Source organism: Dermacentor silvarum, chromosome 8, assembly GCF_013339745.2.
Source record: "Dermacentor silvarum isolate Dsil-2018 chromosome 8, BIME_Dsil_1.4, whole genome shotgun sequence".
NCBI lineage: Eukaryota > Metazoa > Arthropoda > Arachnida > Ixodida > Ixodidae > Dermacentor > Dermacentor silvarum.
Genome location: NC_051161.1, coordinates 122,784,763 through 122,856,851, shown reverse-complemented (window position 1 = coordinate 122,856,851; position 72,089 = coordinate 122,784,763). Strand labels below are relative to the sequence as shown.

The 72,089-nt window shown below is 47.0% G+C and overlaps 1 protein-coding gene across 1 annotated transcript; it reads left to right on the top strand.

Annotated features, from left to right (window-relative positions):
- Positions 1–15,590: 15,590 nt before the first annotated feature.
- Positions 15,591–59,997, top strand: LOC119462821 (palmitoleoyl-protein carboxylesterase notum1). Its single transcript, XM_037724054.2, has 13 exons — positions 15,591–15,835; positions 31,302–31,354; positions 33,325–33,420; positions 36,380–36,440; positions 36,955–37,010; positions 40,469–40,574; positions 42,740–42,928; positions 44,106–44,206; positions 46,966–47,104; positions 47,795–47,842; positions 49,240–49,386; positions 53,792–53,946; positions 55,392–59,997. Exons 1-13 carry the CDS (start codon positions 15,591–15,593, stop codon positions 55,703–55,705), a joined length of 1,710 nt encoding a protein of 569 aa, XP_037579982.1. The 3' UTR covers positions 55,706–59,997.
- The last annotated feature ends 12,092 nt before the right edge of the window (positions 59,998–72,089 follow it).

Sequence of the window (72,089 nt, the reverse complement as noted above, 5' to 3'; positions counted from 1 at the left end):
ACGGTTATTTATTGGTCATTTATTAACGGTTTTCGCGGTTATTTATAATCATTTCTAAGTCTACATGATCACAATGTTGACTCTTTGCCAACACTCTGCAGCACAATTTGTGGACTGCGGTTGTATTGTGTTGTCGAGTCATTCATTTTTTTGCCTACATTGCAGTGCGTTCAATATAAACTTTGCTTTCGAATTAGTTTGTCAACAGTGCGTATGTAATATAGGGAGCACTTTTTGTATACAGAATGCATGCGTGTGTTTGTGTTTTTGTAGTTGGTAGTGTATATTTGTTCATTTCTTGCATGTATTACGCTGATTGAAGTAATAAATATAACCCAGAACAGTCACGCTGAGCTCACATTGGTTCTTTCAACACCGGCACCGTGAGAGACATCATAGCCTCGAAGTGCCCGCAGTTGACAGTTGGAACATCAGCTGCTCTTGCTCGACTTCTCGTTGAGTCTATTCCTGCAAACATTTCATGTCTTATACATGCATGCGTGTAGAGGCTGAGCTGTGGTTTAAAATATAGTTAGCTATTCACAGGTGAAATTGTAACACTTGCTTGTACTGGTATAATTATTATTTGCTTCACTTTTCATATCTGCACTTATTTAGTGTCAATAAAATAATGTAGCTGTAGAATACTACTTGTTCAATGTCTAATTACAAGTTTACTTAAAAAGTATTTTGCTTGCAGAATAAATGATACAAAAAATCGGCAGATAACGGAACACAATGCAAGAGTGCACATTGTGTTCATGCTACCCTATGACTCGCCTACAAAACGTGTGCATTTGCAGTGCGCCGCTACACCTGAAGTTGCTTTCTCAAGCTGTGCTCCTCGACACCATAAAGCTTACTGCGCAACAGACGGACACGCAGGATAGTGAACGGACATGCACAGTATTCGAAATAGCATTCTGGTTGTGCGTTGTTGTTCGGCCATGTCCCACCTGCTGCACTGTTTACATTCAGAGAACGCAGCACCTGCTTGTGCACTGGGCAGGCAGGCCATCGAACAAAAACAAACGTGCTCGCTAGCACGTTTGGGCCCACGCGCGTCTCTTTGGGCACACGCATTGCGATCTTTTATGGGCACGACTTCAGAACAAATTCTGCTTTTCTGATGCCCTAGCGCAAGGCTGTAGTATCGCAAGGCTCAGCTGGAGCTCGCAATATGAGCCCCATAGGAAGATCGCAGAACACCCACTTACCACTCAATCCAAGCTCGCAACCGATCTTATGCCACAGCTCATCCTTTAGCACGTTGTCCTTGCGCTTCACGTGGCGCTTGTCGAAAAGGACGGGGTAGTTCCACACTAAGTCGATTACATTTCCGATGTCGCGACGGCCTTTGACGACTGTGACATGACGCGCGCGTCTGACTCGGCCGCCACATTTAGAATTTCTGACCCGCGCTCCGATTGGTCCGCAGCGGCCCCGTAAAGGGCATCAAAGAGAGAAACATTATCTGACCCCTCCCCATCCTCATTATATATAAGGTAGTTACTGTTCTACAATACTCAAAACACCACTCTTACGGTGAGAAGTAGTTTAGTGAGGCAGAAAACAAGGAAGAACGACAGAAGGTGGCAACGCCGACATGAAGTTCCCGCACCTGCACGCCGTGACGTCTTGGACTTTGACGGCAACTTTTCTGGCCTAGTTAACTTCTTTTAAATTGGCAGAGATTTACTACACTGTATTCCAAAGCATTCACAGACGGAATTTAGCAAGTATCAAGAACTTTTTAAATGCGAAGCAATTCTTTGCAAACATTTGCCACTTTGACATTATCTATCTATCTATCTATCTATCTATCTATCTATCTATCTATCTATCTATCTATCTATCTATCTATCTATCTATCTATCTATCTATCTGTCTGTCTGTCTGTCTGTCTGTCTGTCTGTCTGTCTGTCTGTCTGTCTGTCGGTCTGTCGGTCTGTCGGTCTGTCGGTCTGTCTGTCGGTCTGTCTGTCGGTCTGTCGGTCTGTCTGTCTGTCTGTCTGTCTGTCTGTCTGTCTGTCTGTCTGTCTGTCTGTCTGTCTGTCTGTCTGTCTGTCTGTCTGTCTGTCTGTCTGTCTGTCTGTCTGTCTGTCTCTCTGTCTGTCTGTCTGTCCGTCTGTCTGTCTGTCTGTCCCCGTCCGTCTGTCCGTCTGTCCGTCCGTCCGTCCGTCCGTCCGTCTATCTATCTATCTATCTATCTATCTATCTATCTATCTATCTATCTATCTATCTATCTAGCCGCCTACGTCTAGGTGCTCTTATGGTCGTATCGTTAACTTGGTAGGTAGCAAAGTTGGCATAGTATTACAAGAGTGTATGACGAACATAAATGAGAGGTCATGACATGAATATGATGACAAGCGTGCCATGTAGATCATGAAATAGCCGCCTAAATTGACAATGAACCAGGGAAAAAATATTAACGCTCAAAAAACACTGAAATGAGTTTGGACGTGGGTACTAAGTGAAGGAAACACTAAACGCTTATGGGAGAAGTCAGTCATGAGCATGACTATGCAAAAATTACAATGACTCAGCGAAAAAATATTAACACATAAATCACTCAAATGGGTTCGGACATGGGTACTAAGTGAAGGAAACACTAAAGGTGATGGTAGAAGTCAGTCGTGAGCATGACTCAGCAAAAATGACAATGACTCAGCGAAAAAAGATTAACACTCAAAAACCACTAAAATGGGTTCGGACGTGGGTACTAAGCGAAGTAAACACTAAAAGATTATAGTTGAAGTGATAGTCATGACCATGACTCAGAAAAAAATTCCAATGACCCAGCGAAAAAACAATACAACTCAAAAACCACTGAAATGGGCTCTGACGTCGGTACTAACTGAAGGAAACACTACAGGATGATGGTCGAAGTCATAGCCATGAGCATGACTAAGACCTTAAAGTCTCTTAGGCATAGCTAAAGGGACGCCTGAGGACTCATGGCATGAACGTCATGACACTCTTGTCATGTAGGTCATGAAACAACCGCCTACGTTTTGGTGCTCTTAGGGTTGTTTCGTTAACTTGGTAGGCTCCACGCACACTGCTTCGCATAACATCGATTCCCACAGGGCGTGGGATCTGCCAGCTTTTTTTTTTTTTTTTAGTGACACAAAGACCCCAATGCAAAATGGCAAAAACGAAAAGTTTGAAATCAGTGACGCCACATTGAAGTACTGGCGCTACAATTCCGGCGCGAAATTCAGGAAAACGCAAGCTTTACCTTCACTTCCTCTTCTAATAATTAAGCTTTTCTTGTGGAATTACCAAAAGCATAGTGTCGAAAGAATCCTTTGTCACACTAGATTGATTTTCTCTTCCTCGGTAACCCCATTTAGGGGGGGGGGGGCTTACTGAGACTTCGGCCACATTCACACGTGTACAAAGTTCATAACCCCTACAACTGTCATTCACATGCTGTGACCGCCTGAGCGTGAAGAGCGCACCCTCCGTTTTAACCTGTGGATGGCGACGCCGGTAGGGCGCGCCAGCTGCCTGGGCGGCGCGGCGGTGTCGTTGCGTAGCTGGTGTGGCTCGCTCACGGCGCACCGGCCGGCATTCGTTGGAGCGCCGCTGTCGGCGCGCTCTGGAGAAGGTGGACGTCGTCGTGTTGCGCGTGCCCAGCAGTGGTTGCCGCGCCGAAGCGGATTTGTGCCCGTCCCAGCTGGAAGCGTTCCACGCCGGGCGTCCCTCGGATCGAACTCGCTTGCACAGGTGAGCGCCTCGGCGGCGCGCTTTCGCGCGCCGGTGTTAAGCGTCATCGGCGTGAACTGTTACCCCGCTCTACTAAACGATGCACTGTGGGCGGTAGCGTAACCATCCAGCAAATCAATGCAGTCGAATGAGTGAAGTAAGCTAAATGAACGTAATGCGTGACTACTGGCACAGGAAAACAGGCAAGTAAAATAACAACAGCAACAGCGCCGGCAACAAAAACTGAAAACACTTTATTATTATTATTATTATTATTATTATTATTATTATTATTATTATTATTATTATTATTATTATTATTATTATTACGATATTGTTCTCTTTCAGTTGTGGCACACTGCAAAAACGCTTGAGCACTTAAATTTAGGTGCACTTTAACAAAGCCCAGGAGGACAAAATTAATCCAAGGTCCTCCACTACCACGTCCCTCCTATCCCGCTCTTCGAAGAAGTTGCGGTACGTTAAATCACATTATTAATTTATTAATATTATTACTCCGTAAAGGAAGTATACGGTGTGGCCCGTCTGAACAAACGCTAGAATCACTCTATGCCTTTAAGCGGTGTCACGAGAAGTCAAGTGCAGTTGCCCAGTACAAGACGCTATATTCGTGAGAGAAGTTCGAATCGAACAAATAGCTAACATATCGCTGAAGTTGTAATCTCGCATAGTCTTTTTGTGACGTTATCTTTGTTGAAAAATGGTTAAAATTTATGTGAGACACGAAGTCCTGCCTTGTCAGAAAAGAAATAAGCCGTTTTCTTGATATGGCAATATCATAACACGGAATATCTGTTCTGCTTGACCCTACCTCAACTGCCGCGCTCAATGTCTTGCGTGGATCATTCCAATCTGGTGTGTTCATTTTTTTTCCGTAAGGGACGTTGAACTTCCGTTCGCGCATTTAGACCTTTCGCTTGGCAGACGTCCAACGCACTGACAGTTTCAGAAGATCTTTGCCACTCCACTCACAAATGGCGCCCACCAGAAAACGGCTAGAAGAAGAGTGACAATAATTTTAATGTTTAAATTACGCTCTTAAGTACGAGAAGAAATAGTCGTTCAACATGCAAGTTCCGTTTATGCATCGCTGGGGAGCATTTAACACAAAAATATTCGATGACCGTTTTCCGAACGGTTCACCCATAGTCAAAGAACACGGTAGGCTACAGAAGGACCAGAACACGTGTGATCTGTATTTAACAAGATTGCCGACAGCCCTTAGCCCTGTTAATGAAAGCCTAAACTAGTGCAAGTTTGCATGGGACCATACAAAGCCAAGCAGTACATGGCCAAAGCTAACACATTTCTTTGCGTTCCGCGGCAAGCGATCTTGCGTAGCTAACCAATCAATCTAAATAACCATCAGCCTTGCTCGTGCTTGCACCATTCTCTGTGCGGAATCTGGTTTGCTAACTAGTGGATCCTATAGATCTCATAAAGTTAGCCCAGTGACCTGCAACTGAGTAATAGGTAACGGTAGCTCTATCTTCAACACTTCCTTTAAGGTTAGCCGTGTAATCGTTTCCATAAATAGTTTTAGTATACCGTGATCCGCGATCAGCTACTGCGTGGAGCATATCTGCGCGTGCACGAACTCTCTTGCTGTTACTGCAGCAGGTCGTCACAGCGAGCCAAACGTGCGTGCAACTGAGAGAGAGGGGGATAAATCATAAGGGAAAGGCAGGGAGATTAACCAGGCTGAGCCCGATTGTCTACCCTGCACTTGGAAAGGGGGAAAAGGGATTGAAAGAGGAGGACGAAGAGAGAAGTTCACACTTTGCACTGTTACGCACAGAAGCGTTTATCGCTGAGTCAGTCCCAGTCCCAGGTGGTCATACAGGTCGGTGCATTTCAAGAAACCAAGGCGCCCTCAAGCTCTACCGAGGCGCTCACTTATGTCGCCAGTAACGTCGTCGCAAAACTCGGCAACATGTGGGCCTGACCGAAAGGCAGAAAAAGGATGGACGGTAATGAGATGGAATGAGCTGGAACGATTAGAGTAGACACGGCTTAAAGGTACATTAAAGTTCGACGGTAGATCAGCTCAAAACCACGAAGTTTACTTTTAACACTCTACGAATTCACGTTTAGTTGGCCGGAAAGCGTCCAGTCCTACAGAAAAAAATGGCCGAAAGTGTTCTTTTCAGAATTGTTCGCGCGAACCATAGCGTCGGTACGTCGGTGTTACATTAACGCGGATTCTGAAGTACAGCTTTTGGGTGTTTGGGCCCTGTCCGCTGCGAGGAAAGTTCTGAAGTGGTCCGACATTTGGTTAGTTTTGAATGCGATGTAAACCATCCTTATCGACAAAATATCCATAAGTTCCAAGCAAATTCTGTATAAATCAATGACTTCTCACGGTCCAGATGGTACGGTAACTTCAAAATGACGTCGCCACTCGTACTCTTTTCCCGTCGTTACGGCTTAAGTTTGAAAGACTGATATTTTTCGCGTCTAAGAAGCGTAATTATGAGACGTGTAGCTTTTAGCTTGTTGTTTCGTCTGATTGATCCCTTTCAACAAGTTGTCAAGGTAGTGAAAGGCTTCTTTTGTGGTTGTGTTGTATTTTGTTTTGCTTATGCAGACATTGAAACGCGCGAAGCCCACGATACTGCGTCGGCAGCTCTACTCCAATGCTGACCAGCATTGGAGCCACTCTATTTTGACGGCTACGAAGCCTGCTCCGAACGTATTTGAAGCATACCGCTGCGACGTACAGAGGAACAAGCGAAACAATCATGACCGCTTTATTTTACCAAATTTCTTATACTAGCAAAAACACACCGTAGCTCTATTTAAGCGCCAAAAAAAGCACGAGTAAATTTTCTCATGCGCAGGCTAACTTCCTGCAGAGCTTCCAAACAGGCTGTTCAGCCACCAACGTGTATGCACCTGGAAAGTAGTTGGCATCGTTGCTGACTTCGATGCTATGTTTCCTAAGCTTTCTTAGTCGGCGTTGTTGTTGGAAATGCAACTAGTCTTTAGATGTTCGCTGTCCGCCTTGCTCTCGATTTAGCAACATATACAACCAGTATCAGAACACTCCTCAAATATGACAAGCGTGGAGTGCGGCCAACATCAAAGAACAATATAACTACGGAAATAAAATTTAAATATCATTTATTGTGCATTCTTCGACGTCTTTCACGAAAGTCTGACAAGTACACCTGAAAAGAGAGCGAAAAGAAAATCTAAAAGTTCGCCTACCGTCGTCAATGCGACAGTCCTCATACTCACTATACCATGGCAGCATTTCTTTTTTAACAGCGACGCTGTTTAAGCCAGCCGTAAAACGTGCGCGTTTCACGAAAAGCCAACGACGCCGCAGCTGCCTGCCACTGCGTTGCCTAGCAACCACCTCGCGGAGCGTCGCGCGCTATGCTCGGGAGAGAGAAAGAGAAAAAAAGAGCGAGACAGAGAGACAGAACAAATTGTAGCAACACCAACGAGGCAACGCGCAGAGCCGCTGCCGATGCCAACCGCGCTTCTCCGTTTCCGCGCATTAGCGCCGAACGCTCGAGGTGTCCATGACTGCAGCAGGCGCCTCTGGCGGCGGATCGGCCTAGCCAGGGGCCGGAAACTCCCTGTACCTTCCTCGGGACACTCGGTCCCATGCCGACACTAAAGTCCCTATATAAGAAAAGTACCGCCATCCTTTGATAAACGCCGCTTCTCTGTCTCCCGTATCTCCGATTGGACGATGACAGCGCGCGCTTTTCACTTCTTTATATTTTCTTTTTTTGCGCCTCAGAGCCATGTTGAAAGTCCTCTGCGCAGCCGCAGTCGCCGGCGGCGGCGGCGGCACGCGCCCGGCCTGAAAGCTTCAACGTGGACTTCCTAGGTGCGCCACCGTCGACTTGGCTTTCGCAAGCAAAAAGTAAAGAAAAAAAAGCAAGCGCTTTAGGAGAAGAGGCGGCGGAGGAAAGAGTAGATGGCGGTACTTTTCTTATATCGGGACTTTAGCCGATACGCGGCGGCCGAGCCGCTTCCACCACTGGTGGTTGCCGGACATTCTACTGGAAAGTATTCATAAACAAAACAATGCATCCATGACGTTACTGATGAGGTCTGAAGGTAGAGGGAGAGGGTGTGCAGCCGGGAGGAGGAGGTGTGCCGCGGAAGCCCTCCTTTCCCACGTGGCATGCAGGCGGGCTGTGTTCGTGCTCTCTTGGAGGTCCGGTGGCCGTGCGGCGACATTGGCTAAATCGCGAAGCAGAACCAGCTGAAGGGTGCCGTGTTGAGGAAACGCTGCCTTTCTGCCGCGTTTACCTTGCAAGTTTCTATTCATTTTTTAAATTACTGGGCATCGCTCGTACACACCAGCGCCAAGCAATTATAACGATAAATATTTATACAGCAAACCGTTGTTAACTATCAATATTCGCTGTTAAAATGTTACATTTCTCATTTTGTGAAAGTTGTCGCTTTGAAATTCCTAACTTGTGGTTAAGTTTAGGGCTACGGTTCAACTAGTCCACATATACAGGGGCGCTATCATTAAGAAAATAGCTTCCCGGCACCATCAATCGTTAATTTTGTTCGTGTGTTGTGAAGTGGATCAAGTAAAGCTGGTCGATTTCTCAGTCAGTCACAACTTAAGACAAGTCGAGCGTTTTCATTTTATTCACACATTTCGTACTGGAAAAAGACTGACCTCCACGCAGTGCGAAAGTGTCAATCTACAGAAGCAATTTTTATTCACAACGGAAATTTGTACATAATGAGCGAACATAGATTCCAGAAGATCCAAACCAATGCGAAAATTACTGACCACCACGGCTGCGTCTTTCTTTCTTTTCTTTATTTTTAACCTTGGCTGTGCATGTCGACAAAGAGTGAACAAAATGTATAGCCCAAAAAACACGCACTCAAGCCCTTCATTACAAGTATTTCACTGGCAGCAGATGGGCTCTCGTCATGACGAATGAGTTGAGCGACGCTGCTCTTATGTCAGTCCACTCAGGCTTGCACAGAACTGGTTTACTCATGCACAATGAATACCTGCTCAGAAAATAGAGTGAATACTTGTGCTTACCTGTGGTCATTAGGAAACCGGAAAAACATCGCAGAACTGGAAATCCCGGTGTTAGAACAACACACAGCCACACAGGGCATGCGATGCCGTGAATTAGCCATCTTCGTCTAATGCTTTGTTGGCCTGGTTTCCTGCGTCTTCCATTCCTTGCACGCCTGATCAAACTTACGTCTTCTATTTCCCATCTTCATACTTGACACGACAACCGAAGCAGGTGACCGAGCGCGATCCGACTTGTGATATGGCTGAGCGAGTGGCAAGGGTGAGCGGAGGCAAGCTCGACGGATGCACGACGACAACCACTTCCCGCGCTTCGCCCGATTTAAAATTCACAAAAGAAAAATAAAAGAAATAACTTAGGATGTCCGACAACCACTAGGAGCGCGCATGTTCCTTGAAACCGAAACTATCACTCGCCTTCCGTAGGCCGGCAGAGCTCCCACCGGCTGCGCATGCGCCGTGACGTCATCCCGGCGTTTCGTCTGCTGCGCGCCGCCCGTACTGCGCATAGCTTTCGCCCCACTTCTCCTACGTGTGCTTCGCGAGGCGTTCCCCGATGCCACGGACGCCGCAGCTTGTGTGACGTCACGCTTTTCTCCTTGCAGTAGCCGAGTTCTGTCATGCCGCAGCTGGCTATAAGCCACCCTCAATCAGCTAGGTTGGGCCTTGGCTATGCCTGATTTGAGCTTGGTTATGCCAGGTATCTCTTAGGTTATGACGCAATCGATCGGCCAGCTTCGCCCTGTCTCGAGCTTTGCGCGGCCTAGTGCAAACTTCGCCATTTTTTTTTATTTCGGACATATAACTTCTATAAAGAGTGTCACGTCATTAATTGTTTATTGTCAAAGCTACCGTACCATGTGCAATGCCCGGCGCCAGCTAAGATAAGGTTAGCTACATGATATAACGCGTCAACAGGTGACGGATTGAGGATAGAAGGATAAATGTTAGCCTTATCTCCAGAGGTTAGCCTAGCCATATATCTGACGTGCTACTACAGGTGTAGTAAATAATGAGATTTGAAAGAGAGTGCGAGAAAGGAACACACATCTACAAACACACACGTAAAATGCAATAACATGCAAATTCGAGGTAGTTTGTTGAGTCTTTGAAGGCTTGTGTACGTCGGTAAAAGCGTGGAGTTTATCGAAATGATGTAATGGGCCTCAGTGCAGGCGAACCGTGAGTGATGAGATTCGGCAATTTTGTTTTAGGAAGGGTTCGGGTTGAGCAATACAGTAGTAATTGGACGTCTCCACTAAAGAGATTCGTCCTACAGTGGACATAAATTGGACGACAATCGAGGCAGACCTTCGATGACATTTTAAGCGCAAGTTCAAAATGAATGCTGCTATAAGCCGAAAAACTTTATCACAGCAAGAATATAAGAGCAGCCAGCGGAGGCGCTATAGTTTCGCTTTCGCGAAAGTGTTTTTGTGTATGTTTTATTGGCCACTTTTGTTCATTGCAAAAGCATTTCAAAGAGTTGCAGAAGTACAATTGAAGCTATTGATCTGTGATAGAAGGTGATGGCTGAAAGTGTCAGTAACAGGAGTGCCGCACGGGAGAGAGCGCAGATCTACAGGACCTAAACGCAGCTGTGACGTCAAGGTCACTCGCACGTGGGACCTCTACGCGCGCGTCAGGCAGACGATAATTTACGCTGTTCCCACCACGTGCGTGAACTATTATTTGCGACAACTTGTCAACGCAGTTTTGTAGGGTACGTGCTTGCACTGTGCGTCGGTCGGCCGTGTACTGGTTTACGCAAGTGGACGACACGTAGTGCTCTGAACGAGTTGCAGTTTTGTATTTGGATGCCTTTTGCCTATATGCCGCCCGAGCTTGTGCTTGGCTCCGCAGAAAATGTTCGTGTGTGGAAACCTGAGCCGAAGCTCTCGGTATTCTGCTCATTAATCAGACCACGGCAGCTGGTGCAGCAGCGAAGCGACTTCAGTGTATAGCAAAGAGAACATGACTAAGCGTCCATATTCTACTGAAATACAATCTATGCGCACCCAACAACGGCACGTTCGATTATGTATTCGCTGCTGGTTGATTACTCGCTGCGGTACGTGTCACACTAGCAATGCGTTGAGCAGCTGAACACAAGGTCGGGGGTTTGATTGCCGGATGCGGCATCCACATTCCGCTCCGAGTTGAATATGAAAACACTCGCGTACATCGATTTAGGTGCATCTTAAGGAGCTCCAGGTGGGTCAAAATTAACCCGGCGCTCTCCACTACGGCGTGTCTCATAATCCCGCAGTGCACTTTCCGGGCGTTCAAATCCCTGTTTTAATTTTCTAAAATAAATGTCGAGGACGATGTCCTCGATGAAAGTTAGTCATTCTGATGATGATGATGATTATGATTTATTGGCATCCCCTTTGAAACGGGGCGGCGACAAATAGTCACCTAGCCTGCTTGATTTAATCAGGTATACTATACACGTTCTTTATCTAGCATTTTTGTATATCTCTCATTATTTTTATTTTTCAAAAATTTACCTTGTACCGCTACCTAAAATTTTAAGAGATCAGGTCGTATCCATCTTTTCCCTGCTGTTTTTCCACCAATACTCTAATCGTCTCTTGCTTATCTCTACGGCTGATCTGTTGATGTTTCCTTCCAATTTATACCCAAGAGTTGCACGTTACCTACGGTTCTCGCTGGGTGGATCCCGTCGCATTCCATTAGGATGTGCTGAGTGGTCTCTGGATCTTTACTGCAGCATACAGATGTTTCATCTAGTTCCGAATATTTGTTCCGATATGTTTTGGTCCTTCGGCAACCGGCTCGAGCCTCAAATAGCAAGGCACTGCCCTTTGTGTTATCGTACAGATTTTCCCTTCTAATTTCTTTTTTCTCATTCTTGTAAATCTCCATTGTCCTTTTTGTTTCCATTCTTTGCATCCAATTCACTATCTCTATTTCTCTCACTTTCTTTCTGGTGACTCCTGGTTGTCTGCTTGCAGTTTCGATTATCCTGTACTTGGTTGCCAACTTCCTTGACCTCTTCCTCCATTCTGTGTCCACGCTTTTCATTTAGAGATACTTGTGCACTTTAGCCGCCCATATATTTTCATCCATGTTCCTGAGCCTTTCTTCACAACTAATTTTGCTATGTGCTTCTCTGACTTCAAAAGAGGCCCAACCCATGCTCCCCCTGCACTGCCTCATTTGTGGTATTACCGTGGGCTCCCAAAGCCAACCGGCCTACTGATCTTTGGTTAACTTCCAAACCCGACAAGATATCCGATTTTAGGCATATAATGGCATTTGCAAATGTTAGCGCTAGCACCATTACTCCTTTCCAGATTCCACGCACCACCTCATACTTATTGTGGCCCCACGGTGCTCTGTGTTTCATTATTGCTGCATTCCGCTTCCCCTTTATTTTCAGATTATGTTGGCGGTTGCTTGAGTAATTATTTCCTTCGTTTATTTGTACGCCGAGGTACTTATACTGCTTCACTATGGGTATTACTTGCTGTTGAATTGACACCACGAAGTTACTCGTCTCTTCATTAAAGATCATAATTCCTGATTTCTCTGTGCTAAGCTTAAGGCCTAGATTTGTCGCTGCATTCCCACAGATATTCGCAAGTATCTGTAAATCTTTTTTTTTATTCTCCGCTAGTAGCACAATGTCATCTGCGTACATCAGTCCAGGGACCTTCTGTTGCACCATTTGTCCATTACGCATGTAGGATAAATCAAAACTTAATTCGCTGTTTTCCAGTCGTCTTTCTATTAGTGCAAGTTGACGCCGCCGTGCGGTGAGTTAAGCCTGCTTCACACAGCCGTTACCCGTCCCGTCACCGTCACGGCACTGGGGCCCGTCAGGAGAGAGCGTTGCCTCTCCGGTATCTCCTCAAACGGGACGCCGGCGAAGCTCACCGAGAATCTGAACGTCGCCGGTGTTCTGTTTTCGAGGCGGAACCGTCGAAAACCCGCTCTCTCCTAGCGGACGCCAGGGCCGCGACGGTGACGCGACGGTTGACGGCTGTGTGAAGCAGGCCTTGGGCGCGTTCATGACGCAAGAAGGGTGCACAGCGGATAGAAGGATGGTCGTAAAAAGATGAGTGATTGTCGTTATAATAAAAATGGTGATTCTAATAAATCCCGAAAAGCTTCCTCATGATGCGGATATGAGAGAGAACATGTATTTTCTTTTTCCTGCTGCACGTTTTATGCCGCATTGATGCCGAAGTATCAAATGCACTGTTTGCCACCAGGAAGGCAGACCTCCTCAGGCAGTTCGCTTTAGCCTACCCCTGTAGCGGTGACGTATGCTGTATACGATGATGCTTGTAGAGGTGAAATTCAATAACTTCAGTAAATTCAATGCGTTATGTATTGAATGTTTCTTTAGTAGGGATATTGGAGCGGGCATTCTAAGAAATGCTTCAATCACAGTAATGTGAGACGAGAGTAAACGGCATTATTGTTGAGACCACTTCTCTTACCGTCGAGTACGTTCAAGCCACCCTCTGGATCGCCTTGTGCAATAAGCGCGCTTTCCTGTACGACACCTGAGCATCCGTCCCGCCTCCTTTCCTCGCCTCTGAGATGCATCACGGAAAAGGAAACAAGGCGTGCAACCTCTCGTTAATTAATGGTGCGCTCATGGCGTGCACATAATAGACCTTTCCCCCGACACGCGAGCGGCACCAACGGCCGCCCAAGCACTTATCGGAAATGTGTGCATGCCGCGTAGACGGGCGTCGCACTTTCGCTTTCCTCTTGCGCCATGCGAGAACCTGACAGCTGAACCTGAACAGCAAAATGAAGCGCGTGACCCACATATGTATGGCAGAGGCAGGAAAAGTAGGAGTTGAGGACCCGTGTGTTCTAGCCGCTAGGCGAAAGAAGACCCCACACCGGTATCAAGACGGTTCCTTAGCTCACGCGTTTCCATCGGCGAGTGACATGTACCGCCCAGAGGTTCTGTGAAGTACTTGACACAGTGCTGTCTTCGTTAAACAACAGGTACCCACCTGATATGTGGCAGCATAAGTCCCACATTGAGCAGCTCGCCATAGGGAAGGAAGACGAAGCATATATAACATAGTTCAGCGGTGACGACCTTGAACCAGGATGCCTGATTTTGCACAGAGATATGCTGATTGACATTTTAAGCCAGCAAAGGTCGGCATCATTGCACATATTTGGGGACGTCGTGCACATGTTTACGGGGGGCAAGGGCGAACACCTGCGAAACCTTTTGCCGGAAATGGCGAAGCTAAAAAAATTGCGTTGGCCATACCGGTCTCGTCGACCACATTCGAGAGGCCCTTTTCATGCCTTCGGCGACTGAAAATGTACTTGCGGTCGACGACTGGACAAGCCCGTTTGAACCATCTGGCAATTTTGCACGCCCACAAAGAACTGTCCCCGCAAAATCAATTTGAATATGATTGCCGACGACTTCATTTCCAGATCAAGTGCCCGAACGAACACTTTTTCAATGACGGTGAAATCATCGCATCAGACAATGAACTGATGTCTTTAATAGGAGAGAGAAAGGCACCAACTTACAAGTCAAAGCAAAGCATCTGGCTTAGAAAACAACGCAAAAAGTTATACAAAGGAACGAAAATGGGGTCCATAGCAGCGCAAGCAGAGTGAGGGCATTTGGGTAAGAAAAGACGCGTGGTTGCGCTATTTGTGAAACTCCCTAGTTTGTGCATTTTCCTGATTAATTTTTATTCGTCGTATGCTGCCTCTCAATAACACAATCATTTGCACAATCAATAACACACACAATCACAATCAACACAATCAATAACACACAACCATAATAACACAATCAATAACACACAACCATTGCCTCTCAATAACACAATCCACGTTGTTCCTATATTTGCTATCGAGTCCTTTCGCGCGTTTTGAGATATCCTTGTCTCATTTATTTATTTGTTAATATTTTTATTTATTTGGGCACCTGATAATTTTTACTCTATAATCCTTTGTTCTCCCTCCGGAAAATAAACGAAACCAGTGGCATAAGGCATGCTTTGACATGTAATGAAACTATGGCGTTATGGAATCACATTATACTTATGCAAATATTTCTAGTCACAAGTTGTGTTCAGAAATTGTTATATATCGTTTAATGTTTACATAAGTTATGTCTTATCTTCTCAATAACGGACCTTTCGTCAGGAAAAGAATTCTTGATTGTATCTTTTGTATTAAATCTTGTACAATGCGTTACATTGCTTTTTCATAGATGTGTACTTGTGCGACTTAATGCGCACAAAACACATGTATCTCCCTAACGTGTTTAACTGAATACGTTTGTCCCATGGTCAACCAAGAGACGCCATTCGCTTGGCGGTGCGAGGGGACTCAGGCTGTAAAACTGAAGTGTCTCCTACTTGCAAATACTCATATAAGCTCGTCACTTCAACGAACAATCTTTTGAGGTCACCAAGAAGTTTCCAGTGTAGCTGTTATTAAAAGTTATATATATATATATATATATATATATATATATATATATATATATATATATATATATGTGTGTGTGTGTGTGTGTGTGTGTGTGTGTGTGTGTGTGTGTGTGTGTGTGTGTGTGTGTGTGTGTGTGTGTGTGCATACATGGGTGGTCCGCACGTATGTATGCCCCTTACATAGGTCAGGCCCCAGCCCCCCCCCCCCCCCCCCCCCAACTTTCCGCCTATGGTGCATCCAGTGGGAACAGCGTAGCGATAAGCAATGCTGAGGATGAGTCCTACAGCTCATGGCCCTTGCGCTTTTCTAAAAATAACTGCCTTCGTTATTCACAGACTAGGGCTTCTTCGCCGAAATGAACGTGTGCCTGCCTCCGTCCCTGCTTTTGCTGCTGCTGGTGTGGTTGAGCGTGACGGGCCATGGGACGGCGCGGCCTCCGTGGCCTTCCGGTTCCGGAAGCGGCAACACCGACCGGTCTCAACGGCCCCAGGGTCGGAACCAGCCCTGCCACGATGGACATGGACGCGAACAACGCGCCAGGCTGCGCAGGGTCCTACTGGCCAATGGCACGGCCGTCTGCAATGACGGGTCGCCCGCTGGGTAAGTTATGACTTTCCGATTTGAACATAGAGCCATCGGTGTGCTGAGTAAACGAAATGCATTTTGCACATTATTGCCGAGCATCGAATCACCGATAAGGCGTGGCGATTGTTCAGTGCGGTTTATTGTATCATTGCTGTTCTTAGGCTGGGAGGGAAAGGGGGAGAGATAAATGAGATGAGAAAGGTGGGGAGATTAAACGGAAGCTAAATATCCAGCCTGCTACCCTGCCTGGGGAAGGGGTAAGGTGAGACAGAAAGATAAAGAACACAACACACAAAACACAAAACACACGCACAAATGCACATAAAATAACGAGGGGGTGTCATAGTCGTTCAACTATAAGTCGCTTGATTGGAGGAACTTCAGTAGCGCCTTCGTCGCCTGCTGGTGTGAAGACTACATCAGCTGGCTCTTCAAGATCGTCTGCTTTTAAAGCAGCTGGTCGTTGAGGCTTGCCAAAGCCGTCACAAGCGACTGTTTCTGTTAAGCTGTAGTGAGGACAGTAACAGAGGACATGTCCTCTGTTACTGATGACTCGCTGCCGCGGAACTGTGAGAGGCAGCACGGTCAGCCGTTCCGATGTAGCGAGCTAATGCATTCCTCAAAAATACTCGAAGCTACCGTCGGCAGAGACCGGCAATGCGGGTTTGGAAGGATTGGTCCAGGTGGTGCAGACGAGTATGCTCTTAGCATGGAATCACTTGAATAGTCTATAAGCTCCAGAGCGATTGTGATATCGCGAATAATCGTTCGCCTACAGAAAGCTTAAACAAAGCAGAAAATAATGTACGACAGCAGAAAATGTCCGTCAGGAATCCTTCGTATATCTGACCTTCTTAGCCTGATTTCAAATCCTAACTGCTAAATCATGCTAGCTTCCAGCGCTAATTGTCAGGTTACGCAGGTAATGATACATGCATAGGCCATTAAGCTGGAAGACAGTTTCCCAGCAGTCAATTTTCGACAGACATATATTGGCGAAAAAGTGTCGGCGACAATACCCAACAACGTCGCTTATAGAGGGCCCTGGCGCCTGCGAGGTCATGCGCGTCGCGCTGTGCGTCTGCCACGCGCATGCTGCTGTGCGCTCGGCAAAACCGCTGCCTACTCCGTGCCGCTGACCGATACGTTTTTCGCGCCGCAGCCGTGCACCTGGTGCAGTTGGTGCTGCTCGGAGCAGAGCTGCAGAGGCGTGCACAGCTGCAGCGCGAGCGTGCATGCGAAACCAAAACTTCACTGAAGCGCTCGAGTTCTACGATGACGTTTTCCTGCGCGCTTGGTGCTGTGTGTGTGTGTACAGTGATGGAACCGCTTGGACTGAGCACGAGCGGCCGACTTCACGCAAGATGGCCGTGCAGCTGCTTCTGCGAGTGCGTGTGGCCTTTTAATTCTTCGCGACCGGGAATATTCCGCACACTGACGGCGCACATTACGGGCAAGGTGTGACCGCCTCGGCCGCATGGAATATTGTGAGCCTCGTCGCTTTCGCGTGCGCTGTTATTCCCGTTTAGCGTTCACCGGTGAGTGTCTCTGCATGCGTACGAATTAAGAAAGCTTGCATAACGCTGTTGGGTAGCGCGATCGAGGCCAATGGTTCCGGTGCCTAGCTCACCGGAACCAAATTCCCAATAGGCAATGACCTCCTAATGCTTAATGCCGGTGGAGTTCTCGACATCCATGGCATAAATATGTAGGAAATCGGCTATGTTGTAATGTGACTGTAATGTGGCACCCCAAATTAAGTGTGACACGCGGACAATATCTTCAATCGAAAACGCGCTCCACGCTTTCGCTGTAGCCCTCTTGAGTACTATAGAAGCCGCCCACCTGTCAAGCGGGGCGGCATTTTGTGCGGAGTCTTGTGAATGTGAATGGTAGAAACCTCGAGATGACACGTGGTTGATTTCACGACGACAGCTAACAAGTTAAACTTGTCGTCGTTAATGTGAAAGCACGTGAGCACATTCCTAACATGCTGTTAATTCCTTGAACTTTCTGAAGCCTTGCTGCCACAGGGTGCTGCCGTTGAGCTGCAGTTCGAATACAAAGAACGTATTTTGGTGGACGTTTCTGGAACAATTCTCTAAAACAGCTTCAAATCCTAATGCGCCTGAATGAGATACGGATAATGATTATTTGATGAGCTTGACTGAAGACATTTGCCATTTACGTTGAACAATAGTGTTTGCGTTGTTTAGCATGCAGTCAGGAGATGATAATCGAGCTCTACGAAAACTGTACCTAAGGCCCTGTCCTTGTTACGTTATTACGTGTGGCCAAGTTTGTTGTAGACGAAGAGTGACAAAGTTCCCTTTCACGTTGTCATTTACGCTGGATCCCTTTTGTCTCTGTTCTTTAACGTCAGTCAGACCACATTTTAAAGACCCTACACAGACTACCAGCTATTGGACTTACGCGTACTGTCGGGTCGCTTGCCATGGCGCAGTATCCGCTATAGATGGTTGAAATTCTGGCTGCCTGCAAGAATTTCAGGTAGCAAGATTTAATGGTGTTCATTAAATTAATGGTGTTCAGTCTGTCGCGGCTAGAAGTACATGTACGCCAACTTCAGCACAAGGGCGAAATATATGCGCATTTCTTAGGCGCTTCTTGAATACGACATATGAACCATGAGCTCTCTTTCACGATGGCACGCTGCATGGTCGCCTCATGCAACTGTGGGGAACCAAATTGATGCAGTGTGTTGCATTGGCTGACTGATGACACCACTGGAGTTGCTGCATACCGATCTTTAATTGATTACATGCGGAATAAACGCATTTCGAAATATCACGTACTGTACCAAACTAATTTGACTTTACAATGAATTTCTATCACCCGATGAGCAGTGCCGCTGTGCGCGCATGCTTCGACGAGTAGCGATAACCGTTGCCGCTTCGGAAACTGCAGTGAAAGATCGAAGGTTTCACATGTCGAGGTAAAAAGACCAAGAGGACCATCCGCTGAAGTACATATATTACGCTGCTCCAAGAAATCACATTCATAATACATTTGTTAGTGAAGAGGAGAAGACGTGAGTCTCCCGATAGCTGCCCGAACGTCGGTAGGTCTCGGCCTTGTGTATTTGCTGTAGAAGCGCGAGGAACCTATTTGCCCACCCACCTTTCGTGCTTTGTTAGTAATAAGTGAATTCAGAACGTCATCCTGACTTTGGCCAAATTTAATAACAATTGTGTTGAGAAGCTGATCCTGGCTTTAGTCGGTCAGCGTGCTTCAGTGACAAGTTAATGAATGTGAAAAACGTAACTTAATTATATCGTACGTTCTGGCTCTTATTTTATTCAGGCACTTCACTGGATGATAACCCCTTTGTAGTCCTTCCTCGTGCTCCTCGTCTATTGTATCGGTTGCCTCACAAATCGCCATCGTAATTAGCTGTAAAATGCACAAGTTATTGTTCCAACATCGACAAATACAAGCGAACGAGAAAAGGAGCAGACAGGAGTATACACTCTTGACTTGTGTATAGTGGACTGATCCTATCCCGGCCGCGGTGGCCGTATTTCGATGGAGGCGAAATGCAAAAACGCCCGTGTGCTTGCGTTGTAGTGCACGTTAAAGAAACCCAGGTGGTGAAAATTGATCCGGAGCCCTCCACTACGGCGTGCCTCATAATCAGAACTGGTTTTGGCACGTAAAACCCCAGAAAGAAGAAGAAGATAGTGGACTGATCCTAGTGACCGAACCTAGCGACTAAACCTATTGGCTACTTCATGCAATTTGTGTATTTGCCTTTTTTCTTCTTTTTTTTTTTTTTTTTGCTGACTTTGGTGCAACGTGTACCAGCTGTAGCGGTGCCTCTCTCAGCCTGGTTCCTTCGCATACATCAGCGGTCTAGACCGCGAGGAAAGTTATCCAGGTGAGCATGCGTGTTTCGGGCAGCGGGATGCTCCCAAGAATCAGAGGGGCCTGAGATCATCTTTCGGGGAAAACGCATTTCCGTCTACGCCTCGATCATGTTGCCAGCGTCGTCATCACCGCACGCGACGCTAGTCGTTTGGGAGCCGACCGACCCCTCCCCCTGTGTTTACGCGGCGTACTCTGCCGGCCCTTTAATAGCGGCGGCGTTCAAAGTGGCGGCCCGCTCGAGGGAAAGTAAACATGCTCCACGGGGACACGGGCATGATGCGACACACTATAGTATGGAAGCACAGCGCCATCCGAGATGCTTTGAGCGGACGGGCGGAGCAGAGAGAGAGAGAGGGAAAGAGAGCGGGGGTAGGTCGTGGGACTACGACTAGCGCCACCTCCTCTTTCTCTTTGGGTCTCTCGCCCTCTCGCGAAACTGCCAATTAGGCTGCGGCGGTACGTGCGCGCCCTTTGTGCGGTTTCTGGGTGCCGCAGTCAAAACAGGCTACGAGCGGCGGCGCGCAGTTCGCAGCGATGAAGCACGCGAGCGATAACAGAGAAGTGGAACAACGCCATTGCCTTTATCTAAGTCGCTCGTTTACATTATTTGCGTAGCGCGTAATGGTGGGGAAGTTCTTTGACCTTCGTGCGTTCGTACAGCGTAGTTTAGGACCGGCAGAAAGCGTTAAATTGGCAGCGCTCTCTGATGCGCTTCGTCCTAAAGTGGGCAGTGGTTACTCACGATGGTTCAACATGCTCGGAGAAGCGCGTGCTCCGCTGTCGGGGTTGTGCACACTTTGAGTGTCGAAAATTGCCTGGCCGGCTGTTCTTTGAGGTTTTTTTTTTAATTGGTTCAGACGCAGAACTTCAGTTTCGCGTGCTCGGAAGTTGTCAGGCCACATGGGTCTCTATCCACGGAAACATTTCATCGAGGTATACCTTTCTTGTTAAAACTTCAACTTCTATCTTTCGGGCGCTGACTCAAAGCACACATCGATATGATAGCGGGCTAGAATCGGTATCTCACTTTATTTAGAAGATATTCAACTCTGAGCTCTTCTGCTCTTGTTCGCACCCCCTTGAGCATCTGATTAACTTGAGGCCAGGTCGAAGCAGAAAGGCCAGAAACTTTGTACGGAAATGTGGTTGCTGGCTTGGCAGGGTGCAAGAAAGAACATGTTTGTGAACCATCGGTCAATAAAAACTTTACTGTGTTATTTATGAGTCTTCCAAACCTATTGCCATCAAGTTGGACAAGTTGGAGAGAAGCTAAAACAACTGCGACACAGAGCTGTCTTCTTTCGTATGTACAAGTGTCATCTAATACATTGCACTGCTGCAGCGCTACTGAGACAAGGACGGAGCTCGCTCAGTTTAATCCTACTCTTACTCATCAATACAACACAAACTCCAAGGTTAAGCCACCACGCCTCGCCAACATGCTACGCCTTCCAGTGGCCTACCGTTGCATCTACATAGAATAGTATTGGTGAAAGTGCGTACCAGCACGAAAGTCGTTGTGCAGTTCAAGGAGTCCGCAGATAGGACAGCAATCAGAGGTGCCGTGGGAGAGCATTGTACATAGCAACCACTCGACGACCAACTTACGTCAATTTTCCCATTCACCCAGATTACACACAGAACAAGAAACATGCCTGATGACACTCTCATCATTCGACACCAAATGCTTTAAATGAAACATGACATCGCCATCCTTGTCTCAGATTCACGCTCACCTTCATCTTTCCTTTTCTTGTTTGTGGAGTTAATTGCCTAAAAAGCAACCTAACTATTAGCCTGGCGACAAGAAACACTATATGCATTTTTTTTCTTAGAGCTATGGATCGTAGACTAACGTCTCATCTGCCTATGACACGCATTTATGCCGAAGTAAGGGTGGTACATAAGTCACTAAAGATGTCTCTGAAAAAACTTGAGTGAGTCAAGGAATCCAGCAGGAGCAGCAAGACGTTCGAGCGCAGCTTGCACGATGCAATCTTCACGTATATAATGTTTGGGTGCAGATTCAAACAAGCATTGTGCTCCAGAACGTTTCATGGAAGCAGCAGCCAACAAGCCCTAAATGTGACCCCTCGATACTGAACGTGCGTCCCGAGTATCAGCCACGCTCACCAACTACGAGCACGGTGAATCTCGCTCAGAGCTATTGCAAACGAGTCCGCCGAAGCGCGGCTTGAAGTGGCGACGAAATTCATCGTTCGAACACGGCGCAAAGCGATTCCAGGGCAGTAGGCACGCAAAATTACGCGCTTCTAACTGCTGTCGGAAAGGTCTACTTGGCCGCGAACGTTCGAGCGCTTCAAATTTTCGTCCTTTCTCTAAATCCGATACTGCGTTCAAGTACTAGCGTTAATTCGAGATGCCCCAAGCGTGTTGCCTACTTAGAGGAGTCGTATGAAGCAGGTCTCTCTCGGCTTTTGATACGCGACTACGCGAGCGCGCGCGCTGCTGCTGGTGTCTTCGGCACCCACGGCACATGCGGGCCAGAGCCGGCGAGACGCGTAGCGGGACCTCGCGTGGCGGCCGAGGAAAGGCGGCCGGCCCGAGGAGGTGGCGTCGCCCGGGTGTGCGGGGCGCCCAAGGCCGGTGGTGGCGGCGCACTTCAAAGGCGGCGGTGCCGATCAAAGGGAGCCGCCGCTCGCGCTTCAAAGGGGACCGCCGGCGACCGCGCGCACTCATCTCTTTGCTCGGCCGCCCGACGAGACAATGGGCCTAATGGAGTGGCCGCCGCCGCTGCTGCTGCCTGGAGCCGCACCTGCCGCGCGACTCCCCCCACTAAGGAAGGAGCGGGAGGCTCGTACTCCTCACAATCCTCGAGACTTCTACGATATGGGTGGGAGTGGGGGGGGGGGGGGGGGGGGGCTGAGGGGTGCTGAAGACGAGAATGGCTCTTGGGTCTCCCACCACCACCGCCGCGCTAGGTGGCTTGCGCGGCAGGGATTCTTCGCGCGTCGCACTGAAAACCACGCCGCCGGAGCCACTGCCTCACGGCAAGACACACACTCGCGCACACACACAGTCACACAAACACTGGCCCTGCATTCACACATTGCGAATTAGAGGCGAGAAGGATCCTTGCGGGAAGTCTGTTGGCGAAGACTAGTCTTTGGTGCGCCGGTTTGTCGCGCGGTCAAATGCGTTTACCAGCGGGCAGGCAGGCGGGCAGGCAGGCTGGGCGTTGTACGCACGCGAACACCGCAGCCTCACTTTGACGGCGTTACTTCGCGCGTTCGAATGACAGGACAGTGGCGCTGACTCGAAAGCTGTTGCGGTATGAGGGGTCTTTTTAAGTTCAGGAATGTTCCCTGCTCATCTAGATTCAGAATACTGAGCGCGGTTACGTGCAGATCGTCTTTTTTGTGCGGTAGGCTCAGTGCACGTACTCGTGAATACTCCTTATCAGCTTAGTCAGTTTGGCTTTGCAGACTAATTTCGACAGCAACGATTCACAATGTTGGAGAACGCTTAGCACGTTTTCGCTCTAATGCTTCTTCTTCAAGGTAGTGTTCAGCCATAGAGAAAGCCCAAGTTCGCGCTCTAAATGTGTTTCTGTAACATTCAGCATCATGTAATTTGAATGGAGTGTCTGTAAAAGTATTCTCGAAAGACCACCATCTTCTCGTTTCCGTCGCCACACGCGAAGGCGACGTCTTTCCTGTATCAATCTTTTTTAATGCACTTCTTTTTCCCCTTCTTTTCACAACTTTCTTTCGTAGCGTTAATCCCTCACCTCTCCCCTTTTGGCATCATGATCTCTTTTTATTTTACTTCAAATAATTTCTTGCTTTGCAGATACCCACATATGCTTTCGTATCTCGTCACAGAAAACAGACATAGGGACGGAATCATTTTTTTCTCGTTCGTCGGTTTATTTCAACGTACGTCAGTGTCTTCTTTTGCCTGTTGCCGAAGCGTACAATGAAAGGGACATCGCGCGGGCGAGGGGGAGGGGGGGGGGGAGGGTGGCGGCACCTTTGTGCATTGTCGGTGTAGCACTGATTTCCGCAACGTGTCACTTTACCACTTGGCGTCATCTTTACGTTTCCTTTCGTCGCAACATCTACACAAACGCGTCCGCGCAAGTAGGCTTGTCTTGACACATCCCAAGGGTACACTGACATTCTCTAATTCCGTTAGTATACTTCGTGCAATTCTCGTATGAGCTTTCGGTAAACGCATTGTGCTTCGGCATTGCAGGACGATTGTACTTCTAAGCCATCCCTCTCTTTCGCACACCTACAGCTGCAGAACAGCGTTCTGGTGACATCTCTTCCAGTGCACCCCTTCTGCGCGAGACCTGCTCTCATGCTCAGTTTGGTGAAAGTTACGCCAGTGTATTCGTTGGTGTCAGTGTGTTTAATGGAGTTGCTCTGTATAGACAGGTGTATCTCTGACCGAGTATTAATGGCAGAAGTCGCGGACAACATACTTCAGTGTGGGTGTAAAGAGCGTGTGGGTATCGAGCTTCGAAATGCAGCCGCTCGAGACATTGACGCCAACGTGATGCGTTTTGTGGATTTTCGGCTCACGCTCCTAGAGGACTTTTCGCGAAGTCCGCTGACGTCACCAGTCGGGATGCTCTTGAGGAGCACGATTGACAAAAGAAAGGAACGCTGCTCTCCTGCCGCATTGCCCCAGCTGCAATAGTTTCTGAATCCTGGATTTCTCGAGTGTGCCGTCAAAAAGGTATTAGCTCCTGTTTGCTTCTTCAACAGATCATCATGACGGGGCATCGGTGCGAGGTACAACTGCTTTCCTTGAAATCGAGGTATCGTCGCCGTAGCAAGCATATATCTTTTCAATCGTGTTCCCCTGCGGGGACTTCATATCGTACGCAACGGCGGACCCAAGTGGGAGATGCGCCCGCACTTGGTCGCTTGCTTTTGCGGCGGCTCGTTAGCAGCAAGAAGCCAGTGCCCTGGCTAGAGCACTGCACGGGCCCGGGCCTGGCCATCCGAAGCGTTTTTTGGTGGGCTCGGGCCGGGCCCGGGCTTGACGCCACGGGCGCGGGCCGGACTCGGGCCAGCTCATTAAAGGGCCTAAGTCGGGCCCTCGAGCACATGCGAACCTTATGCATTACATGGTTCAAGGCATTCTGTGCCAAGCTGAAGTGCCACTTGCAAAGTACCTTAGCACAAAAAACAATAGGATAACAGATGAAGTTTTAGTTTTTTTCTTTTCCACAAAAACAAACATTGTTTCCGCGTCAGGAAAAATAAATTATACAGAAACCGCTCTTCACACCATTTCCCTATTACCGCTTTTGCGATTGCAATATGACCACTCTCGACACTATTATATTATTCTAGCGCTAACGCAAGGAATGCCTCTTTCTACTTGTGCGTGTATTTTGTGCTGTATGCTCGTGAATTCACCTGTTTATATGTATATATAGTATTAGCGCGTGCGAAATGACCTTGCAGGACCAGATCGTACGATCAAGGTGAATGCATGCGCACCAGCGGAAAAATAACAGCACAGGCTATGGGCCGGATCACTGATATTCCCATGTGAGAAACAAAGATTTCGGTCTTTTATTGCTTATATACACAGAAGCTGATTAGACCTCGAGAAGGTGAGGCTGTCACATACGATGCAATGTGTAAGTAAAAAATGTAATATTTTTTTTGTACTTACAGGCCGGGCTTGGTCATGCACACGAGGGCCCTGGCTAAGCTTAGTAATGAACGCCCGGGCCTGGGCCGGGCCCGGGCTTGGTATCACGGGCCCGGGCTGGGCTCGGGCTTCATAAAGCGGGCCCGTGCCTTGCTCTAGTCCGGGCTATACTAGAAAGGTGCATGGAATATGAACGCGGCGGGGCATATACGTTTCGGAGATAGGCCCGTTAAACTTTAGCGTAGCAATTTGGCCATGCTTCATGACATAAAAAGGAAACAAAGTTAGGTATGCCTTCGTCGCTGCCAGCAGCACTCTCACTTTCTAGCTCACTGGACTGCAGTGCACCAAAGTGAATGTGGTTTACAGTATTACTAAAAGCACGCTTAGCGCCTTCAGCTTTCGGCTGAAAATAAGACTCTCTGTTGTAAAAAAAAGTACTGTACTTTTCCCCAAGCATCCATGGGTGCCGGGAGTGACCCGTGTACATGAAACGTATTCGCAATTGCTACGATAACATACTATCCGCAGTATAGCGGTGATTCCGATTTGCAGAAAGCCATCGGTCTGATATCACGAAGGTGACGAAGACACTCGCAATTTAGACAGCGACGACTAAAGCATGTCCGTGGCTAGCAGATGGGTTCAGCAATTCGCACCTGAACGGCGGCGGTCATTCGCGTGCCTATAGATTTTAGTGTCTACATGGTCGGCTTTGAGGTCACGTGACTATCGGTGGCGATCATCGCTGTGCGGCGCTGAGCTAGATAAGTCTTTCGACGCTAGTTTTGAAGTAAAGCTGTGACTAATAACAGTTAACAATGCTATCATGAAAAATTAATCGTAAAGTTGCAAATTAGTGGTCGCATTCCGCGATAAGTGAGAGCTGAAATACTTGTCAAAGCAACCAAAAAGACAAAAAAGATAGGAAACAACAGATGTGTGCCAATAGAACATTAATAAGGCGCTGATGAATTTTCAATAAGCTTAACGAATGTGTTGAACTCACCACTTATTCAACGGCGATGTCTTGTCGTCACACAGCAATAGCTACGCGTATCCACCGCTTCCAGAACGTAGCAAAGTTGCACCGGTACAATCAGCGACCGGTTTCATTTGGCGATGTCCAGTAAATCTAGGCCAATAACCAGGCGTATGTACAAACAGTACTTCAGACAGTTTTATTCGAAAAAGTCTCTGATTAAAGCACCACGCGTCGCATTAACGTGCTGAGTATCTCTGTAATGGGAGATCGATATACAGCTCGGCAAACCTCGAAAATCTGACTAATATGTTTTAATCGGCCGATGGTTGCCTAGCCACCCGTCTTCTTCACTGTGATGGTAAACCGAAGTTTCAGGCGTGCTCACTTTGACTAATTCTGGTCCAGATATTCACGTTGGAATTATAATGCTTTGCAAAGAAGAATTCGCAATTGAGAAAAACAAACACTGAAAGTAATCTAGAGCGCCTTCTGGACAGGTGTATTGACCTCTGTACGACTGATCGCTGTAGTGGAATGGCTAGTGCTGTTTCACATTTTTTACAAAACTTCGGTTTTCTCTACCGACTCCAAGCGCAGTCAAACGCCTCTAATTGGACGTCGCTGTGTGCTTACCGCGAACGCCATTGAGGACAAGGGGAGGCGCATTTTAAAGGAATGACGGAGAATAATACTACCGCTTTCCCAGTCGCCTATTCAAGCACAGTGGATCACGCTGACGGGGTTCAGAGCTTTACTTTACTGTAGTTCAATTGTACAGCATGCTCCTCCGCTTGCCGACGTCATGATGTGAAGGCAAAGCACTTGGAAAGTGTGTGTGTGTGTGTGTGGGGGGGGGGGGGGGGGGGGGTCATGCTCTCTTTCGCTTCTTTATCTTGTGCTGAAGAAATGCCGAGAGTTGCAAGCTCTAAAAGCTGACAGCCTAGGACACAACTCCATGCTTTTCATATATTGCACCTGAAAACCCAGCTAACTCTGCGATACGTACTACGCCAGGCACACATAAGCAGGATAATACACCAGAGGGTGCAGTATCGTCTACTGGTCAGTTTTTGATGACTGACGTGTCTGTAAAGTAATCACTCGCCTGTCCGAATACGTTTCGGTGATCGCGGAAAGCCCACACCATTGTGTCCGATGGTATTTCAGACCAGCCGTAAAACCGCGCGCAGACTAGCAAAAGATGCGCAGCATCGTTCATCAACACTGCAACGTGGTGGCACATGAGTGCTACATTCAAAACAGTCGAACTGAATGTGATTGCGCTAGAATATTCTAGTCAACTGCCGTCCATCTCAAGAGCCCATCCATTCTTCCCCTTGTCTCCTCCTTGGAGTCTTTGGCACCGCAGGCGCAAGCGACCAGCGCGCGCGGCGTCCGGCATGTCACGTGCTGCGATCTCCCTCTGCGTATACGGTGAAGAGTAAAGACAAAAAGAAGAAAAAAAGGAAAGAAAGGTGGGCGCCTGGAGTGGTGAATGAAGAGTAAAAACTCGGTGGAATGCGGTGAGACTTACGCGATCTCCTCCCATAGCTGCTGCCGTTTTGGCGCGGCTCCTCAGTGCTGGCTTTCTTCACGGGCGGTAAATCACCGTAAATCGGCAATGATCTGACTCTGCGGGGCGCGGAAGGACGAGCAGTTCTTTTTCTTTTATCTTCGTTTTCTGCCCCCTCCTCGCGCTCGCCGTCTTTACCACCCCTCCACCGCGCAGCGTATCCCGTTTCTGCCCACCTACAACGAGCATCCTCCTCCTCCTCCCCCTGCTCTCTCGAAACTGCTCCACAAGTAAGCGGGCATGTTGTGGGTGGGAGAGGGCAAAGGCGGTGAGATGCTTCGAAGCCGCGCCGTGCCCGGGCGGCGCTTTTACGAGCTGACGCGATGCGGCAGCGAGAGCGGAAGGGCGCGTGCGCGCGATTCCGATCTGGCGCTCGGCCATCGGAGACGAGAATTGGGCGAACGCGGCACAGAGAGAGAGGGCGGCGGCCGACGGACAGGGCGCCCTGTTTGCGCGGCGGCTCGTTTGAGTCAGGGCGCCGGCGAAGGCCATAGATCTTGCGAGTCGCCTTAACGACAGGCCTCGCTACATCCAGGAATGCGAATCCCCTTCTTGCGATTCCCGCATACCCCCTCCGCCATCTTCAGCTCCCCGCCCCCTTCGGTCTGCCACGATGTGCGGCCTGCAACTCTTGTGTAATGCGCGTATCGCACAGAAACAGAAAAAAAAAGAAATAATAATAAAACAGAATGAGATGGACTGTTAGGGATGCTCTTTTTTGCCGCTTCGGCAAAGCAGCTTCGGTCCTGCAGCTGGTGGCTTTTCGTATGCACGTGGCCTTTTTTTTTTTTTTTTCCCGGCCGTCGTCGAGATCGCAATCCGTCATGATGGTATATTCTGATCCGTGCGTCTGATCGCGCATATGTCAGGCGCTGCGCACCCGTGAAGCTCTGCTGTGCGCCCCGTTCGGGACTGGGGACCCATGCAACTGCGGGCGAGTGCTGTACATGTCGCCGCAACATCGAAGGACTCCGCGTTATTGAACGCCGTAGTTGCAGCTCAGGGCGCCGAAAACTGTCCGTTGAGCTGAGGACGATACACTGACGTGTACCAGAAGTTTCGGGCCTGTGTATAGGCTGCGAACGGAGATTTGCGCAACACTGCACCACACATGGACCCTTGCGTTTAGAGCAGCACCCCGAGCGTATCAAGCGGATTTACAACGCAAGTTTGTTCTTTTAGGTCTGGTTTCATTTCTCGAAGTTCTAAAATGCGATGATGTCGCCTGATGTTCGATCATGAGTGCTGTCACAGTCAGGCTTGAATTGGAGTGTGCTTGTGCTGTTTATCGGGCAACAGTTTATCGTGTGCCGTTGATCGCCTCATGTCCTGCCTTAAATACGAGGACGTATCCGCGTCTTTCAAACACTAATTTTCGTAATCGATTTGTTCGTTGGCGGTATGATTGGAACCAACGCCTCATTGTTATCCCCTGAAGACGTGGCAGTAGAGCGCTTCGATTTCATTTACCATAACGGTTTCTTTAATTTGGCACATAATGTCACTGCGCTAGCGTTCTAACATTCTGACACATGCGAACAAGGTCATTGAACTAGGAATCGATAGCGCTACATCATCCCTCGTAGCTCGAGTAACTTTGTGTCTGCGCGTATCTATTTCTCTGTCTTTGCGACAGTTTCGATTCATATTGAGACTGTTTGATAGACTGCAGGTATGAGGTCTATCCGGCCGGGGGATTTTTTTTTCTGCCGCATGTATAACAATTTGCTAATGGTTCGCAGTTACATGGTTGGCACGAAATTCGCGTGATTTAGGTGTAACGAGCGTGCAAGCTCTTTAGAGGGAGACAAAATACTGATATCACATGAATATTGAAAGAAGCTACAATTGTATTAATTCTGCGAGCACGCGTGCTTAACGAAAGCAGGCCAGCCTCCGTAACTGCGCACTATACTTCCATATCAATTTTGCTTCTGCAGTAAAACGGTATAGATGGCCAATTTCATGTTCATTTTATTGCGATGGACTTCTATCAAAGGAAAATGTACGGAAAGTAGCATGACACCATGCTGGAGCATATTCGCAACAACCTCGCCTTCTCAGCTCAAAAACTTTTCATTCTGCAGACAGACGCAGCTGGCACAGATCGCCTATAGATGATGTGTTAAGGTTTTACTGCGAAGCTGTTAAGGGCTCAGTCTTCGATGGTCGTGTCCGCGTGTGGAAAAAAAAACTCTCATTGGCTGTATGCTGTATGTGCGAGTGAAAGCGGGCGAGGGACGCGCGCTTTCACGGGGAGCGAACGCACGGCGGAGAGCAAAGGCGACATCTTCCGTCGCGCGAAAGGCCGTGGGGGACGGGAGGGAGTGAGGGGAGGTGACGTTTAGCTGCGGCACCAAATGCGTATCTTGCGACCGGGCGCAAGGGGAACTGGCGTCTCACCCACGCGAAAGGAGGAAAACGGGAAGGCAGCGCGAGAGGCAGGGAGTGCGGCTTTTTCTCTGCGAGCAATTAACTGCTTACTTGTACTTTGCGCGGCGGCGCGCGCTCGCGCGCACCGTATCTTGAAAGCGATCTGCAACACGGCTCCTACCTTTGTATGCGCTGTGCTTTCGCCGCTTAGTTTCCGTTGAAGCGATAGACCGCATGAATCTTCGCTCGCTGCTGCTGGCGCGCTTGCTCACGCCAGCGTTTTGACAGCGGTTGTGGGCGGTTATCGAGTGTGATCCATTCATGTTTGCGTGTGCGTGCTATCACTATCCTTGTTAATTCAGTTAGTAAGCGAATGTGTTCAAGTTTATACAACCGATAAAACTACTATCCTTACTCCGTATAGCTCGCTACTAATTTGCTATCGCAATTGATGCTTCGCAACGCACCGAGATGTTGTCGACGGCGGCGGCGTTTTGCCGGCGTTCGCACCGAACGCGCGCGGCTTTGGTGACGTGTTTATGACGAACATGCCACCCTTTGGCGTACACTCTATGGCGGTGTACCGTAGCGACCATAAGGCCATGGTCCCTGTGGTTACCAAATAAATGAAAACCACCGGTTTATATATATTTCTCATTATTTAATAGTTCAAATAACCAATTACACCATCACATCTGAATAGTCATAATTGGAAATACATAATTCCCACCATAGTACAGCTTCGCTGGTCTTCCTTCTCCACCCCAGTGGAAGGGCTGACAGTTTTTGATTTCATTTTTTATGCGACATGCAGCAAAGCGCAACTATAGTTATAGAAAAAGAAAATTCCTAGTAGTCTGGGAGGACCATTACCGTGGAAGAACCAAGTTCCGACTTGGTGCTTTGTTGCGCAGAATTTGTTGCGCGTTCGTCCAAAGTCGATTTTTGACATCTAGAAGTGTAGGTGTGTATAGCAAGTTTGCTTCGCCTTGGTCACTGATCCACTTGACCACTGTCCCTCGCAGGTACTACATCCGGAAAAGACCTGGAAATCGGCGTTGGATCCTCTTCCTTGAAGGTATTTAGAAAAGCTTGCTCTTTTTAATGTTCACATGGCATTGTGATCTACGGTTCTTACAGCAAGATGAAACTTGGAATCTGATGTCCTTTCATTATTTTCAGCATGCTAGCCGTAACTTACTATTTGCTTTGGTGGTCACTGATCTATTAGCGAGAAGAATATTTTCCGTCATACCGGGCACTTTCCGTTTGCCCAGTACGGACTGATAGAGCAGTGTGACGCGTTGTGTGGTCGTGAAACAAGAAACACTGTGCGAATGAGAAATCGTGACGGCGCCGCCCAATCGCTTGGCGCTAAGTTTTAAGCACGTTGGCGTAAACTTTCGGTTTATGTCTTTGAGGTGCAGGAAGCGTATAGCGTCAAAAATTCTATCAACGTTTTCTTTGTTTATGATGGCTGTCGTTTGAATTGCTTGGGGGGAGGGGAACCATGAAGTGGCCATTCAGCGATATGTCACTTCGTTAGAACGTCATATGTAGCACCAAGTTTCAACATCATCAGTGACGCTTAACACAAATGTTGGATCACTTGTGGCACTTTAAAAAAGCTCAGCAGCAATTGCTTGTCTGCTCTCTTCCTGTTCGTATGCCAGTGCGAGGGACGACTTTTGTATTCAGCTGTCGTTTCCTTAAATCTTTGCCTAAGATCTAGTGAAACCGTGAAATTTCGGATATTCTAATGAACGCACAGTAACACGGCGATTTCCTGGCAGTAGCTGGCCTACGTTCCACATTTGCAGCGGTACGTGACGTTAGCGGGCGGCCAACTGCGGGATCGTCTTGTACCGAATCTCTGTCCTACCGAAACGTTTGGTGTCGTTCTCATACATGGCTCCTAGATAATGTTTCCTCACCATACGCCTGCTCGGCCGTGTTCGATGTCTCACTAGAAGTTTTCTGATAGCCGAAGGAAGAACTTAACTTCGACTCTTTGCGCGGGATTTGTGTCCGTGACGTCACTCGTGTTGTCCGATTAAATGCGCCGACAGACCTAATAGTGGGTTGCTAACCACAGCCCTGCCACATAGTGATTTTGCATAGAAAGCTTTTCAAGAAAATGGGTCTTTTAAAAGCATACAAAGCGACGCAATACCACCATTTTAGTTTGAATAACATGGATAAGGAATCATGATTTTGGCACGTAATACGCGGGAATTTAAGGAATTAACTATCAGTATCGGCACTTTTCTGACAAAAGGTATACGTGCACCAGAAGACCAACAGCGTCTCGATATTGAGAGCGCGCGGACACCCGCCGGAAACCTTCTCGTCCACCGATTCCCGCTGTTCATGGGATTCATAGATTTTTTTTTCATGTAAGCTTTGGCCTTGTCGCTGACTTAATGAACACATTACAACTGCAAACCCCATCCTTTCTTCTGGCTGCGGAGCGCGCACGTTCACATTCAACCGCGCATCAGTGGTTCCTAAATGGTTCCTCACTATAATTTGCCTTTCCACGACGAGGGCCATTGTAACTTGTAAGTGCGCCTGGGATCAATGCGTCAGGTGATCTATCGCAAGTTTTAGAGCAATACGAAATTTTCGAAACAGGATGCATTCCGCGTTTGCTATCAAAATGCTCAGTGTCGTCCCCATGGGTCTCTGTCGTTTCTTTGCCCCTGTCTCTTTGATTTCTCCTTGCCCCTATGGCTGATTGGTGGTGCCATTCTGATCGCAAGCACGTGGTCGCTGGTTGGATTGCCGGCGCCGTTGCGGCGTCATTATGGTGGGGGCGGAACGCGGAACAGTTCGCGTGCTGATCTTTTTGTGCTCGTCTAAGAACATCACGGGGTCAAAACTAATCAAGAGCCCTCGACTATAGCGCCTCCATAGCCCATGTGTTTATTCGAGGCTTTAAACGGGAATCAATCAATTACTGACAAAGTCTAGTTGAAGAATTACAATCTAATATTCTTATTTCAGTTCGTGCATACATTATATCCTCTTGGTTCAATGCTCTCGCAGGGGGCTGGCACTGCTACGACGATAAAAGCTGCGCGGGGCGCTGGATGCGCACACGGCAACTGATGTCATCACTACAGTGGCCAGATAGCCGCCAGGGTAAGCCGTAGTGTATGACATTATGCGGTAATACATCTTTTTTTATGTGGTTTCCCACCAATTTCGTTGCCAAATATTGAAAAGGAAGCAACAATTGGCGCACAAATCTCATTATTCGGGGAGCATTTCAATAAACGAGGCGCACCATGCAACGGCCGCATCCTGGCAAATATACAGAGGAATAAAAATGGGTTGGATTGCATACGGTAGGCATTACCAAATCCTGACTGGGAGCTTACCACTGTCGTTAAAAATCAAAGCGTACAATGATTGCATTATACCGGTGCTAACATATGGGAGACAAACTTCAAGGTTAAAGAAGCTCGAGAACATAATTAAGCGATGGAACGGAAAATGTTAAGCGTAACGTTAAGAGACAGAAAGAGAGCGGTGTGGATCACGTAGCAAATGGAGATAGGTGATGTTCTAGTTGACCTTAAGAGAAAAAAAAATGGAACGTGGCAGGCCATGTAATGCGTAGGGTGGATATCCGGTAGGCCATTGGAGTTACAGAATGGGTGCCAAGATAAGGTAAGCGCAGTTGAGGGCGGCAGAAAGCTAGGCTATGGCGTGATGAAATTTGGAGATTTGCAGGCGCAAAGTTGGAATAAGCTAGCACAAGACAGTAGTAATTGTAGATACGAGGGAGAGGCGTTCGTCCTGCAGTGGACGTAAAAATAGGCTGATGATGATAATTATGATGATGATAATTAGGATGATGATTAGGATCCCTGTTAAAGAAAAGAAGGACAAACGCGCTGTTGTTGTTTAACCAAAGCTCAATGGCACTCTTGCCTTGGTTCATAATTGTTACTGCGAGTCTTTTGCAACTACCTCGAAAGTACCAAAACGATGACAGTTGCAGGCATTGCGAGACGAAATTTATTGAATGTCAAAGAACACAGAGAACCTACTGAAAAGAATTAAGAATAATATTATCAATAATATTCATTACTGGAAAATATATAGCCTAGAAGTATCTCGAGCAAAACTAGTCAATGTCCAGTTGGTTACGTGCTTCTTATGCCTAAGACGTAGAAACACTGCTTATTTTATGTAAATAGTGGCCGGGGACACGTAAACGCTGCGCTCTATATACTAGCTGTCAGGATCACTTCGGCACACGAAAAAGAAACATTCACTAGTGAGACAATACGAGTACATATTGCGACTATAGGATCACGGTTTTGTTGTGTTTCTTAGTTCAGCTTTCTGATCATCATTGGCGGGCCACTTTATGATGGTGACTCCTGAAACTTTCCTGGGCAGCAAAATTAACAGATCAAGCGGCAAGCTCTAACAGTCACTGTGATCGGTCACAATTTTTTTTACAATTGGATATGGAGGGCTATATACGTGCCAAGCGGCTTGGTTCTCTGTGATCGAACTCTCAGATACCTAAGCAGTGTACTTCTCATCTGTCGCTCCTTGTTAGGACGTAAAGCACTGTCATTTAACTGGAGGCGTTCGACTAGCACTAGTCAATAGAACAGTTAGCAAATAGAAGAAACCCAGCAGAAAACACGAAAACGTGACGAAGAAGATGAAGGGACAGGCAATAGAACAGTGCCCTTCCGTAACAGAAACCCTCTAAATTCTGCACGTGATAATGTGAGCGCAGCTGCTACTCTATACTCTCTGTTGATTTTGTAGCCTGGTCAAGAAGTGGAGTTAGTAATACTGTTGACAAAAAGACAGCGTAAACTGACGGCAGAGGAATAGATTCCTTCGGGCTAGGCAACCGTGGTGATGTCCCCAATTATGAGAACCACGACCGCTGGATAAAAAAAATGCGCTGCTGAGCACGAGGTCGCGGGATCGAATCCCGGCCGCGGCGGCCGCATTTCCATGGAGGCGAAATGCAAAAACGCCCGTGTGCTTGCGTTGTAGTGCACGTTAACGAACCCCACGTGGTCAAAATTAATCCGGAGCCTTCCACTACGGCGCGCTTCATAATCAGAACTGGTTTTAGCACGTAAAACCCCAGAAAGAAGAAGAAGGATAAAAAAAAAAGGTTGTGGCCTGGCGCGTCATGCGAGCTGCAGTTAGGGCCAGCGGGACCATAGCCTCCGAGATCGCGCGCGCTCGCAGGTTTTGCCTCGGCCGTCCCATTCGGTGTGCTCCCCAGCAAAAAATGTAATGCGGTGCGCGCGCCCGGCCGCCCCTGGAGGGCGCTGTCAGCCGAGGGATCCGGCACACGCGAAGGCGCGGCTGTAGAAGGCAGATCACAACTCGCCGTTTTCGATGCACGCAACAGGCTGCTACTTATTTTTTATGTTTTTTTTTATCCGGCGGCCGTGATGAGGACAAAAAGCAAGTATGTTGTCCCAGGCACCGCGAAAGTTTTAAGGTCCGTTACGAAGTTGTAATTGACTAGGCAGGCTACTCACTGAAAGCAGAAGCTTACGTATCAGCTCAATATAAAGATCTACGTAGGTCTTAATGTAAACTTTGGGTAAACTTTGACGCTTTTACACATTCGAGGGTAGGAAATGGTGCGAAAACGGTGCTGATAACTTGGATCTTTTGCAGTTGTGGCAGATTCGGTGTTGATCTCAGTAGGCCACCTGCAGAAGCACACAATCTTGGTCGTGTCTAAACTTTGAACCCATGAATAACGTTACAGCAGAGCAATATATATATATATATATATATATATATATATATATATATATATATATATATATATACAGAGTCCTCGATATGTTTCGTTCTCACGAATACTGCTTGTAAATGAGCCGCAGCGTTTTCACAAAATTATAAGGATGAGAGGTTTTGAAACAATGACACTCCAGGTATTTGCCACACAATTTCGCAGCCTCCGACCCGAAAGCGAGGTGAACATTACTTCCAGTGTGAACATTACTTTCAGGCCCTTGAATGTTGCACACGAACGACTTACTATGAAAAGAAAAGTGCAACGACTAAATTATCCCGTTTCTTCATTCTTATCTTTCAGTCGGTGGTATACTGTCAGCAAACAGAGAAGAAAACCAATATTGGTGGAACGCAAACCACGTGTGAGTTCTTATTTATACTTACTTTCCTTCAGTGACAGCTGCATTGTCCTGTGGAATTTTCGACATTGTATATATGCTGGGAATAAACTAGGGAAGCGAAAGCAAACGTGAATGACAGAGAAGTCTCACCTCAGTTTTTCGAATGATGCCTTACAGTTAAAGCGATAAATGTGAGTGTGTTATGACAGAGGCACGACTCTTACAATTTTTGTTTTAACTTCTGAGTGCCATTCATAGTCTTTAGTATGTTTTTTTTTCTTCATTGCTAATTAGCACATACAAAATAAATAAATAACCAATTAGCAAACTACTTGTGGTACAAAATTCTTCCGAGTAACTCAAGGTCATTGCGGATAATAGGCAGTTAGTCACATATCTTTCTACTATGCATGTGCCACATTAAAACGCGTAAGTTTGGCAACCAGAACGCAAATTACTGCAGATATTGGCACTGTACACATTTCTTGCGCTGAACCAGAGATCGTGTTTAAACATTTGCTTATTCTTTTGACAGGTTGGTACCTTACTGTTCCAGCGATGCATGGAGCGGAGCGACGAACGGGAAAAACTGAGAGTAAGTTCTCTAGTTGAGTGCTTGTGCTTGCATGGTTAGGCTGGAATACATTCGCATGTTGGCGCGTTTTTTTTTTTTTGTATTTCATGACTGCAAAAAGAACTACGTAAATCTTTTCTTTTTATGTAAGAATAATAATCTGTTGTCGCAGATTTTAAATTTTAAGTCTGTGTAGTTGTCTAGCAGAAAGGGGTAGAAGCCAGCTACGTGGCTTTGTTGTAGAGCGCCCGCCTCGGCTGCGGGAGGTTGTGGGTTTGATTACCACTGCCGCCGGGAACCGCCTGGTTCCAATGGGCACAAGCGTACCCCGGCTTGGCTTTCGGCTTTCTTCCGGGAGATACGCTTGGGAAAGATGCCTGCGCCCTGAGGGCCCTGACGGGAATTATTCCCGTCAGGGCCCTCAGGAGCACAAAGAGAGGTTTGGGCCACTCCCCATGTGGCTCCCCAAATGCACCTATAGAGGCGAGGACGCCTTCGGGGTGGGGACAAACGCCCCTTTCCAAGCGTTTAGCTCCCATAATGGTCGATCACTAGGCCGGGAGCGCGCTTAAACCTATTTTACCGGTGTGTAGCCGGCGGCAGCACTTGCCTCTCTGCGGTTAAACAAGGCCGTCTGCGGTTGGACAACAGGCACCCAGAGACCACGCCTCTGCCATGAAACCTCTTGTGGGCCTCCTTTCGAGATGTGAACCCCACAAGAAGCCGAGCACCAGAGCAGGAGACATCTCTACCCATTAGAAAAAACCGGTGGGTTTCCTGCGGCACCGGAATTTGAACTCAGTACCTCCCTCATATGGCGCGGATGCTCTACCGCTAGGCCTTGTTGAAGAGCACCCGCAGCGGTTGTGGGAGACAAGTGCTGCTGCTGGGCACCTACCGGTAAAATAGGTACAAGCGCGCTCCCGGCCTGGCGCTCGGCCATTATGGGACCTCAACGCTTGAAAAGGGGTGTTTGGCCCCAGCCTGAAGGCGTCCCCACTTCAATAGGTGCATTTGGGGCGTCACTTGGGCAAGTGCCGCCTTGCCTCCATTATTTGTGCTCATGAGGGTTTAGACGGTAATTTAGGGCGCAGGCTCCTTTCCCAAATGTAACGCGCCTGAAGAAAGCCGAATGCCAGGCCGGGGTGCGTTTATGCTCATTTGAACCAGTGGGGCCCAAACCTTCTTTGTTTGTGCTCATGAGGGTTTAGACGGTAATTTAGGGTGTAGGCTCATTTCCCAAATGTAACGCCCCTGAAGAAAGCCGAACGCCAGGCCGGGGTACGTTTATGCCCATTTGAATCAGTGGGTGCCGTGTGACATACCCTGTACCCTGTACCTACCCTGTACATACCCTGTACCTCGTTTACCCATCATAGGCTTGTTGTTGCAATGATTCTAGAATGTGAAAGGCAACTCCCATAGCACATTCTACCCCGAGAAATATCGCGTATACACTCTCAAAAATATGGTGTAATAGCTGAGTTGCTTAGGTTGTGCAAAGCGCGCGTGTCTTACATATTTTCTTGTGTCTTGGTGGGTCAACGTTTTCCTTGACTGCAAACATATAAGAAATGCCTAAAGGTTCCCATCTAGTCGCAATGATGTGCTTATTTGCATGTCAATAGCTTTGAAGTTATTAAAATTATTTACGTACCACCAAGTGAACGCGATAAGTTGCCATTTCTGCTTCGTTGTTTTACGTTGGATTCCTTGAACTATTCCTACAGATGACTTGAAATCATGCGATGAAATCAACGTACGAGCAAAGTAGGGGTCACATTGGCTGTACTTCTTTTTAATTCACGTAATTGGCTGTGGGTTAGAGCTGTGGTGGCAAAATGAACGTTCGTACTACGAATGAATCGGATTGCAACACTGTTACATGTCGACTAATATGGTAGCTTCGGTTATCTACTAGTCCTGAAACACCTTAGTATCAGTGATCTGTAGATGTTTTAAATGTCGTTTGTGAAAAGCTGCGAGATTAGCTATATTGTGAATAGGCTGTCCATTCGTGTATCAGCTCACTCATGCGCACATGAAAACGACGAGACATTGTCTATGATTGCAATTGAGCATGTTAAAGCCCACTTTACTTCTTTTTCTTTCTTAATCACGGGAAACTGCTCCTTTCTGCTTTTATTAAATAGCCTCTATGTAAGCAGTGATTAGATCTTCAAAGGTTTTAATAAGCTATGTTTAGCGAGTGTCAGTATTGTTTTTTTTTTGCGTGTATCCGTAATATAAAAAAAACTGTAAAACGCGTGACGGGTGCATGGCGTATCTTAGTACGTGGAGCGTCTGCACTTCAAGAAAGGCAATCAAAACCAACCTTGAAAATTGCTCGTGCGATGATTCAACGATGATTTCATTTATTCTGCACCATAAGTGAACCCAGGATATCTAGGATACTTGCCTTGTCTTTGGTTTTAATGGTATTCGCACACCTGGGTCACGTAACATGCGAACCATGTTCAGAGGTGCCACCAGCTTATTAATGTTTCTGCTTTTTTTGCATAGGGTTGGGAACGCTCCAACTAAGGTGATTCGGCGTATGTTTTTCAAGGTAGGATAAGCATTCTGTTTTGAATCCTTTTGCAGCTCTCGCAATGCCGTACAGCAAGCAGTTCTGTTTCGTTGTGTCATTATGCATATTATATCTTGCGGCGATATGTAAACATATCATGTCCCCGTAGTTGAGATACCTAGCTCACTAAAATTGCTCCGTGATGTAATTAGGGCTACGCAACAGGTGAACAAGAGTGCCACTACGGCTATTACTGCAAGTTGTGTATTCTGTAAGATTATTCTGGTATTTGCCTCCGGTCATACGCCACTACATGCCCTACATTGCTAATACGTTGGTTTTGAAAGTCAGTGTGCATGTGTTGCAAGCACGTGGTGCGACGCGGGGTAGAACGCTATAGCAATCTGGAGGGCTTCTTGCGAACAGAGTCTGTCACTAAAGCACCGCTACGTGTTATCGCCACTAAAACATTGCGGCTTTAATGGAAAAACTCATGCTTTTGTTGAAAATTCTAAACTGGCATGTACCACCGTAAATCGCCTGTTTTGTCTCATGTATTCAAATCAAAATATCATTGTTTGATGGTGTGCCGAAAACGCTCGAAAATTATTCACGCTTTCCGTGCATCAAAGCATGAGCGATTTATCAGACTATATCTTCTCAAGATAGCTATACAATTCAATAAAACACAGTGGAATAGTTACAAAAGTTGTACTAGTAGGCATCATACGGCGTTGTTCAAAGTTGTTGATAAGGCAACAGTATTAGTACAAAATGACGGTAGCTTTTCAAGGAAATAAAGTAAGAGTGGATATTTTCAGGACCTGATAATTGTTTTAACGAGTTTTTTTTTTTTTTGCATACTCAACAAGCCGCTAAACGAGTGCTTAGGCAAATAACCAACATTATTATGGTCCCTTTAATAATTACTTTGCCTTTTAATTACAGCTGGCTATGCCTTTATGGGGTCTCTCATTCTGCAGTCTGTCGTCCGCGAATTGCTTGGCCGAGGACTTTATGAAGGCAAATTGCTGCTGCTCGCCGGAAGCAGGTAGGGATAGCACGTATATATGCCAAACGGCGGTGCTCCTCCCAATATTATTTCAAAATATGATAACCTTTTCTGTACGTCTACCATGATACAAGTATATTGTACCTACTTATGTCAACCACCTTCTTGGGTTAATGAATCCACAATCACACCATTTGTTCTAATTTTTTGGCCTTAATTATCAAGGGTTGCAAGCTATTGGCTAATTCTAACAGAGCGGTGATTTTGGCGAGTTGGAACAGTTCAGTCGGGATGGCTGTCAGTGCACTACACACACAAAAAGGTAACAATCACACTGTCCTAGCTCGTTACCATATTGGTTTTTGGTCCCTTGTTTCGCGGAGTGCCCATGTCGCCATTAGGGCTAATTCTAGATACTTAAAACGATGCAAGGCGGAACTAGCCGCATGAACTGTGGAATCCTGTATCCGCAGAGCATTGTTTCAATAGTGCACTGTTGTGGATTGTCAGTTTTATGCCGAGTTTAGCCATTTCTCTTGCAAGTCAAAGCAGCTGCCCTGATCAGAAGCAAGCACCTTTGTTTGATTTTCTGATGAACTGCGATTGTCATCATGCACACATCCCGGTGCGACCCGCATTCAATCATGAGGCATGGTGGTATAACTTCTGTGTTTAGGACGGAGGGCCCTTGCGAAAGCAGTCCGCCTTGCCCTAGTTATGTTGCGTGTGCTATAGAGAAACTCTGTCCGGAGTCTGACTGCGATATGGACGATCTAACGTGGATACAATCATAAATATGCACTGTAGTGAATTTCTATCCAATGACTAAAAATTAGATGCAGTTTTGCTGGAGAAAAGTGCTGCAGCGTCTACAGTGAGTTCCAAGAGAGCGGACTTACTGCAAAGTGCTGCAACTGCAGCCTGTATTATTTTTCGTGCTACGCAGACTGTTGAGCGGCTTGTCAAACGTCCTTCTGAACACAGTATTACTCCATGCTGATGTGTCTGGTGGCCGGGGACAAAGTCATGCAATCGTTCAACTTCGAATTCTCGGCAGTGCTCATGTCTTAACTTCAATGTCTATGGGCCCTTTTTCGAATTACTTGACCAGAGAAATTACATATTATTTCCCAGTTCTCCTCTGTTCGAACTTTTCCGGGGAAGAAACGGAACAAAATAATGAAGTCAACAGGCAAGAAAGCAAACTGAACATGAACGCTAATGAACATTTTAAGGAACCAATAAATCCAGACCGGCAGTATTTCTCAAGATGATATCAACTCTCTTTGTTTCAATCGAAACCAAGTTTTCTCCTGTTCACATGCCACTAAGGGCCTAAACTCAATCTGCCTTGATAGATCTTCTGCGGAAGCATTCTATGTCACATTAAGCTGTATAAATTCACAGGTACACATGTAGTAGAACATGTAAAACAGCAATCAGTATGATCTGGTGCGAAAGTTGTCAGTAACACTAAAACGGTTGGGGTTATAAGATAGCACTTAGCGCTTTCTTATAGTTGTAGCGTAGCAAAACTTGATGTCAAGGTGGTCAGTTGTGCTAAATCGCGCTTGCTGGTTTTGATAGCGTGATTGTTGTCTTCGGCCACCAAGACAAGAGCTGTGGCCTTATTCATTCAGTCGTTGTATTTTGTTTAACTCGTACTGTTAAAAGTGTGGTCTCAGTTTCAGCAGTTTGCTTCTCGTAACAATGTACAATCCATTACGTAGTTACCGGCTGGTTCTTTCCAGTCTGGTTTTTCTCGTACACTGCTTAAAAAAGTACATGCATTGAGATACGATCGACTCCACGTTCTTACTAAATGCATGAAAGCGACAGTGTAAGAAGATAATGAGGTAGCTTTAGCTTTCACCCTGGTACGATGCCCTTGTAAATGCTTTTGTTGCTCGTTAATTGCAATTTGAAACAGCCAATTAAATATGTGATTTCCGATTTCACTTTGTGCTTGCGCAGTGCTTTCCGAAGTGATCGATGTACCACAACCTAGGAACGCGACATGTTCGTTTCCTGTGATTCTCATAGTTCCTGAAAACTGCACAAGCTATAAGCTCTGTAATAAAGCCTGGCTGATATTGTGTTCACATTCTTATCGGCTTTCGCTGAAAACTGGTAGAGTAAATTTGCTTCGTATGTCTTGTGCAACACCTTACATGTTAATCTACCATTTTCATTTGCCTGTGCAGTGCTGGTGGTGCAGGCGTTTTGCTGAACGTGGACAGGATTGCCGATCTGCTGGCGTCCCTCGGCTCAAAAGTCAAAGTCCGCGGTGTGGTAGACTCAGGATGGTTTCTAGATAACGATCCCTTCGAAGCAAGGGAATGCCTGGAACCTTACTCTTGTGCACCTGTGGAAACTATCAAGCGTGGCATCAGGTGAGCCCCCATTTTAGGCAACGTCAAATGCCGCTAGCTAACCTTGTATCTCTCTGCAACAAGACGTAAATTTTCAGGAATAGTTCATGCCACTGCATCTGTACAGTATTTACACGATGCGTAGGCGTCATTCTATGTGCTATCAGTTGTGTGTTGCTTCTGTATCTTGCATAATTCGATCATGAGAAGAAAAAATGCTATTCACTAGGAAATCGTTGCCAGGTCGTAGATTCAATTCTCGGCACTAGCAACCTCGTTTTCCTGCGGTATAATGTAAAACCCCGAAATTACATACAGTACCTTAAAGGGCATTTTAAAATGTCTTTGGTTCCCCGAAGTGATTCGTGGACCCCACTTATATTCTCTCATACCATACTATGTTTACTAGCGGCGGCAAACCTCACCGTTCCGGTAGTCTAGCGAATCGTGTAGCCAGCGATCAGATTATACCATTTTAAAGTGAAACTTTCTATGTCTGACTGATTCGTCCGTGAGCGCCCGAAACGCACTGGAGGAAATCCAACTTACACAATGGAACTATCTGCACACACAATAGAACAACGGCTGTGCATCTGCGAACACAATAGAACGACGGCGCACGACATACATATTGTAGAACACTACAGTTTACATTCGCAGTTGTACCGATAAGAACAGTGGGAACTGCAACGCCACGCTACCCAGACGAACTGTATATATCTGCATTGCATTACGCGCGTCACGCAATGCATACCCGGCCGTCACCATGGGTAGGTCGCGGGTGCAGCGCACGGCATAACAGGCTGCCGTACGCGAACGTAAGCGCGAGCGCGATCGTGCCCGTAAGGCCGATTCCGTGTATCGGCAACAGCAGAGCCTCTGACCGTCTACCACAGCGATCACATGGCAATACTGTGCAAGTGTAGAGCCGTCCGTGAAAGTGTGAGCGTGTGCGTGTAATCAACGGCTACGTGATCTAAAATAAAGGCTAGGCAACTTAACGAAATGTGTATTTATTGAGCTTCAACGTTAAAAAAATGCATCCCATCGGGTCGCTCAGCATTTCTTGGGTTCGTTGCGTGGTCGTTGGCTTTGTACTTTGATTCAGTTTGCATGGGAGAAAGCTTCGCGTTCAACCAGCTTTCTTTAGGAAAAGGGCTATGATTTTTTTTCTCTTTGTATGATTGTTGCTTTTCAGGTTGTGGAACGGCCAAGTTCCGGACCGTTGTAAGCCACTATACTCTGATTATGAACAATGGAGATGCTATTTTGGCTACAGGATATATCCCACTTTAAAAGGTTGGTGGTTTTGTCTCCCAAAATACTGATAACTTGCTTCAGTTCTTAACTTTGTTGGAACTTGTGCGAAAATATTAAAAACGAATTCGCGAATTATCCCGTTACGTAAGCACACAGGGCCAACCTTGCGTTTTAAGGTAAAGAAAATAAGCATCAACGTGCAAGATGGCATCACCCTACCAGGCTACAGTTCTCTTATTCTCTATGAAGCAGAAGTAAAAGAGCCCGCTATTTTATGTGGCAGTGTTTAGCAGCCAGACCAAAGGCTACGAGAACATTATTGCGTGCCTAATACCCTACAGTTATTACATTATTAAGGGACAGATAGCACACATTGATATCTCGACCCGCCGCGGTGGCTCAGTGGCTAAGGCGTTCCGCTGCTGAGCACGAGATCCTGGAATCCAACGCCGGCTGCGGCGGCCTCATTTCGATGGAGGCGAAATGGAAAAACGCCCGTGTGCTTGCGTTGTAGTGCACGTTAGAGAAACCCAGGTGGTCAAAATTAATCCGCAGCCCTCCACTACAGCGTGCCTCATAAGCAGAACTGGTTTCGGCACGTAAAACGCCAGAAAAGAAGAAGAAGAAACATTGATATCACACATATATTTCAGCACCTTGAAAATAGCGTTTGGTGAGAATATAGTATAATCTATCAGGCAGTAGGGCCTTTTGTTTAGACTTGTACTTTCGGCTTGATATGGTTTATGTAATGTCTATTGAAAAAAAAGACGTTCATACAAATTCTTTTGGGTCCGCGAAATGTCTATGGATCTTACCGAAATTAAGTGTAACACCATAAATTCAGATGCTGTTAGTAAAAGCGTTATAGAATTCACAGAGAAACATTTCTAGCCCATTGGCATGCGGGCAAAATGTTTTCTTACGATAGCAATCATATGGACACTCCAGGCGCATTTCTGCCGTCGCCGTCGCCATGAGGTTCCATATAAAGTCAAGCGTCGATAAAATCGTCGCTGCCCGCCATATGCTGTATGTTCGAGTAAAAGCGTGCGAGGGTTAGCCGGTGATCGCGGCTCAATCTCGTGCACGCAGGGGAGGGAAGCGGAAATGAAGCGCACCGTCTTCCGTCGCGCGCAACGCTCCGGGGGGTGGGTAGGGAGGACGGCGCGTTTTACTCCGGGTGAAAACACAGCGCACGGCAGGCTGTGTCCCCGACGCAGATGGCTGTCAAGATACAGTGGTCCGAGCAGGATGCGCGCGGTCGCCGAAGCCTCCTGGAGTAGAACGGTTATGGAGATGTATACTAAAATAATAAAATGAAAAACATGTACAGCATACCTGATTAAATCAAGCAGGCTAGGGGACTATTTTTCACCGCCCCGTTTCGAAGGGGATGCCAATAGATAATCATCATCAGGCAAACAGCTGTGTGGTGTGAGGTGAGCGGGTGTGACAACGGCAATGGGATGGCACGATGGCGATGATGGCAACGACGATGACATGACGACTTACTTATTGCACTCCGGAAATCTAACGTTACAACCTAATTCGATACTACTTTGGCTAATCCCGAATTTTGTGCACTGAGCAAGCTGGCAGTTTCACACAGCGTTTCAACGCGGTAGCTGCCACGGGAAAGGATTGGGTAAGGAATCTGGCGCGATCTCACACGAGAGAACGAAATTGGTCCCTTGCGACGTGACGCACGCGCGAACCGTCTCAAAGCGTTAGCTTGCGCGTGTGAAGGAGCGTGATAAGGTTGTTATTCTCTGGTACCATGCATGCGCTTGGGGCCTATTGAGTACCCTGGCTTGAATACCCCCTCGGACATGTATTTTTTTTTATTGAAGAGGCCACAAATGGGGCGAGACAAAAACTTACCTACCTTCCTTTGCCTAGAAAGTGTAGAATATCAAATGCTTAAAAAAGGAACCAAATTTTTTTTTTTAATGTCGCAGTTTCACCCGAAAACGAAGCATCAATTGCGATATCAAATTAGTATAGAGAGCTATACGGAGTAAGAATAGTAGTTTTATCAGCTGTATAAACTTGGACATGTAGCAGCAGCAGCAACGCGCAGAACTGTTGTCGACGCCGTCGGCGTTTTGCCCGCGTTCGTACCGAACGCGCGCGACGTTAGTGACTGTTCCCGGTGCCTCTGGCGGCGGCTCGAAGGTTTTCGACGAGATCAGAACTGGACACTCGTCGAGCAGCGTCGGAAGTCTTTACCACCTTCTCGCCTCGCAACGTTTTTATATAAATACGCATTTGGTGCCGCAGCTAAACGTCGCCTCCCGTCCCTCCCTCCTGTCCCCCCACGGCCTTTCGCGCTACGGAAGAAGTCGCGTTTGCTCTCCGCCGTGCGATCGCTCCCCGTGAAAACGCGCGTCCCTCACGCGCTTTCACTTGCACATACAGCATACGGCGCGCGGCGACGATTTCATCGCCGTTGGAGTTCATCCGGAACCTCACGGCGACGGCGACGCCAATGGCAGAAATCCGCTTGGAGTGTCCATATAATTGCTATCGCAATAAAACAAACTTACTTAGGAGGTATTGGTGGGTGAGTTGGTTGGCGATTATCATTGCAAAGGAAGTGCACTTGTTGAGATATAGACTAACACTAAATCATACAAACATAGCGCTCGTGTTTGTGTGATATACTGTTCGTCTATGTCTGTTAAGTACCTAAAGCCGGTGGCGAGTACCATCCTTAGTACCAACCTTTTTTTTTATAGAACCTTGGCTAGAAGGCAGATGTGACATGTTTTCCTTTTCTCGTATTCTTTTTGCAGCACCAACATTTGTATTTCAGTGGGTGTTTGACGAAGCACAGATGGCTGTCAATAATGTCGCTGCCCCTTCAAGCAAGGCCCACTGGGACTACATTCACGCCTTAGGCAGCAAGCTTCGTAGCACTCTCATGAACGTGACGTAAGCTCAACTTCATTAATCCCACACATCAACACCATGCTCTGAAACAACATACGAGGTGCCCAGCAATCATGCACCGGGTTCTCGAAAAAAAAACACGGATTATTCTACATCAAAAAGACCAAGTGCAGGTTGTTTAGGGTCTTGTAGAGGAACCGTCAGTAATATTAAGTCACTGAGATATAAATATTCAATTAGACCTAATTGTCCAACTTTTTAGTTGTTATGAAAGAGAAAAGTGTCAGCCACCTGCATGTAGCATGAAGCTACAAATGAAACTGATACGGGCTGCTAAGAAAGATTGTTGCTCTAATTGTCAAGATGTTAATTACGCGGTTGCAGAGAATTGTAAGACACGTCAAAATGATGTGTTTAGAGCAAGGTACACATCTCGTGTTTACTTTTTCCGGCAAATAGAGAAAGCCCGCAAAACATGAAAAATAGGATGTGACTGCGCACCGCACGGAATAGCAGCACCATCAAACAGCTTCAGTGGGAAAGCATTGCTTAAAAATTTCTTCAAATGAGTGCTTAAAAAGTGTGACGCTTGAGGGTCATTCATTTTAAATCTGGTAACAAGCCATACCTTACGATGTCCGTTCATTTGACTTGCATCTCAATGACCATCATGGTTACCTACAACATTTTGAGACTGCTCATGAAACGGTAGTAATCCTGCTTTCCTTTCAGGGCTCTATTCGCACCATCTTGTATTTCACACGAGATTCTCACTAAAAGGTAAGTTTATTCTCTCGGGAGAGTACATTTGGTTCCAGAAACATGTATATGCAACTTTAACAGAACTCAAGCTAAATTTCATTGAAAGCCCGTGTTGATTACGCTCACCCTCATCACATTCTTCGTGTATTTCCCGACCATCAATTTACAGAACAAAAGGGGATAGCCGATATTCTAGTTGACATTAAGCGGAAGAAATGGAGCTGGGCAGGCCATGTAATGCGTAGGATGGATAACCGGTGGATTATTAGAGTTACAGAATGGATACCAAAAGAAGGCGCAGAAACCGTCGATACCGTCGAGGACGCAGAAAACGAGGTGGGGTGATGAAGTTAGGAAATTTGCAGGCGCAAGTTGTAATCAGCTAGCGCATGACAGGGGTAATTGTAGATCACAGGGAGAGGCCTTCGTCCTGCAGTTGACATAAATATAGGCTGATGATGATGATGACGATGATGATGAATTTTCAGTTCTTTGCAACTGGAAATTGAAGCGCACAGATGAGCTTATTATGTTGGAGGACCCTTTTGAGGCCTTTAATGGATATGATGGAAAGGATGTTGATGATAAATATATATTCGCGAGTAGCTTACTTGTATTGCAAAAGAGCTCAGCTTATTTTTACAGCGACGCGTTTAGGGTAGTTCCGCAACAGTTTTTGTGCGATGGCGTGGTCGGTATCAAATGGTAATCAAGTAATACTTAGCAATGCCCTAAATTTGCTTCGAAACGCAGGAGATCAATGATTATAATAAAACGTCACCTTGGTTCGAATAGACAAAAACTTCTTTCCTCTGTTTATTTTGGGCAGCAATCCGTCATTTTTGTTTCTCACGTCGGGAATTGCCTGCTCCACATTGGAGGTCAGCTAGTAGTTTGTAAAACTGTGGCGGTGAAAGGCTTATGGCGTGGTTATTGTGAAAATGTAAATCCAGAAGCAGTCAGAAATGCAGCCTGCCCCGAAGTGGCCGCATGATTCGGGCGTCGGTGATGAAGTATCACTAAAAACAGCGAGCAGTGTATACCTACGACGCTGTTTGAGCACACCGCCAAACGCCGGGTTCGGTAGAGCCGGTGCTGAATACATGGTCATGCGTCGGACATAACGAAGTCTAAAGGAGCACCAATCTCCGGCATAGCGAAGCATATGAAACGCCCCATGTGTAGCGAGGGAATTTCACCTGAAATAATGAAGCGTTTGCAAAGTCGGGTAGATTTCGTAAATACTCAAAACGGACCCCTAGTCTCATGAAAACCCTGAGAAGTCGCTTGTACTGCTTCGCTATCTTAATTACATGAGTTGCTTGGATTGACACACGTCTGCGAAAGCCCTTACTTTCTATGACGACCCACTCGTTCTCCATTTCACCGTCGCATTTTCATTTTTGTTTTTTCAGAAACTGGCAGGCGATCGAAATCTGCGGAATATCTCTGCCTCAGGCCCTGCGCTGCTGGGAACTACAAAAACACGAACACAATCACCACGAGCACCACTCGAACCACAACCTTTACGACCGGCTCCCAGCTAGGGAGAACGAGACGAGGTGAGCGAGCGCCTTGTGTGCATGACCGAGCGGTTCAAGATTTTATAATTCACAAGTAATTCACAAGGGCACATATGCCAAATCCAAAATTAGCTCTACTTTTACGTTCAGTATCTCAAGCAACAGAATATGGTCTAGCTGGTGAATGCTTACGGCTGCACCAGCTATGCAAGCTGAACTTCGGTTCATGTAACATGTTTCCCATGTAGCTTGTGCCAAAATGTAAAAATATACAAGTGCCATGTAGTAGCTGGACAGAACCAAGGTGAATGTTGTTTGCAGTCGCTTGGATCAAGTCAGGCTATTTTTGGGTCTCGCCTAATCCGATAACTATTTATTATTTTCACAAATATTCAGAACAAAAGTATCTCGCGGCACTTTTTCGTGTTTCGTGGACTTTCCTTCAGGCTTGGAAAAAACTTTTATGTAGCGCGTGTTGAGCAACAGAAAACTGGATAGGCATATTCGACAAGTAAGAGCCATTTGGCCATAAAAAATGTGTATTCATTAGTAAAAGTGTTCATTTATATTTATGTTTTTAGTTTCATACAAACCTACTTCTCTTTTTCACATAATCGCCGTTACCTTCTAGGAATTTTCGTAACTCTGCACCAGCTTCTTTAATAGGTGAATTGCGGCGCAGCTACGCGAGTTCCAGAGGATTACAGCCAAATTAGTTATTTAATTCCTCTGCATAGGAGGTCGCTGCCTGGGAATCGAAGCAGTTGACGACTGTCTTGAGCTCCTCACAGTCTTCAAACTGTTGCCCACCAAGCCACTGTTTCAAGCGCAAGAAAAGGAAATAGTCGCTGTGTGCAAGGTCGGGACTGTAGGGTGGGAGATCGAAATGTACCCTATCAAAATCTTGCATATTCTCTCCTGCTTCAGGCAGCGGTGTGAGGACGCGCGTTGTCGTGAAGGGGGACTATTCCGGACGAAAGTTTCCCGCTCTGTCGCTTTTCGATCGTGTGTCTCAGTTTGGTGAGCGTTTGGTGAGCGTTGAACGCACGGCGGAAAGCAAACGCGACCTTCGTCGCGCGAAAGGCCGTGGGGGTATGGGAGGGAGGGAGAGGGGGCGACGCTGTGCGGCGGCACCAGATGCTGCAACCGGGCGCAAGGGGAACTGACCACTCAGTCTCCCACGCGAAAGCAAGAAAGCGGGAAGGCAGCGCGGGAGAGAGGAGGGGGGGGCAGCTTCTACTCTGCCAACAAGCGCACTTATACTTTGCCCGGCTGTGGCGGTCGCCCGCACCGTCTCTTAAAAGCCATCTCCACACGGCTCTGGCGTTTGTATGCGCTGTGCATTCACTGATCAGTTTCCGTTGAAGAGATAGACCGCACGAACCTTCGCTCGCTGAGGCAGCGGCGCTTGCTGCCAGCGTTTTGATAGTCGTCTGCGGTCATTGAGTGTGATCTATTCATGTTTGCTTATGCGCGCTGACACCACGCTTGTTAATTGAGTTAGTAAGCGAATGTGTCCAAGTTTATGCAGCCGATAAAACTACTATCCCGACTCCGAATAGCTCTCTAGTAATTTGCTATCGCAATTGATGCTTCGGCTTTCGGGCGAAACTGCGACATTTGTTTTTAAATTTTGGCACAAGTTGCGTGGGACACGGCATATGCCATGACGGACGTGACCCCTGCCCCCCCCCCCCCCCGGCTTCTTGTTTGAATGTCTACATTTATCGCATACCTTTATTACGTGACCCGTGTCACTGAAAAATGAAACAATAAAGGTAAGCTCGTTAGCATTAGTAGTACAATTTGCACATTCGCATTGCAAAGTTTTTTTTTTTAAGTCGTAGACACGACTTTTTTAATCACCCGTGGCATGTGGTTTTGTTTTCCTTGTTGAGCTCCATTACTCTAAACGATGGACATTATTTGCACGAAAAATGAAAATGTATTATCGTCTTGTTAGCGATATGGCGCCAATTAACTTTTAAACGAATTACATCACTGCACGTATCGGTATTTAAGAATTGTAGTCGTTCTGTTCGCAAGTCATTTCCCCTTGGAACGAATTCAGGGAAGCGCAAGTTTCGAGATTTGGGTTACCAAGAGAGAGAACAAGGAGAGGAAAGGCAGGGAGGTCAACCAGAAGAGCGTCCGGTTTGCTACCCTGCACTAGGGGTGAGGGAAAGGGGGAATAGAAAGAATAAAATAGATGTGCGATGAAGTGCCGAGGTGTTGGAAATATTTTAACGGTGGAGCTGTTTAAGCCGGCTGTAAGTGCGGGATGCGTCGGGAAAATTCTGGGCCGATCCTGGCGGTAGTGAAGAAAGGGTCCAAGGGCAATGGCACATATCCCTGTGAGCTAGCGAAGCTGAGCCTGGCTGAGTCTAGCTAAGCATGGTTGGGACTGCTTAAGCTTAGTCAGTCATCGATAGCCGATCAATAGTTCATCGATAATCGATCAATATTAAATTCCGGCAAATGCTGGGGATGACTTGGTAGTGCATGCCTCGCCCAAATACGTGGCCAATACCGTGCGATAGGAAATAGATAGCTAACCAATAGCTAATAGATAATCGATCAATAATCAGTAAATTCCGGAAAATGCTAGGGATGACTTGGTAGTGCTTAGCCTAGCCAAAATACGTGGCGAATACCTTGCAATAGCCAATCATTAGCTAATCGATAATCGATGAATAATCAATAAATTCTGGAAAATGCTTGGTATGACTTGGTAGTGCGTAGTCTAGCCCCAAAACCAGGACTAGCTAGGTGCCTATCAGCTGCGCTGTCTCTTTAGCATTGCGCCTCCAGTCCAAGCTACGCTAGTTTTTTTTAACTTCAATCAATAAAAACGCGCTTTCTTAGATAAAAAAGCAATTAGAAGAACAGTGGAATTTTATCGTAAATGTGACAGTGCTTATTTCTAAAAATGATGCTAGTTTCCAAATTCCTTCAAAGTGGATGGGCCTTTTGAAAGAAAATTCGCATTATTTAACTGCACGCTAAAATAATGACGTAAAGAATAATTAGTTAAATTTTGTTAAGTCGTCATATATGCATTTTGACTGCTTGTGAAGTAATGTCCACTTTTCTTCGCAACTCAGCTGAATGGATATATTTGTGCCATATGCTGCCCGTGATTTTTAAAAATTCGCTTAGTAATAAACATTATTTTATAGAAGTGTTACGAATGAACAAGCAAGCATACTAGAATTGAGTAAGGTAAGCAAATCGAATATAGAAGCTAGCATTTTTTACAGAAGAAAGCTTCCAGCAAAAAAGCGCTGGTGAAGTCAGAAAACTTTGGTGCAGTCTCGTAGCTGTACACTAAATTAAAGCTAGCTTCAATAATAACGAAATCTTCGCACGGTTATACGATGTGCTCGGAGAACGACGCTGCCGAAGACTTGTTTTCACTGTTTGGTTTGGCCTGAGTATGCTCTTCACCAGGGACATCTTCCACCTTGGTGAATTGAAGCAACTATCATATTACTGGGAATTTTGTACGGCGTTCCAGATGCACTTTTCACACTGCGGTATTTCTTGTTTAGTATATATATAAGCTGTTCTAGGTCACAAATAAAATAAGCAAAGAAAGTCTTGGTCCAGAAATATATCGCTAAGATCCGGTTCACACTGTTGCGCTAACGTTGTCTTGGCTGCTGACAAATAGGTCATTCCTATGTTATCAATATCTTTATGAACCAGTCCGGATTCACATTCTAGAAAAAGTCCGTCTCGTGTCCTTTATATAAAGTGCACCAGGAATCGTACAGAAGGTACGTGAGGCGGCGAGTGTCTGAGAAACGTGGCGTAATGCCAGTTCTCTACAGTCAGCTTTGCCACAATAGAACAATGTGACGCGGTCAAACATATGCAATGTATTGCGGTGAAGCATATCAACCGTTGAAAGGGGCCACTGTCACGGGTCATAGTATGTGTTCCTTAACAATATAGCGCACGGGCTGTCTCCGTTCACAGTACGAGCACTGAGACGTTTATTATCTGTACTAGGATGCCATTAAAGGCTGTTTCTGACGTAGATGTGGTGATTTAGTTCCTTGTTTTAGGGGTCAAGTGCAGCCTTTGCTTTAAGAAAGTAATATTTTGTTTACCAAGCCGATGTTTATGCGGTGCAAGTTTTCTGGAATATTGAATTATTTCTACAATAATAGCCATCTGGTTTCTCGGTCTCCTTTCAACTGCATTTGTCATATACACGTCAAGGCGTTCTGTAGCATCACCGCATTACATTCCATATACTCCACCGCGTTATTGTATGGCGGCAAAGCCGACAATAGGGACCCAGCATAATGGCCCATTTCTTAGACCCTTGCCCAGGCCGTGAGACCTTACTACACTGACTAACATAGTGTAGTTCAGCCTGTACTGTTAATCATTCACCTGTGTTTATATAAAACTTGCCTTCTTTCTTCCATTATAGCTTTCCACACAGAATGTTTGCAGACATATCTGCGACAGTGATGACAAACGGCCATGCACAAAAAACTAAAACACGACGTCGAAAGATGAAGACAAGACGAAAGAATTGCAGGCACAATAGAAAGGGCTTGAAAAAAGCAAGGAAAGGAGAATACTGTAAGTGGACAACGTATTCAATCTTTCTGCTGACTCAATCTTCCTGTGGTTCCTAGCTGGTTATTTCGCTAAAGCTTTGTTTTATTGCGATAGCAATTATATGGCCACTTTAGGTGCATTTTTGCCGTCGCCGTCATGTTCCGTATAAAGTTCAAGGGCGATAACACCTTCGCCGCACGCCGCATGCTGTATGTGCGAGTGAAAGCGTGCGAGAAAAGCAGGCGATCGCGGCTCAATCTCGTGCGCGCAAGGGAGGAAAACGGATAGGAAGCGCGCCGCCTCCCGTCGCGCGCGAGGCACCGGGGAGAGGGAAGGGACGGGGAGGGGGGGGGGTATTATGGTGGCTGCTGTGTACGGCGCGGTCGCGCGGGCCTCATCTTCAAAGCGATCTGCAATGTGGACAAAGTGCGCCGAGTGCTGGTAGCTTCGTATGCGCTGTGCTTTCGACGCTTAGTTGGCGTTGAAGCGAGAGGCAGCACGAAGGTTTAAATATACTGTTTAACTATACTGTACAGGGATTCACTAGTGCCATGTATATTTAGGTCTGCGCTAAGTGTCATTTTATGACATATATTGTTTACCCTTTCGAAAGCCACTATAGTGCCAGCTATATTTAGTCTTTCCCAAGTTAAAGATAATACTTTATCAAACGTTTATACACTTGTTTTCAAACTTGGTTCCACCTCTCAAACATGAAAATAGGGTCGTAGAAAAGTAGATAACTGTTTCCATCTTTTTAAAATGCCCGGCCAAAATTTCGATTAATAAATAAATCGATGAAAAACCCTGCATTGAAAGCAAATAATTGATTGACAGCTAAAATGATGAATGATTATTCGTTAATCGGACAAGAAATTAAACGGCCATCTCTAGCCGATAAAACTAATATCCTTTCTTCCTATAGCTGTCTACTAATTTGCTATCGCAACCGATGCATCGCCTTACGGGCGGAACTGCGACTTTATATTCTTAAAATAACACAATTCACATAATTATCCCATCTTATTCTCCATTTCAGAGCACCCACAACGAATTAATCATTCAGTCAACAAGCTCTTAATTTTTAGCTCTATGCGGGACGACCAACCAACATCCACGAAAGGAAAGAAACATACGCGGGTGCCCGTGTTCACTTCTTTTTTTTACATGAATATAAGATGGATGCTCGCGCCACTATCGCACTTCCTGTCCAGCTAATTTACCTTACTTGCGTTTGACATAGCTGCAGATGCGTAATAACTTTCCGGCTCAGGTTGATTGCTAAGTTTTATTCTTTAGCACACTCAGTAAAATGCCATCCGACCGGACGATCCTTCGGTTTACAAGAAAACATGAGTGCCTGCTTCTTACATATGTCAACCTGCTAAAAAAAACAATGCTTGTTTCCGCCAGTTGAAATCTGTAACTGCAGATTCTTTGCTTAATGGCATCTTCGTCTTTTGCAGCAGCCACGTCGGCGCCTTTGAGGCCCGAGGAGCCAAGGCGTCGGTCTCGCGAGCGACCCGGCAGCCGGCACGCCCAGCACCGTTGGCGGCTGCACGAAGACCTCTGTCAGCACTGGCTCATGGACAGCTGCGCGTGGCCACAGTGCAATCGCCGCTGCCCACGCATGTTGGACCCAATGACCGGCCGTGAGCTACGATTCTCCGACCTTCTGCGCTCATTCGGCCTCGACGTGGCCGCCGTCGCCGCCGCGCTGGGACTCGACCAGGCGGCTCTGGCAGCCATGGAGCCGGACGCCCTTCTGCACGCCGATTGATCACGCGCACCAACCGGAAGGGGCCGTGCTCTAGGACCGTAGCTAGTGCAGCGCTTTTCAAAAGCACGGAGCTGGTGTGCACCAGAAAGCCATTTCCCAGTGTACAAAAGGGCGCTGACTGAAGACAGCTTGCTTCTGAGCATGCACTGCGAAAACAGGTTGGCAATCGCTGTTCGCACGTTTCACTGCGCAATCAATGTGTGCGAAAAGATTGGCAGTGCCACTGATCACATGGCGTGCATATTAAGGCCCTTCGTTTGGTATCGTTTGGTATCGTTAAACCCACAGCGGGGAGCGGAGTCATTGGAAAGGGGCACATATGCTGTGTTGCGCACATAGATAGGCGCCAGCAGCGGCGACACGGTGATCTGTCAGCGCATGCTCGGAACAAGCGATCTTGGCCTAACCAGCCTCTGGTAAACAGTGCACGAGCAGTTACCAGAGCAGCCTCTCTTGCGCTATGAACGAAGGCGACAGAGGCTGTGCTGAGGGCTGGTCATTTACGATATGGCGGATTATTTTCCGGCTTCCGGTGTTAATTGTTAGAGCCGTGCCAGATCGTCAGGAGGCCTGCCGGTTTGATGGTCGTTTGGAGTTTTGCTAATGGTGTTGCGGCTTTTGTTTGACGGATTGGCGTGGGAGAACTGTGATGGTGCGTCTGGAAGACAAGCAACATCGCGCTTCTCGCGGTTTCTGAGCTGCGTCAAGAGCGTTAAGTGGCTTGCGAGCGCCAAGTGGGTCTGATTGACTGACCGACCTGCGTTCATGTTGGAAAGACGCAATAGGTATGGCTACAAAGGGCAGCCGACTTCCATAGACTTTCGTGCACTCTTTCCCTCATCAATGACAGAGTTGTGTGACGAAAGCTGTCACGTGGTAGCAGTTTTTGTGATTAGGATGAGTGGCGATGCGCTTACGTAGCGTAGTCAAGGGGCTTGTACGAAGTTTCTAACTACAATTCCGGATGCATTCCTAAATGCTTCAGACAACGTGAAAGACAACGAGCAAAAACAGAAGGATAGGTAAGCACTTAGCAGTTGGGTTGGCCATGTGTCTTTATATAATTTTTTTGTCATCTTCTGCGCTGTTTATAACATGTCGTATGAGCACTGGCTCTCCCAAGTTGTCATTTTCATATTCCAATGTCCAAGACTCCTGATTGATGTTCTCGTGGTACGTCTTTCAGGTCAGTTTCGGGACCACTGCTCTTGAGCATAGCTTACTCTAATTTCAGTTTAATGCTTGCTCTCTTTCGCAAGGGCTTTCGATTGTGACAAGTATTCTTGTTCTCGCCTTCTACTACTCGTCAGGTAACAGCAGCAGCTTTGCTCAAAGCTGTCTGAACTTCATTTGCACGTCCTTTCGTCGATAAGGAAGCAAGAGGTTGTGGTAAGACCAAGTTATATAAAGGTGCAATGGTGGTTTTAGACATCTGGTTTAAAAAAAAAGACAACTAAGGCTCATTGTTTGTTCGCTTGTCTTGTAGCCTTCAAGGAAACATGGGAGACCACCCCGTTATGATCGCGCGCCATTGTTTCTTGTCCCACAATCCAAGTTTCATTTTGAATAAGACAGTTAGCTTTGGCACTGACATACCAGTTTAAATTGTTCTTTCTTGCTTTCGCGTTAATTTTTATTTTTCAATTGAGATCAGCTATTCCTTCGGATTAGATCAACTGTTTTTCGAATGAGCCAGCTGTTCTACACTCCGCTTTTTTCTATCCTCATGATCCGTGCCAGAATTTATGCTGCCAACTTGTCAAAGACCATATTTCACAAAGATATGACTGGCGACGCGGCACTGACGCTTTGAGTCGCAGAGTGAATGTGGTGAATTAATGTTGCAGAAAACAACCTGTAGCTTAAAATGCACCGCGAAGGCTAACTGTGGTTTGATGTGGGGAACTGTAAGGCGCTGTACTTCGAACACTCGTCGTTTTGGTTTTCGCTTGGGTGTGGGTAATTGTGAACATGAAGCAACGCCAACCACATTATGTACTTGCCATTCAAGGTTGATCCTTCATGGTGCTTGCAGCACGTGAAGGACTGTATGTCAATTAGTGTAGCGGTCGCTCCCTTCCCCGGTGCTTGTCTGCGTATTCTAATGAAGTCATACTGCTTGTAGTCTGAAAATTAGGGCATTCGATCAGTACAACCTGTCATTTTAACGGAAAATCCTCACTGCCAAAGGTCTGCACTTTGGCAGTTTCATCTAGGTCAGCAGGCACTATTAAGCCTCCGTAAGCACAATGTTGACAGGGACATTTTGGGACAACACTGGGACATTTTTTCCAGGGAGGACACAGGCGTTGACGAACGGCAGGAATCTATTCCATCATTTCTCGCTTTGCGATTTACTGACTATACGTACGAAAAAGCCGTAAGAAGTGTAAATATTTACGCGTACGCTGACCGCACTGGTCTGATTACACAATAACAATGCCTTATCTAGCTGCGGTTCTTCCTGAAAGGAAAACCGGCGAAAGCAACTACCCTCAGTCGCGCTATCTTATTTGAAGTCGGTCATTCGCCATATTTTCTAGACTTCGTTAAGTTGATGTACCTACGATGATTATTATCCTCTTGTAGCAACGCCGTGGACAACATTTTCACGTGTCATTTCGAGGAAAGATGTGGCGAAACTCGTTCATCAAAGGTCATTAATATTCGTTCCGTAGCACGCATGCCAGTTACTGGCGTTTTATAAATGAATCAGAAATGCACTTTATGCACTACACTTCCAAGAAATGCACTTTATGCACTACACTTCCAAGATGTTGAATGTAAAAGCAACTACTCCAAATAATTTTGCCTATGAAGCACTAGTATGCTTCTTTTGTATGTTATTCTAGTCGCTTCTTGAAAAACTCTCATTTTTTTAATTACAGTGGCAAATGTGCACCGTTCGGCTTTAACTTTATTTTGCACCATGCTCTGTCATGTACATCTTTGTGGTATATTTCAGTCGATGACTCTAGGAGGCTAACTAAGGCTTCTAAATTGAATTTCTATGCTTTCTATGGACCCGGTACTACTGTGGTCTGAAAAAAAAAGAGGGCACTCTTAGAAATACTCACTGACTCAATCCAGTATTTCTACAGTTAATTTCCACTGCAGTGTCATGAAGCTTAGATTTCAGGTGTTATTTTTTTATTACTCAGTTTCTCACGTGGATATACTTTTTGATGCAAGACATTAAAATAAGGCGTGAGACCATGGGCGAAGGTCCAGATGCAAACAACAGCCTGATGCGCGTTTTTTTTTTTTATTCGTAACTGGATTTCGTTTTCTTTACTTGTTCTTTTTTGCGTCTTACAATGGTTATACGGGTTCCACTAAGACGGCTACTCAACGCAGTGCGGTCAACTCAAAAGCTACTTTTTATCCTCCAGTCACGCTACGCTTTTGTAACTTTCCATTAAACATAGCCGCGAGTCATACACGTGCAAACAAGCAGTCGCGCCTGCAATGATTTATGCCTGTATTTTGGCAAGGAATTCGCAAACAGAACATGCTGCTTGACATTTAACACAAAACAAACATATTGATTCATTTTGTGGTCGAAAAAGTTGTCTCTCTACCCCAGTGATTGCGTGATATACCGACGCTGTCTGATGCAATGTTCATAAATGGTTATTTCTCTTGACGCTTGTAATTCCCTCTAAAGGAAAGCATCGAAAAAGCTCAAATAGTGCGGTGACCTTGTTGCGTTCTTCAACGGCACATCACACAATGCATTGTTAAGTGAAGATGTCGCGAGATTTTTATTGCAGATAGGGCAAATTACTGCAAGGAGAGTGAAGTGATAATTTCGCGATTCATTAGCGCGTGGTCGACTCTGCAAAGTCTCGCTGACTGAACCTGCAAGAATTTCAAATGCATTATGTCCTCGCTTCTGCGATGCAGCACTTACATTGTCTTGTTTCGTTTATTGCGGTTGGAATGAAAACACAGGAAGCAATATTGTGAGCAATATGTGTCTATATTTATCACGTCGACGTCCTGTAAAATTCACTGCCGTTCAGAATGGAAACGGTGCCAGCCATAATTTATGCATGTAACACATGGCAGTATGTAAGTTATGTGCACCATTTACATGTATGGCTGCCAGTTCTTTTTCTTTTTTTTTTATACATTGTCGTGTGCTATGTTTTAGAATGTATGGAGCAAAACGGGTATAAAGAAAAGCTGTATGCATTTTATGCCCTTTTACACCTTTACAACTCAGGGTTGCATTGTGGTCGTGTATAACTGCCTTGTAGATAAATTTGTACTAATAAAATAGCAGTATTGTAGATAAAGTACACTGTTTCAAAGTACGATGTCTTCTCATTCTTATGGTCTAACACAGTAAACACAGTGAAATTTCAGGTTTACAGGATAAGAGTTGCATATCCTGGATGTCTAACACCACCTAGATAGCAGAATGCCTACGCACTCCGATCTACGACGTCATGTTACCTAGCCCGAAATTTCCATTGCCAAGGCTGGCGTGACGAAAGCGCTGACGTCAAAATTGCTGTTGCTTACGCGCGAGCATCCCCATTAGATTCTATGGCAGTCAGGCCAGGTGGGATCTATGACGTCATGGATCGGAGTGCGTTGGCCTTGTGTTATCTAGGTGGTGTATCGTCGTGGTTAGCACACCACTCGAAGAAAATGCAACCAGATATGCCAAGGTCAAGGACATTTTCATCAATGGCCAAGCTCACGAACCCGCCGTCTACAGGGCAGCGCCGCACGAAACATGCAAGGTAATTATTCGAAACGTTCCACTCAGCGAGACACAAGACTTACTGAACCGCAAGAACCTAACCCACGCAACCTCCTAGTACTGGCAGCAAAGTTGATAAAGGAAACAAACAAGGTAATCATAGCCTTCGACGGATTTCGATTCCCAAACTACGTGAGGTATGACAATGCCCTACTCAAATGCACGTTATACCGCAAGCAAGTAGATATGTGCGACGTCTGCGGCAGGCTGGGACACCGCGCCGATGTGTGTCCATCGCCAGATGAAACCATCTGCAGGGGTTGCGGCATACCCAACCCCACAGATACGTATAATTGCACTCCCAAATTTTTACTATGTGGAGAGGGACACCTCACAGCCAGCAGAGAATGTAGACAACGTTTCCAACTAACTTACCTCGTCAGACGACGTAGGATTGAAAAGAATAAGACATCGGTCAGGACTGAAGTAAACCAACCGAATTCATTTAAGCTTGACGAACAAGAATTTACCCAACTTACGCCGATACAAATTGGAACTGAAACAACAGTTCGCGGAAGACCAAGGTCAAGAAACAGCACTAAGGAATCGAGGAGGTCTTAGACCTCCCGGAGCCGCTCCAGAGGCCCAAGAAAGGGCAGGTCCGCACCAAAGGTCCAGTTCAACCATCAGACGCAGGAGAACGGTAACCTTGATCAAGCAGAAACCAGTAAGGACAGGAACGCTCAAGTCACCTGGGCCCAAAGACTGCAGAAAGACCAACAAAAAGAGGTAGGTTCGGTAGCACGACCACAGCATAAAGACAATTCAGGCATAATCCGAAGGTTAGAACACGACAATCTAGTATTGCGAAAACTAGTAATCAGCTTGATGGAGGAAATCAAACAACTTAGAGAGACACTTGCAACGGCAGACGAAAGCAACGCTGCGGAGGCCGAGGCAATGGATGTACCAATAGCCGACCAAGCATCCAAACCGGCTAAGAGAAATGCGATTTCTGCTACACAAAGGACTAAACCATGTAAAGCCAAGACTGAAACCAGGGAAATCCTTGACAAACTCACAGAAAGCTTGAACGCCCTCAAGGAGGGACAAGATAAGTTAGCTGAGCAAATTGGACACATCCGGGACACAGTTCAGGGACTAGACCGTAGAGTCAACACACTAGAAACTACTGAAACCAGAGCATGCCAAAATAATGCATGCCAACAGCAAGCATGCCATCAGCATGGCCCTGCACACTGAGGCTTTCGAATTTGGCAATGGAACTGTAGGGGCTATGCTCGCAAAAAGGCTCCCCTTCAGCAATATATTCGAGCTAGGCAAGATAAACCGCAAATTATTCTCCTTCAAGAGACATGGTCAACCCCACGCTCACCAGATACAACGCACTAGTAGAATCACATGGACGTAAAGAGACGACGACATTAACTAGCAACTAGCTGACTCATATACAGCATGACCTAAGCCTACCCAGGAGCAATCTAGAATACATCATGACAGAAATTACCCGCAACAAGACGAACACAAAGAGCCTGTTCATCCTGATCATTTACAGTAACCCTAAAGATTACTCACAGAAATTTAAAGAACTCTTCAAACGAGCGTGCAGCAAGGCTGGTGAAAACCCACTGGTAATATCAGGCGACTTCAACACCCCCTGCAGCATATGGGGGTACAAATATGACACAGCTAAGGGCAAGGACCTATGGCACAGTGCCACTGAACTTGATCTTACTCTAGCTACAGACCCAGCCTATCCAACCAGGACAGGCACCTCCACGTGTAGAGACACTACACCGGACTTGACTTTCGTCAGAAACACCCCTAACTACTGCTGGAGCAATCACCTTGAGGATTTTGGAAGTGACCACTACATCAATGAGATAACATTCTCGGTGCCACTGCGAAAGGCCAGGGTCCACACATAAGTAGATTGGGTAAAATTTAGGAAAAATAGAGCAGACAAACTTAACCCACACCAACGTTAGATCAATGGATGGAACAAATCAAGGAAGATATTAAAGCAGCTACATCCTAGATAAAAATGGACCTACCAATAAATAGCATGGATAGCCACTTAGCACATATGCTCGAGGCCAAACAATCGCTCAAGACTAGATGGAAAGGACAAAGACTAAATCGCAGGCTGAGGAAGCGGATCTCGGAACTAAAAAACAAACAGAAGATTACTGTGTCCAACTGTCAAGACAACAATGGGATGAGGTATGCAACACTATAGACGGGTAAATGAGAGGAAGTGGTACATGGAATCTACTCAAGCACCTCTTAGACAATGGCAATAACAAATCTAGTCAACGCCACGTTCTAGACAAAGTCATACATGAGGCACTACAAAACATCACGGAAAAGGACCTTATCAACAAACTGGTGAATACTTATCGTTAGCTAACACTGGCAACATCAACAAATATCCTGTCTATATCGGAACAAAAAATCCAATACTATACCAAGAGTTCGAGGTTGAAGAGGTGCGAACCGCACTACAAGAGCTCAACAGCAAATCAGCCTCGGGCCCGGATGGTATTACCAATAAGATCCTCAAGAATCTAGAACCGGACTCAATCAAGTTCCTTATACCGAGGAAATCAAGACAGTCTGGAGGCAGGGCATCCTTCCCCCCACATGGAAAGCGGTCCTAACAGTCTTAATACCAAAACCCGGCAATATTCCCAGCACAGATAACCTAAGACCAATCTCGCTCACATCATGCGTCGGCAAAGCTGCAGAACATGGTATCCTTAATCGCCTCACCAAATACCTAGAAGACAATGAAATTTACCCACATTCAATGATCGGATTCAGAGCGGGGCTATCGACACAAGACGCAATGAAACTCATCAAACATCAGATCATCGACAACAACTCCAGAGACCGAAAAGCCATCCTAGGACTCGACCTTGAAAAAGCATTCGATAACTTATCACATGAGTTTATACTAGAGACTATCTCGGACCTCAATCTCGGCCCTAGATTTCATGCATATTTCCGCTCTTTCTTAACCAACAAAAACAGCAACGCTCAAAATAGGAGAGCTGACGTCACAAATGCTCACCCTAGGTAACAAGGGTACACCACAAGGAGCCGTCATTTCACCTACCCTTTTCAATCTAGCCTTAGTAGGACTAGGCAGAAAACTCAGCACTATGGAAGGCATCAAGTACACAAAGAACGCAGATGATATCACAATATGGTGCACAGGTGGTAGCGACGGCTTTATTGAAACGACTTAACAGGATACCATCTATGCAATTGAAGAATATCTGGAACCAACAGGCCTGAGATGCTCCCCAGCAAAATCAGAACTACTCCTATACACCCCAACTAGGCCCGGACCCAAGGCAAAAGGATGGTTCTACGCTAAGGACCGTAACATCAATATTCACACTAGAAATGGCGGCACAATTCCGATATTGGAATCAATCAGAGTTCTTGACATGGTAATCGAAGCAAACGGAGCCAACACTAAGGCGATGAACAGGCTAATCAACAAGACAGACAACGCTATGAGACTGATCAAAAGAGTGGCCAACAGACAATAGGGTCTCAATGAAGACAACCTCCTGAGATTAATGCACGTCTTCGCTTTATGCCACTTCACATACGTAGCGGCAATGCGCAAATGGAAAGCCTCGGAGAAAGAAGAGCTAAATGTCCAGCTCAGGAAGATAGCGAAACAAGCGCTAGGTATCCATAACTGCACAAGCACGGAAAGCCTAATGCAACCTGGCGTACATAACACCCTAGAGGAGATTGCAGAAGCACAAGAAAGAACTCAAATCGAAGACTATCAGACACCAGATCGGGTCGAGCCTTACTCCAAGAACTAGACTTTGACGCAGCAATGATCAACTCCCTATATGCAGAAATACCACTGGACATTCGCAAACAATATGAAGTCAGACCATTGCCCCGCAACATGAACCCTGAACCCAATGTAGAGAGAAGACTAGCCAGAGGAGCCTGCCCACTCCGGACCATTCGCAAAGAAAACCAAAGAGTTTGCTTGTAGACGCCGCCCGACATGTGGACGGAAAAGCTTTCACTGTTGCGCTATACTCGCGAACAACTTTCTGTGGCAATGAAGGGAAAGCTACGGAGGCAAAGCGCACACAAGCGAGAGCGCTTCTGAAAAGAGTCCCTCGTTTTAAACCACGTTGGTCTAGGCTGGGGAAGAGAAAACATAAACAGCTTATTAGCAACAGTTAAATTTTACTTATTTCGTGGCTTTTCCCCTCCGCGTCTGGGAAAACGCGAGACCGTCACACGTGAAAGCTGCGTCGATTCAGCATCCGTTCCGAGCAACCAAAAGCACTGTCAAACGCTGCCGGACTACTTGGCGCGATAACACATGTGCAGCATCCACGCGCCCGTAGCTTTCCCTTCATTGCCAAAAAGTGGTCCGCGAGTATAGTAGACAACAATGTCAAAACTATAAACTCAGCCACGGTCAACACTGACAAACCAGAGATCGCGGCGCAAGTAGCGATCGCGCCAGCACTAACTGATAGAAGTAGACGATATATTTATGGCGGTTCACGAAGCGCAGTCCGAGCTTTTCATAAAGGTACAATATCACAACAGGCATTACACATCATCAAAAAGAGCAAGATCTATTACCACTCCTTATCCTGGTTCCCAGCACACCTAGGCAATATAGAGAAGACCCCCCCCCCCCCCCCCCGAATCTCAACGAGATGGCTCATAAGAGCGCGCGAGAACTGACCCCTCCGCGACGGTACAAACCATCTCCAAGAGAACAGGGATCAGACAACGAGCTCACAAAACATTTCTATCTCAGCCGAAGAGAATTTAGCATTCCACACCCCACATTAAAAAGGCCACAGGCACTTATTTTAAGACTGCTACAAACAAACACTTATCCCACACCAAGAAGACTACATGTCTACATGGCAGACGAATATCCTAACACACATTGTGCACACTGCAATGCACCACTTGACTTAGAACATATTGTCACGAAGATAATTAATTGGGGCTCGCCGAAAGAGAACAGCCTTCTTTAATCATGGCCGACACTCAAGACAACGCGCGCACACCTGCGCCCTTCGTCGGCTTCTCTCAGGCGACCGGGCGCATTCATGGCGCCTTCATGCGGCGGCGCCGCGAATGTAATGGCATGTGGCGGCCGAGCCGCGCGCAGCAGGCGCTGCCGTGAAACCAAGTCTGATCAAACATGTTGCGTTTTTGAGTGCACCAACAGTTACTGGAACATGACTGAAGCTGGTTAGGCCATTCAATTCAATCGTTGTTCATCGCGACATCGCGTTTTTCAGGCGGAAAGTCTGTATATGTGCGGTCTGTAGGCAACAGCGCGTAGAGTGCTCAGCAATTGAAACGCGATACTCGAATCGCATGGTCGCCAGCGCTTTTTGCACTGACTGTAAGCGCTGGGGACACCAAACTGATGCATTGTGGTGTAGAGTCAAAGCGAGAACCTTCGTAAGGCATTATGACTGCATTTGGTCCCACAGCGCTCACCTGTGGCGCGAAAAGAAAAAAAAAACGGTGGCACCCGCGCGCTGCCAGTGCTTCAATCGCTGGGCACTGTACATTTCCGACGCTGATTTGCTATGGTCTAGTTGTGGCAGCCGCGCGCTGCCAGTGCTTCAATCGCTGGGCACTGTACATTTCCGACGCTGATTTGCTATGGTCTAGTTGTTCTAACGTTAATAAAAAAGCCGTTCATACTCAAGAGCTTCGTGTCCCACTTGCCTGTCTTCGCCTCCGCAGTGTAACGGCTCCGGAGCTTGGGCACCAAAGGCGAACACTAAGATTTGTAGTCATTTTGCCGTCTTATCAGTGTATCAGTGTTCCTTTTAATGTACGTTTTCCTTTCTCGCAATTCCCAACTCTGGTTGCTTCCGGCACATGACTTTGCGGTGCATCGACGGCGAACGCCAATGCAGCAGTGTTCACACTCGCCGCCACCGACGGCTCCCGTCGCGCTAAGCTATATAAAATGGGCCGTGCCTGAAGATCTGGCTAGTTTATAAGCAATTAAGAATGGGGAAGCATTGCAAAGATAAAAGAACTGCAACGGACAGAGAACCGGAACTTACTGACAAATGTGCGATCGGCGAAGCTGCTCAACAAGAAGAAAAAAAAATGTCACAGTTTCGCCCTAAGGGCGAAGCAATGAATGCGATAGCAACACAGAAATGTCATACGTATTAAGGTGAGCGGCTTTGGTAGCAATATGAATTGTAGTAAACATGAGCTGATTAAGTAAGCAGGTGTGCTGCGGCGTAAGTAGACCGACATGAAGAGAGACTCGATGACCACGAGAAGGCGCGTGTGAAACGGTGGTGTTGATGAGAAGCGCTTCCCGTGGGCAGCGCGCGTGCGAAGGGACACACCTGTAGCGCTGCACTGCCGATCCAGGCAGCATTACATGTGCAGCGTGCGTTGGAAAATGTGGCCCGACTATTACTAACTGAATGAACAAGCGTGGTGTGAGCGCGCACAAACAAACATGAATAGATCACACTGAATGACTGCAGCCAACGACTGTCAAAACGCTGGCAGCAAGCCCATACGCTGCAGCGGGCGAAGGTACGTGCGGTCTATCGCTGCAACAGAAACTGAGCGGCGAATGCACAGTGCATAAAGGTCAGAGCCGTGTGGAGATAAGAGACGGTGCGGCGAGCGACGAGCATGGTTGTTGGCAGAGGAGAAGTGCGCCCCCCCCCCCCCCCCCCCCCGCTCCCTCCGGCGCTGGCTTCCCGCTTCCTTGCTTGCGCGTGGGAGAGATAAGAGACCGTGCGGTCGAGCGACGAGCGCGGTTGTTGGCAGAGTAAAGTGCCCCCCCCCCCCCCCCCCGCTTCCTTCGGCGCTGGCTTCCCGCTTCGTTGCTTGCGCGTGGGAGATTGAGTGCGTTCGCTCTCCGTGATAGCGCGCGTCCCCGCACGCTTCCGCTCGGGCATACGGCGCGCCGTGAAGATTTTATCTATACGGAACCTCACGGCGACGGCGACGCCGACGGCAGAAATCCGGTTGAAGTGTCCATATAATTGCTATCGCAATAATAAGGAAGATGTATGTCTCCTTTTTTTTCTCTCCATAATTTTTGTGTTCTTCGCCTATTTACATGATTAAATACGCGAGAATGTTAACGCGCACAACAAAATAACATCTGGAATATAACTGCTGGAGTTCCACTTCGTAGCTTGTCGCGGTGAGCTCCGTTCGCGTGGTGCATTTGCATCGCAATTTGCGCTCGTTTTATGCTTTATATACTACCTGATGCCACGAATGTGATCTGCTTCGTACAAGTGACGACCTTTCTGAAAAGCATACACACGAAAATGGGTTATCTGGGGTGTCAGCCCTTAAAACCCGCAGCGCCAAATCACTGGAAGCACCGAGCGCCTTCGTCCCGTCGTCTGCTTCACATGCCAGTGCTCTGACAGCTGCCGTTCGCGGCGCTGTTCGCCAGCATATCGCCGGCGCGCCGGTGGCGCCTTACGACGGCCGCCCGGTGCCTTATAGGCACCGGGCGCGGGATGAATTTGGACCGGTGGCGCCTTCATGCGGCGGCGCCGCGAATGTAATGGCATGTGGCGGCCGGGCCGCGCGCAGCAGGCGCTGCCGTGAAACCAAGTCTGATCAAACATGTTGCGTTTTTGAGTGCACCAACAGTTACTGGAACATGACTGAAGCTGGTTAGGCCATTCAATTCAATCGTTGTTCATCGCGGCATCGCGTTTTTCAGGCGGAAAGTCTGTATATGTGCGGTCTGTAGGCAACAGCGCATAGAGTGCTCAGCAATTGAAACGCGATACTCGAATCGCATGGTCGCCAGCGCTTTTTGCACTGACTGTAAGCGCTGGGGACACCAAACTGATGCATTGTGGTGTAGAGTGAAAGCGAGAACCTTCGTAACGCATTATGACTGCATTTGGTCCCACGGCGATCACCTGTGGCGCGAAAAGAAAAATAGATTTCATACTCTCTGCCGATCCAAGCATAGTGCAGGATGTAGAAGTGTTAGGTGAGGTAAAGTGCAGTGACCATAGGCTAGTGAGGTCCTAGGATTTCTCTAAATTTGAAGAGAGAAAGAGTAAAATTAGTCAAGAGGAAACAGGCCAACCTAGAGGCAGTAAGGGTAAAAACAGACCAATTCCGGCTGGTGCTCGCAAACAAATACGCAGCTTTAGAACAGGAAGATAAAAAATGGCCGCGTATCTGCGTGCTTCGCTGCAAATGTCGTCGAAAGACGATAGTCTTCTGCCGGCCGTACTACATGAGTGCTGGTCTGATCCGCGGCCACCCGTGATGCTGTTCTCGTACCATTTCCGTCCTGGCATGATAAATGCAATGGAGGTTTGTTTGAACAGATTTCATTTTACCGCATTATCACTGCTGGCATGCCATGTGTTCGTACCTCCACGATATGTCAGCAATGTTTCGGTCGCGTGTGGTATACTGTATAGCATGATAGTTTGCAAAGAAGAACCATTTGTGAGACATGAATGTATTTTATTGCGTGGAAGGGTCAATGGCTGTGCGCATGTACTACTGGTGCGCCGAAGTAGACGCCTTCCCGTCTCCGGTGACGCCAGGGTGTGAGGCACGATCACGTTCCACAGTGGCACTGGTACCACTGGCACACTGAGTGTCACCATGACATCCCTCGTCGTCCGACGCATTGGCAACCAAGCAGAGCAGAGGTCTGTGTACGCTGAAGTAGGAGGCGTACTTCAGTACTTCCACGTTCTTTAGACCGCGTTGGAAGACGTGGTCGAGAGCCGTTCCAAACCGGGTTGTAGGCACTTCGCTTTCGCTTGCCAAGCTCCTTGCGCTAGCCGCTCGGCTCGTTGCTCGGACGTTTCCTGGGCACGCTTGAGACGACGAGCGTCGGCACGCCGGCGCTTCTCCGCTGCCATTTGGTCGTCGGTCTTTTCCCTGCGTTGTCTGGGCATGTCTTGTAGAGTGGGTTGTATTTCATCAAGCGGCCATTTATGTTTTGCCCTGCCTCAGACAGCGCTTCCTTTATGTTGAATCGGCCGCATCTCGCTGGCATTGATAAAATTGAGGAGGCGGAATCGGCCGCATCTGGCTGGCATTGATAAAATTGAGGAGGCGCTGCGTGAGACATGGACGCCATGTGGCAATACATCGGGAAACATGAGCTTGTGCAGAGGGTTTCCTTCCTCCATGGCAGAGGGCGCTCGTCGGCGCGCAGTCGGGGAAACACGAGCTTGTGCAGAGGGTTCCCTCCCTTCGTGGCAGACGTCGTTCGTCGGCGCGCATAGCATGACATTTTCAGCGCAGCTTAAGAAACTAGGGTCTTTAGAGTTACGTATTTATGTATTTTCTATTAAAGGAACACACCTCCTAATACTTACCTAGTGATGTTGCGCCTCAGATATGCGTAATATTTACTTTTTGATCGATAACGTTCACAAGTATGAACAGCCGTACCAGTTTAAGTAGTGTGGGCGTAAGCAAGTGGTCCAACTTTGGCCGGGTGGCTGAATTGGTTGACAGACAGACAAACAGAAAGACAGACAGACAGACAGACAGACAGACAGACAGACAGACAGACAGACAGACAGACAGACAGACAGACAGACAGACCAAATTTTCAGCGTTTAAGTTCCCCAAGAAAGACTATCGTCTTTTAAAAAAGGAAAAGGCGGCAGCCGCGCGCTGCCAACGCTTGAATCGCTGGGCACTGTACATTTCCGATGCTGATTTGCTATGGTCTAGTTGTCTAACGTTAATAAACGAGCCGTTCATACGCAAGAGCTTCGTGTCCCACTTGCCTGTCTTCGCCTCCGCAGTGTAACGGCTCCGGAGCTTGGGCACCAAAGGCGAACACTCAGATTTGTCGTCATTTTGCCATCTTATCAGTGTATCAGTCTTCCTTTTAATGTACACTTTCCTTCCTAGCAATTCCCAACTCTGGTTGCGTCCGGCACACGACTGTGCTGTGCATCGACGGCTCCCGTCGCGCTAAGCTATATAAAATGGGCCGTGACTGAAGATTGGGCTAGTTTATAAGCAATTAAGAATGGGGAAGCATTGCAAAGATAAAAACTACAATGGACAGAGAGCGGGAACTTACTGACACAAGTGCGATCGGCGAAGCAGCTCAAAAAACAAAATAAGGAAGACGTATGTCTCCTTTTTTTTTCTGTCCATAATTTTTGTGTCATTCGCATATTTCCATGATTAAATACGCGGTAATGTTAAAGCGCAAAGCAAAATAGCATGTGGAATATAACTGCTGGAGTTCCACGTCTTAGCTTGCCGCGGTGAGCTCCGTTCGCGTGGTGCATTTGCATCGCAATTTGCGCTCGTTTTCTGCTCTATATACTACCTGATGCCAGGAATGTGATCTGCCTCGTACAAATGACGACCTTTCTCAAAAGCAGACACACGAAAATGCGTTTTCCGGTACGTCAGCCCTTAAAACCCGCAGTGCCAAATTACTGGAAGCACCGAGCCCCTTCGTCCCGTCGTCTGCTTCACATGCCAGTGCTCTGACAGCTGCCGTTCGCGGCGCTGTTCGCCAGCATATCGTAGGGTTCCTACATGCAACGCCGTTTTAGGGTGCTGACAACACCAAAATTTTGACTGCTATTGACCGCCAAATTTGGTGGGAAGCCATTTTTGTCCCCAGTCTTGCTGCCTTTTTTTGTCACGCTCTGATGTACTCATGTTGGCACGTGATCTACTAAATTTCTTTAATTTAGTTTTCCGTCAGTAAGCCCAAGAAACCTGCATATATCTTTAATATACTAGTTGCCTTTTCCTTTTATTTGAACACATCAACCTTACTTTTCTATTGCATGTTGTGTGACACATATAAAGCAAGAAGTTATAAGGCACGATGGCGTACTCGTGGTAGGATTATCTCACGCCAAGAATGTGAACTGCATTAAGCATTGTCGTTGCCTTCCAGTTGTACATAATATATAAAGGGTGCATTTTGAAGTGTGCTGTAATAAAGACTGTCCTTACTAATCTGTTTAACTAAAACGTAGACGTGCCGTGTAGGGCGCTCAGACGCGCCGTTTGTCTCTGGCTGCTGAGGCCAAAGTTTATTAAAAGAAGTTAATTAATTTCACGTCACCAACGGTTGCGGGAAGTGTGGTCTGTCGGCTGATCTTTCGCCATTTTTGTCCCCATAATTAACCCGCCAATTTAGCTGGCGGCGGCAAGTACCCTAAAACGGCGTTGCATGTAGGCACCCTAGCATATCGCCGGCGCGCCGCTGGCACCTTACGACGGCCGCCCGGTGCCTATAGTGGGCAGCTTACTTCGCGTCATTACTCCCCACATGAAAAGCGACCGTCGGTCGCTTTTCATGTGGGGAGTCGGTCGCCGGTCGGATAGGGTAAAGGGCGACAGAGGGCGTGGGAGAGAGTGGATCAGAGGGGCACCTCTTCGCGGGCGTAGTACGCCTTCATCCGTACTACGTGGACAATCTCGACTCGTGCCCGCCGTCGGCTAGAGCTCATATTAGTACTCTGAGAGACGACCTCGTAGTTCACGTCGCTGAGTCGCCTGACGACCTTGTACGGGCCAAAGTATCTGCGCAGTAATTTTTCCGACAGCCGCTGGTGACGGACGGGTGTCCACACCCAAACGTAGTCGCCG

Bases quoted from the DNA above. Each gene is read 5' to 3' on its own strand.
- LOC119462821 (XM_037724054.2), top strand. From the start codon at position 15,591: ATGAACGTGTGCCTGCCTCCGTCCCTGCTTTTGCTGCTGCTGGTGTGG. The intron at 33,421-36,379 runs GTAAGCCGTAGT...CTTATCTTTCAG, and splicing joins GTGGCCAGATAGCCGCCAGG to TCGGTGGTATACTGTCAGCA. The intron at 49,387-53,791 runs GTGAGCGAGCGC...CTTCCATTATAG, and splicing joins GCTAGGGAGAACGAGACGAG to CTTTCCACACAGAATGTTTG.